At 48.2% G+C, this 69,185-nt stretch overlaps 3 protein-coding genes across 6 annotated transcripts; 2 read left to right on the top strand and 1 right to left on the bottom strand.

Annotated features, from left to right (window-relative positions):
• Positions 1–11,220: 11,220 nt before the first annotated feature.
• Positions 11,221–24,045, top strand: LOC144952094 (uncharacterized). Of its 4 annotated transcripts, none has more exons than XM_078882501.1 (5): positions 11,221–11,299; positions 12,181–12,357; positions 14,937–15,020; positions 15,726–15,860; positions 18,254–24,045. In XM_078882501.1, the coding sequence occupies exons 2-5, from the start codon at positions 12,252–12,254 to the stop codon at positions 19,105–19,107; spliced, it is 1,179 nt and encodes a 392-aa protein (XP_078738627.1). In that variant the 5' UTR covers positions 11,221–11,299; positions 12,181–12,251; the 3' UTR covers positions 19,108–24,045. The 4 variants fall into 4 exon arrangements, with proteins under 4 accessions (XP_078738627.1, XP_078738625.1, XP_078738628.1 ...); XM_078882499.1 differs by having other exon boundaries at positions 11,234–11,611; XM_078882502.1 differs by having other exon boundaries at positions 11,234–11,611; positions 15,750–15,860.
• Positions 24,046–30,365: 6,320 nt separating this feature from the next.
• On the bottom strand, positions 30,366–40,438 carry LOC144952092 (uncharacterized). The gene is made up of 4 exons (XM_078882496.1): positions 40,184–40,438; positions 38,560–38,659; positions 32,728–32,877; positions 30,366–31,963 (listed from the first exon to the last, which is right to left on the bottom strand). The coding sequence occupies exons 2-4, from the start codon at positions 38,657–38,659 to the stop codon at positions 30,825–30,827; spliced, it is 1,389 nt and encodes a 462-aa protein (XP_078738622.1). The 5' UTR covers positions 40,184–40,438; the 3' UTR covers positions 30,366–30,824.
• Positions 40,439–42,415: 1,977 nt separating this feature from the next.
• LOC144952091 (uncharacterized) lies at positions 42,416–60,517 on the top strand. Its single transcript, XM_078882495.1, has 5 exons — positions 42,416–42,595; positions 47,983–48,082; positions 50,340–50,519; positions 52,684–52,818; positions 57,698–60,517. Exons 2-5 carry the CDS (start codon positions 47,983–47,985, stop codon positions 58,858–58,860), a joined length of 1,578 nt encoding a protein of 525 aa, XP_078738621.1. The 5' UTR covers positions 42,416–42,595; the 3' UTR covers positions 58,861–60,517.
• The last annotated feature ends 8,668 nt before the right edge of the window (positions 60,518–69,185 follow it).

Genomic DNA, 69,185 nt, shown 5'->3' on the forward strand with positions numbered 1-69,185 from the left:
CGCTGGGGGCCAGAGGAGGAGGCCGCGTTCTGCTCCCTTCGGGACGCCTTGGTGGGTGCCCCGCCCTTATGTTACCCTGATTTTACGAGACCCTTCTTGCTGGATACTGATGCTAGTAACACGGGCATTGGGGGGGTGCTCTCACAGGTCGTTGGGGGAGTCGAACGGGTGGTCGCCTATGGTAGCAGGGTTTTATCGCCAGCAGAACAGCGCTACTGTGTAACCCGTCGCGAGTTGCTGGCTATTGTTTTTTTTGTGCAGCAATTTAGACCTTATCTCTATGGCCGTCATTTTACGGTCCGTACGGACCACGCGGCACTTCAGTATGCATTGAGGGTCGCCCAACCCTCGGGCCAATTATCACGGTGGTTGGAGGTCCTCCAGGACTATCAATTTACGACCACTTACCGTAAGGGGTTCCGCCACACCAACGCGGATGCCCTGTCGCGGTTGTCGCCTCGTCCCGAATGTGCGTGCTTGATGGGGTCGGCGCGCTGTAAACCGCATGTTGCTGTACCCGGAGGTGAGTTGGTCGCGGCCGCGAATGCACCGTTGGTTGACGTTCCCGCTACTCCTGCGGGCGGGGACTCGCTACTCTCACTGTCTCTCGTTGAGTGGGGCCGACTCCAGATGGCTGACAGCTCCCTGCTTGCGTTGCGTCGCAGGGCGGGGGGTCCCAAGGAAGGTCAGAAGCGAGCCGGCTCCTGGCTGCTTAAGCAGGGCCTGCTAATGAGATGGGACAATATGTCCCGGCGGCACGCACTCGTTGTGCCTTCCGCTATGCGGGGCAAAGTTGTACTGGCCGCACACGAACACCTCTTGCATCTGGGAGTAAACAAAACGCTCGCTCTGCTCCAGCGTGACTATTATTGGCCGGGGATGGGGAGTGATGTGGTCAATATACTGAAGGGGTGTGTGGATTGCGCGAAACGGAAACCACCGCCCGTTGCGCCAAATCCACCGCTGCAGTCCATTCAGGTCTCGCGTACTAACGAGCTCGTTGCGCTGGATATCTTGGGGCCTTTTCCTGTCACGCCTAGGGGTAACAAGTACCTGCTGGTTGGTGTGGAATACTTTACTCGATGGCCTATGGCGTGGCCACTCGCCAACCAGTCGGCGGCAGCCGTGGCGGACGCCTTTGTCCAGGGCTAGGTCTTGGACAAAGGGGCTACCGAACGCTTGCTGACCGACCAGGGGAAGAATTTTTCGAGCAAATTGCTGCATGAGGTGTGCGACCTTTTGGGTACAAAAAAGGTGCGTACCTCCCCGTACCACCCACAGACTGACGGGATGGTGGAGCGACTCCACAGAACTTTAACTTCCATGTTGTGCCAGCAGGTGTGCGAGGCACAGGTTGACTGGGACTTGCAGGTCCTGAGGGTCCTCGCCGCGTACAGGATGGCCCCCCATGCAGCTACGGGGTTTTCCCCATTTTATCTGATGTACGGTCGGGAGGCCGATCCGCCCATGGAGACTCAGCTGGGGCTTTCCGTGCCACGGCCTAATTCCAAGTTGGCCGACCATATTAAATTTAACATTGCAAAACTGGCCGAGGCACGGGAGGCCGCGCGGCTAAATTCAAGGTCTCGCCAAATCGCCAACGAGCGCTTGCGTGCACGGAAGGTGTCCGTGCAAGATTGGAAACCGGGCGATAGGGCCTGGCTGCACTGCCCTCATGCACCATTGGCTACGTCGCCTAAATTATTAAGGCCATGGCGGGAACCCGTGGAGGTCGTGCGGGTTGCACGACCCCAGGGTGTTCAGATAAAATGGGGAAAGCGCCGTTGGTACGTTCACCCCTCCTGGCTGAAACCATTCTCGCCACCATATGGCCTTCCTTTATGTCATGAGGACCGAGCATGTGATGTGACCGGCGACCCGGGGAGGGGAATGTCTCCGCCTGATTCTCACATGTTTTCGCCTGATCCGCTCCCAGGTGTCTCGGAACTGACGGCTGCCGACCACCGGCGACCGGATCCCCGCGGCATGGGCGGTTCTTCCAGGCCCGCTTCGTGCCTTCCTGGGCTGCTGGAGCCACCGGACGGTCGACAGCGTCCCGTCCCATACGACGAACCGGCCAGGCGGACTCGCGCTAGATCGCGCCACTTTTCCTGACCCAATAAATGAGGTGGAGGTGCGGGACGAGTCGGCCGGATCGTCTCGTCACGGCGTTCCCCGTCCGTCCGACCGCTCTATCGTTCCGTTCAAGGGGCGAGCGGGAGAGGGATCGGGAGTCGTGGAGACACTGGACACGTCGGTCTTTTCAAAATAACTTTTATTGTGTTACTCGTCGGTTTGTACATAGTTCGTTGTTGTTACTGGTTAACGTTCGGTGTTGTGTTGTTGTGTTGTGTTGTTGTGTTGCATTGTGGTTAATGTTACGGGGCACACTTGGGGAGTGGGGTTTTTTTTTGGCAGCCGGGCCGGCTGCGAGCTATGTGGGAGGGGGTGATGTAGTGGTGATACGCGCTGGCAGTAGGGATTGTGTGGCAGCGCGGGGTGATTGGCTATGTATCGGTGATACGCGCTGGCAGTAAGGGATCGTGTGGCAGGGCGTGGTGATTGGCTCTGTAGTGGTGACACGCGCTGGCAAAAGGGATCGTGTGGCAGCGCGTGGTGATTGGTCAACTAGAGTGGGTGCTCACATCGCGGTTTGCATAGGCTCCGCCCCCTCGGGAGCGGAGGACTATGAAAGGCGATGCGCGCGGGCGCTCGGGGAGTTGGTAACCAGTGAAGACGGAAGACGGAGGAGGAAGAGATAGGGCCCTGAGACCCCTAGCCCCGCTGTCCTTGTAAGGGCCGGGACCCTGTGTGGCTCAGAGGTGGGACCTTGGGACCCACGGCCGGACGTCCTTGTGAGGGCCGGGCTGCGGGACCCAGTGGTCGTGATCCATACCCCAGCTGGGGTGGGTCTGTGAGTTCCCCTGGAAGCTACGGGGCTGGAGAGCCCGTGTGTGTGTAGCCGGGTGGAACGTGTAGCGTGAGCTGTAGTTGACCACACGTGTTATTGTGGCTAAGGAAAGTGTTAATAAAGTGTGCTACCCGTCAAGTGGTCTCCCGCCGTAATTTACAATATTACAGATACGTTCCTGGAAAAGCGCACGTATTTCAAAATTGCGAATGTCAAAAGCAATTTTTCCATAAGAAATCATAGTGAAGGAGGAGTTTAGAGGATTTCACACACACTCGCAGACATAATCGCCGATATTATCCGAGCCTATATCCATACAATACATGTACACACAATATAAAAGTTAAAATTCCAAAGAAAATAATGTAACCTCTGATATACCTCCTATAAAATAAAAATTCAGAAACACAGTATTACTTACATGTAACTACGCCAGAGTTGCGTTGTGGAGAGGATGGATGGAGATGAGGAAGAGAGAGACGGACTTGGAGTTGGTGGAATTGAGGAGCCCCATGTGCATGGAGAATGAGTGGTGGAGTTGCTGGAGGGAAGACGGGAGAAAGAAAGACAGAGCAAGAGAGAGAGAGCAAGAGAGAGAGAGAGCGGAGGAGTCATTGTGCAGAAGAGTCATCTGTGTTAGATGACAATAGTGTTGGAGATGGTGTAGCGATTACCCCAACACCACTAGAGGTTGAAGGCTGCGGAGAATCTTCCCTCGGCTTTTCCTCCTTCGCTTTGAAAAGTCTTGAGAGCGTCAATAGTTTAGCCGTCATTGTTTTCTCCCTGTAGATCTCCATGTAGCACTTAATTTGTTCACGGACAAGTCTGACCACCTTAGAGCTGCGTTCCGTATTTGGATCATCCTCATCGAAGAGAGCGAGACCCTCTTCAATGTGCCGGAATGCTTCTGTCAACCTCTTGTTGATTAGAGCGCGGAGGAGCTCAACTTCTGGTTCTGCTTCCTCACCTTCCTCCTGCCTCTGCTGCTCCAATGCAAAAATATATTTATTGGTTAGCTCCTCCTTGTGAGAATCCAGCAACTCATCCACACTATCCTCTTCCACGTCCTCAAAGCTGACTCGCTTTGCTAGCTGCATGATGTGCTTACGTCTCTTTGACACACCTTTCCCCACGTCGAAGCCGCAGAAATCGTGCACGAACTGAGGGCAAAGTCTACGCCACACTCCATTCATGCAGACACTCGTGACCTCCGTCCATGACTCAGCAATAAACATGATGGCATCTCTGATGGTGAACGACTTCCAAAATTCCCTGACGTTCATCTGGTCATTGCCCGTCGCCTGCACGAGCTTATTGAATGTCTTGCATAGATAATAGGCTTTGAAGGTGGTGATGACACCCTGGTCCATGGGCTGGATTAGAGATGTGGTGTTGGGGGGAAGAAACACAACTTTAATATTTTCAGTTAGATCCTGTATGAATGGTGGATGACTAGGGGCATTGTCGAGGAGTAGGAGAATCTTACAGCTAAGATTATCCTTCTCACAATAGGCCTTCAGCTCTGCCTGAAGGTGGATGGTGAAGTAGTGGCAGAAGATGCCGCCTGTTATCCAACTCCTCGCGATGGCGTAGTAGTACACAGGCAGCAACTCCTTGACGTACCCCTTCAGTGCTCGAGGATTCTGGGAATGGTACACGATTAACGGCTTCAGCTTGCAATCACCTTCAGCGTTGCCCCCTAAAAGCATGGTCACACGGTCCTTTGAAATGTAGGTACGAGACGGCATCCCCTTCCAAAACAGGCCAGTCTCGTCGATATTAAAGACCTGCTTGGGGGAATAACCTCCTTGCTCGAAGATCTCCTTCAGGAATTCCGGGAAACTTTCGGCTGCAGTGACATCAGAAGAGGCAGCCTCTCCGGTCATCCTGATGTTGTGGTATCCGTACCGCTTTCTAAAGTTACAAAACCATCCGGTACTGGCAGCAAATTCCTTAACACCTTCTCCCTTTAACTCGCCGTAAAGGCTTCGCACCTTTACTTGTATCGAAAGCATGCTGACTGGGGTGCTCTGCTGGTTATGATGCTCAATCCACGTGCTGAACATCCCTTCCATCCTCTCCATTACTGAATTCCTGGCGAATGAGAGCTTGCTTGGAATGCATGTGTAGTGACATAAGAAGGGAGGGGCTGCTGGGGGCTCTGGGACCCTGGGCGGGCCAGGCGCTTGGGCCCCTTGGCGCCAGGCGTGGCTTCCCAGGCGGGTCAGACGCTTAAGCCTCTTGGCGCCAGGCGTTGGGTTCCCAGGCGCTTAAGCCCCTTGGCGCCGCCAAAGGGGGGGGCTGTGTGTGCTCTGTGGGATATCTGGGGGTGCACACGGCCCCACCCCTCGTTGGGGGCTAGGCATAAAAGGGGAACTCCCTGGACGATCAGGGCCAGTCGTAGCTCAAGACCCAAGACCCCAGACCAGCCATCTGAGGACCCTGGGACGCTGCGAGAGCCAGTGGTGGGACTCTGGAACTCCCGACTCTACGACCTTGTGAGGGCGAGGTCCAGAGCGTAGCCGGAGTAGTTTATCTAGGCTGTGTACCTAGGCTGTGTACCTAGGCTGTGTACCTAGGCTGTAACAGAGTAGTTGGACTGTTGGACTGTTGGATTGTAATAAAGAAGTTACCTCTACAAGTGTCTCCGGAACCCGTTACACATGCCCTACTGGGTGTTGCACCCTTTGCACTTTCCTTTATCTTCTCGGCGGAATCACGAATGGTGCGTACGTCGATTCCATCAGGCCCAAGGCACGCTTGATGGAGGCAGTTTTTTCGCCTTGCTCATATCTCTTGATAACGTCAAGTTTCACTTCAAGAGTAATGGCCTTCCGTGGCTTCTTGTGACCAGAGCTTCCCAATGAAGTAGAAGGACGCTTTCCTGACATGGTGCAATGGTGAAACAAAAGCGGTGAACACAGCACAAGTAAACTTGACAGTGTACGATCACAATGAGAGATGCGAGACAAAGAGAAGAGCGCCGCTGGTGTACACGTGGTGAGATGCTGCACAGTATAGCACACTAGTTTTTGTACCGTACTAGCTGCTGGCAATGCCATTGCGTCGTGGTGCCAGGCTAGGGTGGGGCATATGGCGCGTTGCGGATGACGTCATTCCGGAAATTTTATCGCGTATGTCAGGCATGTCCAAAGTCCGGCCCGTGGGCCAATCACGGCCTGCGGTCAGATTTCATACGGCCCGCAGCTTCGGTCTTATAATGTGTTATTTATGGCTCGCTAGCTCTGTCAGAATAAATAAATCGTAAAACTTTAAAGATGTAATTCCTCCTTCCGCCACATGGTGGCAGCACCATTCTAATGCTCTCTGGCTCTGCATCCGTGCCGCGAACCCTTCTCGAATTATTTCTGCCATGGCGACTGCAAAAAAAAAGAGAAAAGTTGACAGTGAGGGCCGCCGCTTTCAAGAGCAGTGGGAATTACAATACTTCTTCACTGGAAATCGAGGAAATTGTGTTTGTCTAATTTGTAAAGAGATGGTTGCCTTGTTTAAGAATTTCAACGTAAAGAGGCACTACGAGACTAAACATGCTACAACATACGACAAGCTAACAGGGAGTGACCGCGCTGAAAAAGTAAAGCAACTTCAAGCTGCTCTGGCATCGCAACAGCGATTCTTCACGCCGGCCTGTGAGTCAAAGGAAAACATCACCAAAGCCAGCTACGAAGTGGCCATGTTAATAGCTAAACATGGCAAACCTTTTACTGAAGGTGCGTTTATCAAAGACTGTGTCATGAAAATGGTGGAGAACATTTGCCCCGAGAAGAAGCAAGAATTTATGAATGTTTGCCTGGCACGCAACACTGTGGCACGGAGAGTTGAGGACATATCGTCAGATATTCAGACAACTGGGGGACAGGGGAGTGGCTTTTGATTATTTCTCATTAGCCTGCGATGAAAGCAGCAATGCATCTGACACTACACAACTACTTATTTTCATTAAGAGGAGTTGATGACAACATGAACGTGACAAAGGAGCTGCTTGACCTCAAAAGCCTTAAAGGGCAAACCAGAGGAACAGATGTATTCGTTTCTGTTTGTGAAGCTGTTGATGAAATGAAACTACCATGGAGTAAGTTTATGGGATCATTACCGATGGTGCGCCTGCCATGGCTGGTGAGCGAAGTGGATTGTTCACACTGATCTGCAATAAAGTCAGCGAAGAAGCAGGCAACGCTATTAAACTTCACTGTATCATTCACCAGCAGGCTCTCTGCGCCAAACATCTCAAATTTGACGATGTTATGAAACCAGTGACAAAGGCAATCAATTCTATTCGCTCTAAAGCTCTATACCACTGACAGTTTCAGCAGTTCTTGCGTGACATCCAGGCTGAATACGGTGACGTAATATATCACAACGATGTGAGGTCGCTAAGTCGGGAGTCCGCACGGCAGCGATTTTTCTCTCTCAAAGAGGAAATTGGACATTTTTTGGGTGAAAAGGGACAACCAATGGAAGAACTGTTCGATCCTGTATGGCTGGCAAATCTGGCTTTTTGGTTGACATAACGAAGCATCTGAATGCGCTGAATGTTAATCTTCAAGGGAAAGATGCAGTGGTGAGCCAGCTATATGCTTACATCAAGGCCTTTGAAAGCAAACTGCAACTTTTCCAAAAACACTTGTCCCAAACAGAGCCCTGCACCGCGCACTTCCCAGCTTTGAAAGAGGTCATTGACAGTTTCCCACAGGACAACATCGGTGCCAAATGAAGAGTTATGCAACAGCTATCGCATCACTTTCTGTGGAATTTAACAAATGCTTTCGGTACTTTGCAGTTATTGAAAATTACATTTTGCTTTTCTCTTCCCCCTTCTCCGTGGACCCTGATGATGCTCCTCCACAGCTGCAGCTGGAGCTCATTGAGCTGCAGTTTGACGATGAGTGCCGCGGGAAACACCAGCAGTGTTCTCTTGTTAACTTTTACCGGCAGCTGGACAAAAGCAGGTTTCCAGAAATGCGGTCATTCGCTAAGAAAATGTTGAGCTTATTCGGCTCCACATATTTGTGTGAGCAAACATTCTCAGTCATGAACTTAAACAAGAACCGATTGAGGTCAAGGATGAGTGACTCCCACTTGCGTGGCATTTAACGCATCTCAACCCCTGCCCTCAAGCCAGACCTGGTCTCTTTACTGAAATCTAGATCTCAGTATCACCCTTCTCATTAGTGTCAGCAAGTTATCTGTTCCTTGATCAATCTGAAATTGAGTGTTTTGAACGGTAACATCTGTCACTATTAACAGTAAAAAGCCTAAAGCACACTAATGCACTTGGACTTATGGCACTTGTTTTATTAAACTCTTGAATAAGATTTGGTTATAACTGTTGATGGTATGTACCTGTAGATGTGACACAAACTCTTGCTTTCTGAAAGATCTTGTAAAAGACAAGGGCAAAATTCACTTGTTTTAAAGTTTAATGATAACAGACCACTTTGAATTACTTATAACTCCTGTTTAAAATGTTCATGAGGCAAATATATTTAACTCATGGAAATTTAAGGTATTCTATACAGTTTGTTCAATCTTATCTGACTGAATGAAAGGCAGAATTGTGTTTTTAGAGTTGTTCACGTCTGCCTGAGTGGCTTATATTTGGTTACATTGTCATTTGAAAAATAAAGGTAATTGTGACAATGATAATTGTTTTATAACAGTGTGTGTTTTCGTAACTTTTGTGGTAAAAATGTCGGAAGGAACTATTGGCCCCCGGGCATCTTCACTTTATCAAATTTGGCCCTCTTTGCAAAAAGTTTGGACACCCCTGGCGTATGTCAAGAAAAGGTCTAAATACAAAGCAGGAGTTATTCCAAAATTGCGTACCACAAAATCATGTAAACTGAGGATTGCCTGTAGTTGCAATATCTTTACAGCAGCGGGAAAAGTTTGATTGATGTGAATTGGCATGGCTCTGCTATCATCCACTTAGTGGGCTGAGTCTTTTGCGCGGGAGTAGGAAAGTGTTACTATCACTGAGCACGTGCATCGATCGGTCGATCGTTAGTATTCGTTCTAAATCGAAAGAGTAACAAATCGAAATCGTCAGTTGTGCTACATTTGAGTGATTTATCCAATCATTTATTTTGTGAGTTTTAATTTACGAAACTGTACAATGAGCAACAACAAAATCGTCAGTTGTGCTTCTCAATGTTCTTAACTTAAACATAATTTATACCTATACTAGTTCATAAAGCCTGTCTTCACCAGGCAAAACCTTTCAATCAATATAATAATTAACCTGATATGATTTTTTTACTATTTATTTTTATCTATGATCAGACACTAACTACTACTCCCAAAAATTTTATTTTTCTGCAAAAAGAAAAAAAAATTGACGACGTGATTCAACTTCTTATATTTAAAGATGTACCCATTGGAAACCGCTCAATTTAAAGATTACATAAATTTGTATGAGAAAGAACAAACATGAATTAACTTCATACTCTATGAGGGGAAGCTCCTATCTTTTACAGTTTTCGAATTATTCAGTTTTGAACATTGTAAAATGCATAGCTTTTCATTCAAACCCAATTGAATCCGAAATATCTAAAAAACAGTCAAAGAAAGAACAATGGTTCTTGTACTTTTTGGTTCTTTCGGTAAAGTCACGTAGATAGAAAGTTAATAAATCACGACGTTTCGATCGCAACACAAGCAACCATCATCAGGTGAAACAAACACAGCAGGAGAACTGCTGACGTAGTAGAAAGAGCTGCTGCAACAAGAGTTTATATCAGCTTTTGGTAGGTCCAGTTTATATGGTGGCTCCATGTTGCTTATATAAACCTATCTACGTGACTTTACCGAAAGACCCAAAGAATATATAAGTCGTTACTCTGCATCTAATACATCAGCCGCCATACGACAAGAAGAAGACGCTATATATTACATGGCATGAATACATTCAATAAAATGATCATTTGCACGATAATTGCACGATAAAATCGGCCTGCTGTCATCCCATGGCGGGACAAATAACTGAAATGAGGTTTCGCCGCTTTGTACTGAATCATCCCACGTTATAACCAGCCGGTTCCACATTATGAGTACGATCCGCGTTATAGCGGGCGCGTTCCTGAATAAAAGAACTGTGTTATAGCGAAAACGTGCTGTGTGAACACCGCGCGTTAACCGAGTACTTTCCATATCTATTTTGCCATTTTAACCTTTAATTTGACCAGGTAAGGCCCACTAAGCTATGTAGCTATTTTTTTTCATAAGCAACCTGGATATCAGAAATGATAGCAGTTCAACGAATGTGGCTTATCATCATCACGTAGAAATTGACGCCAGCACTTGGCCGCGTGCAAGGCAAGTATTCAAACAGGGAATCCAGCCAGGAAAAGTGATGTTCTTACACAGTGCAGTTTAATGCGAGAGGCAACGTTTCAATAGCCCTTAATCATAGGCTTCGATTGAACAGGGCGCGTCATGGCCAGAATATTGGTAGCATTCGACAAATATTTACAAACTAGCGGGAGTGAGTTAAACGCAGAGATACTTTGTAAACCCTTAACTCCGTCTCACTTCACGCTTCTACACTATGCAGAAGAGCCATTGCACGAAACGTCGCCCATTATATACAGTGTGAAAACTAAATAAGAATTTTTACCCTTTATTTTGGCAATAAAACAGGTGGTCAGTTTAACACGTAAACTTTCGCGACCAATATTATTCATAACAAAGGTGTTTGGGTTAGATCGCATTAGATCACTCTAACAAAAAAAAAGCCGTATGAAAAACAGGTTGTGTTAAGATGTTCAAACACCAAATAGACATGCAAACAAACATGCTCTGATTATAATCTATTGGCTTTGAAACTAATTGGCCTACACCAGAGATAACCTTCTTTAGGGCCCAGTCTCAACAGTATCAGACCTGAGAACGCCTGGTCTGACACACTTTGATACTGGCAAAAAAGGTCCCATTTCATACACCGTATGCTTGTTTTTAACTTTTAATGCCGAATGTGTTTAGATTTGTTGTTCACATCTCACGCACAGTAACTAAATGAGTTTTACTCTCCAACACACAATCGGTGTGTGCTGAACTAGTAACGAATTTGGCATGTTTTGTTTACGTGACAAACCCCTTACTAATTGGCTGTGGCGGGTTTAACGACGCATTTATATGTACTCGTTATAACCCAAAACACACCCACACAAAACCCCCTCTTATTATGGATATTGGTCGAGAAAGCCGATGACCGCGTGGCTTAACCCCATCTTGTGCCGCATCTTGTAGCAGAACGCTTCTTGTCTTGTGTCGCATCTTGTCGCTTGAAAGGCAAACAACGTGTGTGGGGTGGGGCAAGAGACATGTGGAGACAACACGGATAGACAACACAGACAGACAGCTGACGGGGTGAGAGAGACAACGGAGACACTGAGAGACACTGACAGTGAGAGACACGCAGTCACTGAGAGACACTGACAGAGAGACACGGAGATACGCACAGAGACATAGCCAGAGAGATTCGCTCACCGGCTGGTCAGTCGCCTCCTCATCACCCTTCTATCGCTGCTACCGTGGGCTTGGCTTCGACCCCCGTGAGCTCTGCTCACCGATTGAGGTCGTGTCGTCCCCACACTCCGTCGTCCGACCACCCGACTTCTTGCCCGTCCGTCCCCCGGCACTTCCGATTCACACGGTTGGCTATGTGCGGTGCAAAAGAAGGTCAACATACATACACTACACGATACGCTACTATACACAACATTATACACTATATCATACACTACACTATACACTACTAAACACTACACTATACACTACTCTAGCCACTACTATACACTACGCACGGACGTACTGCAGATCACAGCGACTTCCATTGACTCGCCGCACCGCCGGTCACAACAGCACACGCAACACACTCACCCACTCACTGTGGCACACGAGGGGGTGGGTGGCCAGCGCCACGCCCGGCCGCCTTTGTCTCCCCGGTGGCGATGTTTACACACCGAACCAGGTACTCATTTGAGGCTGAGTTGACCTAGGGGAGGCCTAAGACCGGTTCAGATAATCGTCACTGGTGTTGTGCCGTGAGCGGGAATCGAACTCATGTGACCAGCTTCGTAGGGAGTAGCGCGCTAACGACTGCACCACCGCTTCCCACAAACATTCACTCACCCACACACAACACTGCAGGTCAAAACACTCATCGTTTAAAAAAAAAATCCAAAGCACTTGCTGCACTTTGTAATTACCTCCCATCGTTTTTTTTCTCCTCCTTCCCCTCCCCAAAGCTCTTAACAGCAACAACAATAATAACCTCGCTTAATTCAAGGAGCCGTGTTACAACTCCGTGATAGTTCAGATGGCTTCGTGTGTGAAATCGCCATCGATGAAACCCGTGAATGAAGAGAACGCAAGCATCGAGATGTTTCCCGACTTGACGGTTAAACACGAAGATGCCGATGCCGGTGAGATGCGTTCGCAAGTATTTTCCTGTAATCTTATCATAGCTTTATATAGCGCCTTAACTAAGGCGCTGCACAGTGAACTAACCGTGGTACAAGGTGGTTGGCGAGATGAGTGAATGGGATATATGTAAAATTAACCCCTTATATGTCAACCCCTTACCTGTCAACCCCATACTTGTCAACCCCTTACCTGTCAACCCCTTACCTGTCAACCCCTTGCCTGTCAACCCATTACCTGTCAACCCCTTACTTGTCATCCCATTGTCAGCGCCTACCTTATTACAGATCAATTCAGACCTTATTGGTCACCCCGTGCCCTTATAAATGTCAACGTTCATCCTACAAATTCCCACCACAAGGGAGAAACACAAACAGACAAAACTAAGTTTTGCCCGTGTTGAAACGGCTGTACACCGCTTTGGACCTGAAAACTCCATTTCCCTCTTCATGAATACGGGGTAAACCCTATGGGTTGACACGGTATGCGTTAGTGCAAGTGGGGAGGACAACAAGGGCAGAATTAAGGGTGGGGAAAGAGAGAACGAGTGGGGTTTAAGAGAGGAGCCGAAGGTAAGCGAGAGAGAGTGATGATTGGTGTGCAGGGGCAGCTGATGCCAGGGAAGAGGGGACTAGGAGAGGGAACAAGCGAAGAGGACTGTGCAGCATTGATGAGGTGGAGGAAGAGCAACAGAAAGAGACGGCGGAGATTTAGAACGCCAGAGGAGCGGGGCAGGAACATAAAGTGAGATGCGAGAAGAGAGGTAAGTCAGAGGAGCCCCGGCCGTGGAGAGATGTATAAACTAAGGCAAGGAATTTAAAAAGGCAACGATAATAAGGGGGGAGGACAGTGGAGCTGAACGAGGAGGGGCGATCTGTGGGAATGGAAGGGAAGATTAAAGATCATACGGGCAGCGACGTTTTGAATTTGTTGGGAGTGGTTTGAAGGCATAGGATGGTAGACCGATCGTGAAATAATTTCAATAGTCGAGTCGAATGAAGGTGAGGCAGTCAATAAGGAGTTTGGTGGCAGTGATTGTGATCATCAAACCTCAGTTATTGCAGCACCGATTAAACACGGCGAACCACAAAGCACGGAGTGTCATTTGGTGTTGAGTTATGAGAGGTCTGGCGAAGCGGAGGCTCCTCTTGAAATCGTTCTGTGGAGTCATCTTCCGTGGCCATTCCTTCAGGTGATGACGCGAGGCTCTGCTGACTTTTAGGAGCTCCAGAAAGGGCGTCGCGGTGGTTAGGTGATGTTAACTACCTCGCCTTGTATGCAGGAGGTCGTGGGTTCGATCCCGACCCTGACGCCTGCTGTATATTTGGAGTTAGCGTGTCTTTCTCCCCGTGGTTGCGTGGATTTTTCTGTCCGTGTCCTCCGGTTTTTTCCCCTCCACATTTAGAATCAACATCACACGTTTTGAGTGATTTGCCAGCTGTGATAAATTTCCACGTGATGACAATAAGCCCCCTTGGTTGAGCTATCATTTTTGATGACCACGTGGCTTCTGAAAAAGAGCTATACGGCTCAGTGGGGCCTTACCCTGGTTTTAAAGACGAGAGAGGGGGGACGTTAATTCACCTCGTAATGAACAAGACTTCGCTCGCGTCGCTTTTTTCCCCTAATTGTCCAGCTGTGTTCTCGGTGTGTAACGCCACAAAGGTGTGGCCATTTGCATCACTTGCCTGAGCCAAGCGTGCCCACAACGTAGCACAGAGAACTGTAGTGTTGTTCTCCAAAAAGAGGTTTCATTGCATATAAATACAACCAAACTTTTTACCAATGGTTTACACTAAATAAAATCTAAATTCAAATGTTATACAATGATTTACGCGTGTTCATTGGTGGCTGGGCTGAGACCATCAACCTGCTGCTTTTGACAACTGAGTTTTTTCATCGTAGGCTGCTGAAACACAGATGAGACATCCAGGAATGTAGGGGTGTGAGTTCATGTGCACCTGAATCGCGCCCTTTCAGATGCGCTTTTGCGACCATCTGGAGCGCTCTTTCGATATTAGAAAGCCTCTGGAGCTATGCACTTTTAAATCATTACATTTAAAACGCATTTCTTTAGGACTGCTTTTTGTGTTTAGTTTGCTGCCCTTCTCCCACACCTCCGATTAGCACAGTTGGCTTCATACTGTGCGGAAGAAGTTCAACAAACTTATAGTCTGTTCTATAATACAATAGTTGCTTTCCTGAAGAACACTGCATTATGAAAAAATTGCGTTATAATATAGGAGCAAAGCAAAGTCCGCGATAAGACGTGAGATGCGTAACGCAGGTTGAACAAAGACAGAGGCGCGTGGGTAGCATCTAGAAGCATCCAGCAGCATCCCGCCTTGTGTGATGCTATGCCGAGGCACCCATACAACTGCTTATTCCTACTCGGGTGACGTAGTTCTGTTCACTCAATCGTCTTGTTTCCAATTCACATCCGCGTTATAAAAAATGTGTTCCCGATAATACATACATTGTGTTATATCCAATCTTGCATTATACATACATCCAGACACCTCTGTCTGCCAGAATCAGAAACTATTGTCAGTAACAGTTGTTTGTGAACGTACGTGTGCAGGGACAGTTGTGAAGCAAGAAGATGAAGAGAGTCTGGGCACTGAGATACTGAGGATTATCGTGAAAACGGAAGTCGAGGAAGATGGTAAGAGCCCTGTCGTATAGGAAGGTGGGGCGATAAACAAGAATCAAAGAACCGAAATAAGGCGGGATATAAAAAAATTATAAGTATAAGGAGGAAACGGCTTTATATCATCAGAATCAGAACATTTATATTGGAGAAATCCGATGAGCTATGAAGCCCTTTTTCACAGATGTCCAGTATCCTATGCATTTTATTGAATTATTTATAATAATTGATTGCATTTTAACACCCAGGCCTCACACAGCTCAACTCGGGCAATATTGATATGCATTAGTGGTCAGATAATGAGCTGACCTTTTGTAACCACCTTGTTTTATATATGTGTATCAGACTTCCCTGTGTAGGTAATACAATAAGTGGATTTTATTTGTAATATATAATTGTGCAGTTCCTAATCCAAAATACGTTTCAAGTTGAAAAAGCCAGTGAAAGATCAGAGGAGATGAGGTATTCTTCTTACATTTGGCTATCAAAATAGCACCTGTGGTGGTGTAAGTTTACTTTGCTGGAAATGTATTACTTCCGATTCAGTGACTTTCAACACTTAAGACTCAAAGGGCATAACCAAACGCAACGTTCTATCATTCTCACGGTGCTCGGGGTAATGGGCTGACCTTTTTAACTGCCTTTTTTGAAAGTACGAGACCGTCCACATATGAAAGACAATGCTGTAAAAACAATGTTTTTTTTTTTTATAAATTGCAGTTACGGATCCAAATTCCTTTCAAGTTGAAGATGCCAGTGAGAGACCGGAGGAAACGGGGGATTCCCATGGGCATGCCGACAATCCAGATCAAAACTTCATCGAGGTGGAGTTATCGGACGGGGACGTATGTGATGGTGAGTTTGCTTTGGATCGCATCGCAGAGAAAAAGGCAAAACTTGCCTTGCTTCATCACAGATTATATTCCAGTTGTGCTAATAATGGGGGTTATACAGTAGGCTCTCGATTATCCACACTAATGACGGGGAGGACCGCCACGGATCATTCAGAATAGTGGATAATTTAAAAATATAACAATTTACCACGGATCTCTATGCCAAAAACCATGAATATAGATACAAATTATATATTTATCCTGTTTTATTACAAAAGTCCATGTAAAAACACTCACTTAGCAACCGATCGATGCGCTTGCTTAGTGATAACACTTTCCTGCTCCTGCGCAGAAAGAGTCGGCGCACTAAGTGGATGATAGTAGAGCCACACCAATCAACATCAATCAAACTCCGCCCACTATTTTAAAGATATTGCAGCTACTGTACTGTAGGGGTGATCACGTGGATTCGGATTAACCTTAGCAACATAATTGTTTGGTTTAAGCACCGCATGACTTATAATAAACATTTCCAAGAATAACAAGGTATAACTGTTTTTACACGCTTTTTATTAACTGTTGTTGTATCCTCAAATCTTGTAACTCAATTTTTACCCACTTCCCAATGTGGTATCGACTGGAAACTTGATATACTTATGTCATACTGATGACAATACTATATTCTATCATTAAAAATAAAAATAAAAATATTTTTAAACATTCTTTTTTATATGTTATGTTTCGGCTTGGGTCTAATTGTCCACGCTCAACTGACGTTGGCTGTAAATCACCACGGTCCCTTATGTTATGGCAAGCTTCGGGGCCACTTTCTGGAGTCGTGGAATTCTTCCATTTCTAGTACGGTACATTTAATTAAAGCATGTTTAAAAACATTTTTTATATTACTTATTAGATTATTAATTTGGGCTCAAGAAAAAATCGGTGAGTTATTAATTTAAGTCATTATCTCAGGTGTGCGGTTAATCTGCAAATCGGATAAACCGCACGTGGATAATCGACGGTCTATTGTATCGTGGATGGAGGCAATGTGCTTATGAAACTCTCCCAGCAATTATTTCATATCATGTCCAGAACTCGGCTACCAGAATCTTATCAAGAATCTCCGACATGTGAAGAAATCCGTCCGGTGTTGGCCTCTCTTCACTTGCTTCCTATGAAGTTCAGAGTTGAATTTAAGATTTCCCCTTGTAATGTGAACGGTTCTCTCACAAAAGTGGACAACCCCGGCATTCTCGCGGCTATGTGTTCCTCGAACACAGCTCCTCCTCCCCATTGGGTGACCGTACCCTCTGTTGTTGCTGCTCCTTGTCCATCGAGCGTTTTTCCCAGCGTCGTCACAATTCCGGAGATAACAGCGATGTGGTTTTATACTACACATACAGTCTGTTCTACCTATAACGCGGTAGTTGCGTTCCTGAAGAACACCACGTTATGAAAAATCGCGTTATAATAAATAATATAGAATATAGGGGGTAAAGCACAGTCCGCGTTAACGCGCGAGATGCGTAACGCAGGCTGAACAAAGACTAAGGTGCCGTGGTTAGAATCTGGAAGCATCCAGCAGGATCCTGCCTTGTGCGATGCTACACCGAGGCAGCCGTGCGACCGCTTATTCCTACTCGCGCGACGTAGTTCCGTTCACTCTATCGCGTTATATCCATTTCACTTCTGCCTTATAGAAATGTGTTCCTTAATACATTCATCATGTTATATCCAATTCGCGTATTGAAAACACGCGTTATAGGAGAACAGACTGTACTATGCTATTTTTTTTACTAGGTAAGGCCCACAACAAAGTGGCTTATCGAAATTTATAGCAGCCAAATATTCTAAATGCATATTGATTTTAAATGTTGATGGAAAAACCGGGGGAACCCGGAAAAAAAAACATGCGACCACAGGGAGAGAGATATGCAAACTCCAAATATACAGCAGCAGGCGTCAAGGTCGGGATCAAACCCACGACCTCCTGAATACCAGACGAGGGAGATAACATCTTGCTACCTCCTCAAAGTGCATTTATTGCCTCTTGCTTTCAGCTCTCTCAGTTGTCTCCAATACTTCTTCGTTTTTCCTTCCCTTGAGCACTCGTTGATTTATTGTGGTGTATAGTGCCTTGAGTACTTTGCAGAAAGCGCTTTTATAATTGACATTTATTTTTATCATTAATCACATTTAGAAAATGGTCGAGGATGATGCCACGGAACTACTTCTGAGGCCAGTGTACAAGAATGTATTGTCACATCGTAGCACTGTTTGTCCATTTATTTTTAGACGTTTTCTCATAACCGAGTCGATACGTGTTACGACATCCGGCGTCAACAAAGTTTTTTCAGCGGTTAATCGAATCTCGCATTTGCATTTTATATATATATTTTTATAAATGCGTGGCAGATGAATCAGAAAGAAGGGGGCTTCTGTGCAAGACGTGCGGGAAGGGCGGTTCCTCCGGAGCGAAAACGGACAAAGCGAGATGCAGCGGACCGAGCTCACGAACCTGCAGGCGATGCGGGAAGTCACTTGAAGGCGGCGCGCCGCGTGTGGCGACCGTCGCCGCCGGCGGGAGGAGGCACACGTGCAAAGAGTGTGGCAAGGCGTTCTCAACGCGTTCTAATTTAAACACGCATTCCAGAACGCACAGCGGAGGGCGACCACACGTGTGCACGGAGTGTGGGAAGGGATTCTCAACGCACGCCAGTCTGGAGACGCACTTGAGACTGCACAGGGGTGAGAAGCCGCACGTGTGCAAAGAATGCGGGAAGGGCTTTGCGCACCGTTCCAATCTGGGGAAACACGCAAAAACGCACGCTGGTGAGTTGCCGTACGTGTGCAAAGATTGCGGGAAGGGGTTCACGTGGCGCGAGTGTTTGAGGGTGCATTCTGTCATGCACACGGGTCAGTGGCCGCACCTGTGCAAGGCGTGCGGGAAGGGCTTCGCGCAGCGGTCCGACCTAGAGAGGCACGCGAGGACGCACACGGGAGAGAAGCCGCATGTGTGCAAGGAGTGCGGGAAGGGCTTCGCACAGCGCTCCGACCTGGAAAGGCATGCAAGGACGCACACGGGCGAGTGGCCGCACGTGTGCAAGGAGTGTGAGAAGGGCTTCGCAAAGCGTTCCGACTTGGAGAGGCACACGAGAGCGCACACCGGCGAGAAGCTGCACGTTTGCAAGGAGTGCGGGAAGGGCTTTACGCGGATCTACACTTTAAAGAGTCACGCAATAACGCATACTCCGGGGTGCAAACCTTGAGTCCGAGTTCTGTCTCCATTGATGTATGTATTTACGTATGTGGAACTTCTTTTGCACCGTGTGTAGCCAACCGTGCTAATCGTTGTCCAACTGTGTCCTGTTAACTATACGTAATTAGAATGGAATGATTGATTCCCTTGAGAGGCATGTGCAGAGCCGTACCTAGGATGAATGGCGAATCGGGGCAACTGCCCCAGGCCCTGCGCTTTGGGGGCCCCCCACCCCCATGGATGGCCCTATGCGCTGGTAACTCTCAATTATCAAAGGGTGCATTATCCGAGTCGCGCATTTACACATTATAAGTGCGTTGGTTTTACGAGCCACTCCGCAACTCGTCGCGGGCCTATTATTCACTGCCCACGTGACCGCACAATATTTATGCAGATAAACTGATTAAGAAACAATACAAATGTTAATGCCAAATATTACTACTTCATTAACATTTTGTGTGATTTCGCAATTACGATTTGCATATCATAATTTACATTCGTTTTTTCCGGATTGTCCTCTGACCGCCGTTAACCCCAGACAATCAAGAGTTGACCTGTTACGAATTGGGAAACACGTCTTAAGTCGATAGTGGTCAGGCTATATAGATAACATGGTGGTACGGAGAAAAACATCTTTAAAGCATGTAACATTGAAAATTATTCTGTCGCGAATTATTTGATGCGTACATCAAGTGTCTCCATATCAGAAGTATTTAGGACCAAATGATTGATCCTTAAAAGAAGAACGTGGTTCATTGTCAATCTACTGCTGGAATAAGGCCTTCCCCAGGCCGTGTGTTATGCTTGGGAGTTTAACCATACTTCACCACGCTAGTTGTGAGGAGGGTAATTAACTGTATATTTTTTTTGTATGGTCAAACATTGTAATGTTTTTTTTTACCATGAACGAGTATATTGCATTCACGTGCAGTGTTCATCGAGCAAAAAGCTTCAATGAATCTAAAAAGCCAGCCGTCAAGATGGCTGCCAAGTGGCCGAACCCATGTGTTGCTCTGCTCATCTAACTAAAGTTATAATTGCATATACCCTGTCCTAACCAATCTAATTAAATGCTATTTAAACACAAATTATATTATGATAGAATCTTTTTAATATCAATTTAATAAGTCCGTTTTAATGTTAAGACTATTATATCCTACTACCTCGGGTTAGCAACACCTGTACCCTCCACTCCTCATGTACAGGGCTACTCTATTACAAACTTTTTAATTTTACCAGATAAGGCCCACTGAGCTATGGCACTCTTTTTCAGAAGCCAGCTGGCCACAGATAATAGCTCAGCGAACTGGCTCATCACGTGGAAATGTATAACAGCCAAATATTCTAAACACAAGTGATTTTAAATGTGGAGAGATGCACACAACTCCTAATATACAGCAACATACCAGGCGAGGTAGTTCACATCTCGCTTACTGTGGCGCCCCAAAGTGGTTCAGCCAGCTCGTAACCCCAGGAAACAACAGACCAGTCATTGCAGCCATCCCGATGCCAGCTTAACACGTTTTTGCGACCAATATTATCCATAATAAAGGTTGTTTTGGTTAGATCGTATGCCAGGCACCCAGAAAAACAAGAGCAGGGTTCCTGAGAGGGCAGCCACACTGCCCAGCCACTGGATTTAAAACTGCCCGCAACCAAATCAACCCACTCTGTAATTCTGCTTTCAACTTCTGAAAGCGGAACGTCATTGACTTGACCTCGAATAGATATTTGGATGGCAGGGTGGCGGTGGTAACACTTGGCAACAAGGTCCTAGTTTGATTCCCGACCTAGCTAGCATCTTTCTCCGTAGAGTTTGTGTTTCTCCCCTTGTTCTGTATGGGTTTCCTCCGGATTTCTCTGGTTTCCTGTCATAGCAGAAGCAACATCACTCCCAACTGCTTACACTTTGGCTGGACTCTACTGTCAAAGAGTCTTGAGACTCTAAGGCTTTCCTATGTAAACAAGCATAATAATAATGAAAACTAAATAGTCTAGATATTGCTAGGTCACGGATTGGAAACTTGAGGCTCTGGAGCCGCATGTGGTGGCTCTTTGGCTGCCCCCCTTCCGGCTCTTTGGCTGCCCCCCTTGCGGCTCTTTGACTGCCCCCTTGCAGCTCTTTGGCTGCCCCCTTGCAGTTCTTTGACTGCCCCCTTGTGGCTCTTTGACTGCCCCCTTGTGGCTCTTTGGCTGCTCCCTTGTGGCTCTTTGACTGCCCCCTTGTGGATCTTTGACTGCCCCCTTGTGGCTCTTTGGCTGCCCCCCTTGCGGCTCTTTGACTGCCCCCTTGTGGCTCTTTGACTGCCCCCTTGTGGCTCTTTGGCTGCCCCCCTTGCGGCTCTTTGACTGCCCCCTTGTGGCTCTTTGACTGCCCCCTTGCAGTTCTTTGACTGCCCCCTTGTGGCTCTTTGACTGCCCCCTTGTGGCTCTTTAGCTGCCCCCCTTGTGGCTCTTTGACTGCCCCCTTGTGGCTCTTTGACTGCCCCCTTGTGGCTCATTGGCTGCCCCCCTTGCGGCTCTTTGACTGCCCCCTTGTGGCTCTTTGACTGCCCCCTTGCAGTTCTTTGACTGCCCCCTTGTGGCTCTTTGCCCCCCTTGTGGCTCTTTGGCTGCTCCCCTTGTGGCTCTTTGACTTCCCCCTTGGGGCTCTTTGGCTGCTCCCTTGTGACTCTTTGACTGCCCCCTTGTGGCTCTTTGGCTTCCCCCCTTGTGGCTCTTTGACTGCCTCCCTTGTGGCTCTTTGATTTCCCCCTTGTGGCTCTTTGGCTGCCCCCTTGCAGCTTTTTGACTGCCCCCTTGGGGCTCTTTGGCTGCCCCCTTGCAGCTTTTTGACTGCCCCCCTTGTGGCTCTTTGGCTGCCCCTTTGCGGCTCTTTGACTTCCCCCTTGGGGCTCTTTGGCTGCTACCTTGTGACTCTTTGACTTCCCCCTTGTGGCTCTTTGGCTGCCCCCTTGGGGATCTTTGGCTGCCCCCTTGCAGCTCTTTGACTGCCCCCGTTGTGGCTCTTTGGCTGCCCCCTTCCAGCTCTTTGACTGCCCCCTTTGCGGGCAGCCTATTTTTTTTCTTTAAATCTTAAGCATAGTTTAACATTAATATAATGTATTAAATATGGCAGGGAATGGGGTCACTATGGGATGTCTTGGAGACGACAAAATGTACAAGAGTCACAAACTGTTATTGTTGAAGAATAACGCATCACCTATTTTGTTTGAGTCAGAATGTGTTGGTGTTGGTGTCGCCTGCTGTATACCAGCGGCTGTGTTTGTGTACACGCAGCAGCTGTGCGTGTGATGCAGCTCAACTATTTTGATCAAAGACCAAAACTAAATAAACTGTTCTCCTTCTTTGAAAGGGTTGCCGATCCCAGCGCTGGATAGACATAGAGTCAAAAAATAAAACAAGAGTAACGTGGAGATACCGCGTTGGCAGTGGGGGCACAACACATCATCTTGGACCGCCTATTCAAGGTGATAAAACGAGCCACACCTATGGCATCCATACCGTTTTCGAATTATTCAGGTTTGAATATCATACAATGCATATTTTTTTTTTCGAAACCGTTTGAATCAGAAACATCTCAAACACAATAAAAGAAAGAACAATGGTCCTCATTTGTTGACGATTCAACTTCTTATATTTAAAGACGTACCCATCGGAAACCGCTGGATAGTTTAATTTCCAACACACCGGTGGGCTAAAGTAGTAACTAGTGGGCACGTTTTGTTTACATGACAAACCTTACTAATTGACTGTGTCGGGTGGTGGCGGGTTAACGACACATATTTACACGATCTAACCCAAAAAAAAGCCCCTTGATTATGAAAAATATTGGTCGCGAAAGCAATACTGCGTGTTAAACTGGTTCTCAGTTATGTTCTGGTGTTGGCCAGGTAAGTTGTGTTTGAGATGAGCTCCCGATGCAGGTATCATATTGAGTCTATACGAATGCTGTCGTGTATTAATTTGAAGATTTTACTCACGAATACGCTTATAATATAATTCAACTGATATATTTTGTACACATGTAGTGTGGTGGAATATGTGGTGCACACTGTTGGCCGAGGGCAACCGAGGAAAAACACGTGCGCATGTGCAACATAGCGTTGCACGGGCAAACCGCCACCTAATTTGGGAGAGAAGCAGGTGCAGACCGGGTCGGCCCGGGGTTGCACGCTGACACCGGAGGTGTTGCCAGGGAGACGTGAGTTCAGGGGTGATTGATGGCCTGACAGGCGCCAGCTTGTCTGGCCCTAAAGAAACACAAGGGAGGAGCTGGACAATTGGGAGGGGGATATAAGGACGTGTTTGAGAGTGGAGCGAGAGTTCGTGTTGCGGGGTGAAAGAGAGAGATGTCTCGCCGCTGCCGAGAACGGACCTCAACCCTCACGAGTCGCGGGGTGGGTGATGGTTGATCCCCCCGCCTGGGTCGGACGAGTGAGTGGGTCTGAGGGAACGTAGGCTGCGGGAGCGCTGCTGTGTGCAAGCCTTTGTATGAGCGCTGCTGGGTGCAAGCCTCTGTGTGAGTGTTGCTGTGTGAAAGCCTCTGTGTGAGCGCTGCTGTGTGCAAGCCTCTGTGTGAGCGCTGCTGTGTGCAAGCCTCTGTGTGAGGACTGCCGTGTGCAAGCCTCTGTGTGAGCGCTGCTGTTTGCGGAGCCTTGAGTGCAGAGCTGCTGAGCGAGAGCTGCTGTGTGCAGGTTAGCGAGGTGTAGCGTAGATAAGGGTGGGAATTGGTTAACAGAAGTGACCATAGCGACAGTGATAGAAGTGCCTACAACTGGTGCAAGAATATGCTAATAAAGTGTAAGCAGGTGACCTGTTACAACGTGTCAGTCTGAGTCATTTTACAAGACTACACACACATTAAAGAGTTTCGCTCATCTGAGCCTTACCCAAAGAACCTGTGTTCGAGTCGTCGTTATAGCACACATTATAGAGCAGTGGTTCTCAACTGTGGGTAAGCAAATCCCTGGGGGTATGTGAGGTGATTTATAAATGTCGTGAAATTATATCCTATGCAAGAGTCATTGGTGAATGATCATGTTGTATGAATCTGCCAATATAACCACGATAACATTTTAATCCATATGGTATAACATAGTATGATATAAAAACCTTTCTAAACGCATTGATCGTAAACAATGTTGGTTTACAAGAGTAACGGGCGCGAACACATGACCTCATGCAAGCGGGGCATACGTAGAAATGTTTTTGTATTCGCTTGCAGTTACTTGCCGGTTAGGATATACCTCACAAAATGGACAATTGGTTAAAAATATATATTGATGTTCTTTATTCGTTACATGTGTAGTGTAATAGCGCCGGCTGCTGGACAGCAGCGGCAACTGTGTGGACAGATAGTACACACGCCAGTGAGCTTGTGCTGAGGTGTGTTGGCAAGGCGGAGGCACTGGGGCAAGGGTCATGGAGGACCCCATCTAGAAGCCCCTGGGACCTGCTAGTGGGTTCGAGAAGGGAGGCGTGGCCAGGGCGGAGTTAGGCCATGCTGGGAGGATAAAAGGAGCCGAGAGCGGGAGCTCGAGGCGGCCGGTTCTGGGATTGGATTCGTCTCATCGGCGCTGTCGTCCCGTCACCGTCGTCGCTGCCGTCTTCGCTCGATATTGTGCTGTGAAAAAGTAGTTGGCTGTCTCAGTCAGCGCCGTCAGTGTCAGACAGCTAGTGTTGTGTACAGGCTAGGCTGAGCGACCGTAGAGAGTGTGGATGAGACCGTGAGGTTCTAAATAAAAATAATCACTGACACTACACATTTATTCCTCAGAACCGTGTAGGGCCAGGCATGGCGGTGGGGGCGGTACACTGGGTTAAAACTAAATTCAACACGGGGGGTAGAATACAGTAATCCCTCGCCACTTCGCGGTTCAAGTTTCGCGGCCTCAGTGCATTGCGGATTTTTCGAACTGATTTAAAGGCCTCATTATACCTGTGCAGTAACACCATCATCATCAGCATCATTCATCATCACATCCATCGAACTGCACAGGTCTGTCATCGTCGTCGTCGTCATTACTGGAGTCAAGTCTCAAGATACTACTGTCATTGGTGAGTGTAGAATACCATAATACGTATCGTATGAGAGAGAGAGAGTGAATGTATAATATTAAGGTTTTATAATTAAATAGATTTAAGTAAAATATATATAAAGTATAAATATACATATTTTAAACATTCTGGTACCCACACACACATATACGGAAATTCCTAGGGGGCCAATCCTACTTCGCGGATTTTCACCTATCACGAGGGGTTCCGGTCCCCATTAACCGCGATAAACGAGGGATCACTGTAGTCGCCAAACAAGGTTGATGAGAGCCACTGCGTGTCTAACACGTCCCCCTCAGTGAGGACACGCCCCCTCAGTGAGGCCATGCCCCCCTCAGTGTGTGAATGTGGCTCTGACACGAGCCAGTGCCTCGCCAGCCATTGACCTCACCGCACGTCACTGCTGTGATGCAGACAATTGCGATGATATCATATCGGGCAGTCTGCACACAGACGCCACCCTCCCTGAACAATTCGCTTTTCCTGGTCTCAGACTCTGTATCGCTCCTCGTACTTCCTCAACAGATTGGCACATCAGATAGCCACATACAGTCAACACGAGGGCTGAGGGTGAGATGGTCACACTCAACAACATACAGACGTACAAAAAAGACAAAAGATCCCCTGTATAACCTGTAACGGAACTGTTGGGGCAAGTGCTGTTAACGAGCATCTATGAAGACCGGCACGGCACACGAGGGGGTGGGTGGCCAGCACCACGCCCGGCCGCCTTTGTCTCCCCCAGTGGCGATGTTTACACACCGCACCAGGTTCTCATTTGAGGCTGAGTCGACCTAGAAAAAGCCCAGGACCGGTTCAGATAATCGTCACTGTTGTTGGCCGTGTGTGGGAATCGAACTCGGGTCGCTGGGTTCGTAGCGCAGAGCGCTAACATCTACACTACCGCTACCCATGCACACACATACAAGTCACATACATACACACGCATACACAGAGAAAGATGTAGGGCTAAAGATGGGCACGTTTACAATCTTTAACAGTACATTTTAATGTTCAGGGGGTTAACTGTAGCATTGATTACAGGATACAACACAACCATAAAAAAGTCCTTAAAGTATGTAATCCAGTGTATATGTGTAATAAAAGACTCGGACGCTTCTCTCTGTCCTGTGTCCTTTATTTGGGTTCGATCTCTTTTCCCTCACGGTACTCCCCTATATACTCTCCACTCTGCAGCCCCAGGCTGCTGTCGCTCACGTAGCCCAAACTCCCTCCTAGCAGCCCCGCCGCTGTCACGTCGTGCAGACCCCTGCTGCCGACTCCTCCCTTGCAGACCCGCTGCTCTCTGCAGCCTCCTCGCTGCTCCTCCTGCCCCGGGGTCGGTCACCGTTGGCCGACGGTGCCGATCCTCGTGGCTCGGGTGTGTGGCGACCTCGCCACTCTCTCTCACCCTTCGCCCTGCGTGGCCTCTCACTTTTCCCAGTCCCCGATCACTCCCGACTGCTTCCGGTTACCCCCCTTATAGACCCTTACCCTCTCCCCCACGTGACGTAACTCCTCCCCCCATGACGTCACTTCCGGGAGGTCGTTTACGCCCGCATTACATATGTATAATCCAAGCTGCCCCTCACCAGTCTAACCGAGGAATTCAAGTGTGCAAAAACCAGGCTCCAGATGACACTGAATGAATCTCGAGACCCAGTGGTGAGCAACAACGCGCCGACCTTGGCAACTGGGCGCAAATGGAGGCCAGGAAAAGCAGTCCAGGAGGCAACAGCAGCCCTCAGACATGCTGACATTGTGGGTCATGTTCAGCAAGGGAGAGGAGGCCTTGGGCTAACTAGCCGTGCTGCTTGGAGTAAGGCCACTGCACCAGAGCAGCGGAAGATGGTAGTGCAGGAAGTACGCCATCAGGAGGAGGCTGCAAGGTGGGCCAAGGCAGTCTCTCTTGCCAAACAGGGACAGTGGACTCGATGGGACAGTGTGGAGAAGAGGAAGATCAGCTGGAAGGATCTGTGGGCCATGGAAGCGAGGCGGTTGAGCTTTTCCATCAGAGCAACATATGACGTCCTTCCAACACCAGTTAATCTTCACCAATGGTATGGTGAAGATCCGGACTGTGCCCTCTGTTCCATGCCAGCCAACCTCAGGCACATTCTCACAGGGTGTAAAACAAGCCTCACCCAAGGACGCTACACTTGGCGTCACAACCAAGTCCTTAAAAACCTTGCGTCCGCCCTGGAGGACAAGCGAGCTGCCACCAACTCCCTACCACCCCCAGCAGCATCACACCCCTTATGGACGACCTTTGTCCGCGAAGGGGCTAAACCACCGAAGAGCGGCTCTACACCAATAGAGCGAGACCAGCTGCGCTTGGCCCGCGACTGGAAAATGCTAGCTGACATTGGCCGGCAACTTGTGTTTCCTTCGGAGATCGCAACCACCACCCTAAGACCTGACATGGTGCTCTGGTCCCGTTCGCTCAAGAAGGTCTTCATCATTGAGCTCACAGTACCCTGGGAGGACTCAGTAGATGAGGCTTATGAGCAAAAACATCTGCGCTATGCCGATCTAGCTGCCGAAGCACGGCATCATGGCTGGAACACAGAAGTCCGACCAGTGGAGGTGGGCTGCAGAGGTTTTGTGGCAACATCTACAACCAGACTGCTTCGAGACCTGGGAATTAAGGGCCAGAGCCAGCGTTCGGCAATCAGAGCTGTATCGGAGGCGGCAGAAGGCAGCAGTCAGTGGCTCTGGATGAAGAGGAAAGACCCCAGCTGGGCCCCAAAGTGAGAGGGCCAGGAGGTATGCAGTCAACAATGCTTGACTCAGGGAGGAGGACGCCCCTGCCATGCATAGTCCCATGGGATGTTGGCTATCAACAACAAGGCAACTCCTATGACTAATTGAGAATGGGACGCAAGCGTAGGATTGATCACCCTGTCGCTGGCCGCCTTTGGGGAGGGTGTATAGTATGAAAGGCCGAAACACCCTAGGATCCAAAGGTTCACTACTGACGATGCGCTCCCCAAATTTCACCAGGCTCACTGTTCATGAACTCTTGGAAGTGCTTGCACAAAGGATAGTAACATCTCATCCTGTGTTCTTTGGAATCTGCAATGTAAGCTACATGGCAGGTCTTTATTTTTATAATTTTGAGAAAATATGCAAATTAGAACCGGTTCAAACCGTTTTCCGCAACGGTTGTCCACATCCGAACCTTTAAAACTAATTTCGAGTCGTTTAAACCGGTGAATGGTTAAAAATTTTATTTCGGTGCACCCGAACCGCAGCCAAAAACCCATTGGATCAACGCGCCGGTTATCAAAAAATACCTCCAAATACTGCCGCTGCCTGGAACTCCTTCCCGTTAGTTCGTCGACGGAAAACGTCGGCGTGGCGATGAGGTTTTAAAAACCCTATATTAATTTGAATTCGCAAATTTTGCCACGGGGCGTTCGCCCTCTTGTTCCGACGGTGAGCGACTCAAAGAGGCGCGGAGAGGAACCGTGGACGAGCAGGGAGGGAGAGGCCACGCGGTGAGCCGGTGCCAAGAAATTGCCCAAGCCGTGTGGTCCTCTACATGTTAAGGTGTTCATCGGCCAATTAACCCTTTCATTGTTCCGATACGTCTGCAAGTTGCAGGGTTTGTTGGGGGGGGGCCGTCCCCGTTTGCCCCCGAGTCTCGGAACGCGCGAGAAGCTCAGCGTTTAGAGAGGCGTAGAAGTGAAGCGCAATTGTTTTTAAAAAGCATCAACTAAATGCTAAACAATTTTTTATTTCATACCAGGTAAGGTTCACCAAGCAATATAGCTCTATTTTCAGACGTGACGTGGCCACAAATGAGAGTTCAATAAAGTGGCCTATCATGTGGAAATTTACAGCAGCTAAATACTCTAAACGCATGTTGATTCTAAATGTGGAGGGAAAAACAGGAAGACCCGGGAAAAAATCCACGCGACCTCGGGGAGAACATGCAAACTCCAAATATCACAGCAGGCGGCAGGGTCGGGATTGAACCCACGATTTCCTGTATACCAGGCGAGGTGGTTAACATCTCACCACCGTGGAATCCAATCTACTCACCGCAGAGAACCGTAGTGACATGACCACCGCACTACAATAGTTGGCACCAAACCGGTGCCACACGCCCTCCCGCAGGACCTTGTGGGAGTCTCGGTACCGATAAGTTATTTTAGTTTTCTTCTGTTTTAGTTTTGACGACATACACGTACGTCATCAGAACAGGAAGGGGTTTACGAGTTCTTGGGTGTGGAAGGAGATCGGAGAACTCGGAGAACACTCACGCGTGCGAAGGGGAAACATCTCTATTCCTCATACAGACGTAAGAGGCAGGGTCCACACACGTTACGTTGTACCACCTTCTCGCGAGCCAGGGTCCTCTGGTTTTTCCCTCCATATTTAGAAACATGCCTTGAGATGATTTAGATTATTTTGATGCTATAAATGTCCAAATGCATGGCCACTTTGTTGAGCTATAATTTGTGGCCAGGTCGCTTATGAAAAATAAGTTAATACCTCAGTGGTAGGTTGGGGATGGTTAAGTTTTATTACACGCTTTTTTTAACTCACTGTCTGTTATTGTCGTATCCTCAAATCTTGTAACTCAATTTTAACCCACTTCCCAATGTGGCATCGACTGCAAACTTGGTATACTTATGTCATACTGATGACAATACTATATTATATCATTAAAAATAAAAAAAAGCATTTTTAAACATTTTTTTTTTATGTTTCGGCTTGGGTCTAATTGTCTACGGTCAACTCAAGTTGCCTGTAAATCACCACGGCCCCTTACGTTATGGCAAGCCTCGGGGCCACTTCCAGGAGTCGTGGAGTTCTGCCATTACGTACGGTACATTTAATTAAAGCGTGTTTAAAAAAAGTACTTTTAAATATTACTTATTTGTATGTGTTTGGGTGATTTGTTTATCTGTCTTCTACTCCTATCATGTTTTTGTACTGTTTGTTGTTCTAACGTTCTTACTCCGTGCCCCTACTGGGCATCTGTGAACAAGAGCTTTATAGCTCATCGGATTCCTCCAGAATAATTATACTGATTCTGTATGGATCCTACTCAATGTGCACAGGGGGGAGTTTCACAGCATTTGGGAGATTCACCAACCCTCGCCTCCAGTGCTGAATTACAAGCGTACATGCAACCACTTTGATGTTTATCACGCAGTAGTAGTAGGAGGCTTTCCCGACCAATATTATTCATAATAAAGGTTGTTTTTGTTTGGATTAGACTACGTAATTCTATTCTGGCAAATCGCCTGACGAGGCTAGTTGTTGTAATCGCCGGTGAAACCTCACGATACTCGAATTGTAAATGTTGTGGGTTTACTCTCCAACACACAACCGATTAGTGCTGAAGCAGTAACGAACTGGCAAGTTTTGTTTACGCGACAAACCTCACCGATTGGCTGTGGTCGGGTGGTGGCGGGTTTAACAACATTTCTATTTACGCGATACTTTCGTGAACTTTATTCAACCACAATCAACGTCAACTTGTTCGATTAAAAAAAATGTTGAAATTCCAAGATGAACAAACAAAGGAAAGGGGGGGGGGTACAAAAAACTGCCCACAATTAAACTGATTTGAAAATCGATGATAAAAAAAACTTTCACCGCTGCGTTACACCCAAAAAAAAAGGCAAACTACGTGGACGTCGAGGGCTTTCCTCACTCGCCGATGTGCATGCTAAAGAAATGCTTCTTCAGAGCATCGATCTGCAAAAACCCCTTGCCGCAATCCTGGCACATGTACTGCTCCTCGCCGGCGTGCACCTTCGAGTGCTTCTTCAAGTGGGAGGGGATTGCAAAGGCCCTCCCGCAATCTTTGCACACATGTGGCTTCTCGCCGGTGTGCGTGAGCACGTGCTTCTTCAAGTTGCATGGGAGTGAGAATCCCCGCCCGCACTCGTGGCACACGTGCGGCTTCTCGCCCGTGTGCGTTATCGAGTGCTTCTTGAGATCGGAGCGCTGCGAAAAGCCGCTGCCGCACTCCTTGCACACGTGCGGCTTCTCGCCCGTGTGCGTCAGCGAGTGCATCTTCAGGTGCGAGCTCTGCGAGAAGCCCTTGCCACAATCCCGGCACGCGTACGGCCTCTCGCCGGTGTGCGTCCGCGAGTGCGTCTCCAGGTGGAAGCGGTGCGAGAAGCGCTTGCCGCACTGACGGCACTCGTGCGGCCTCTCGCCGGTGTGCGTCCGCGAGTGCGTCTCCAGGTGGAAGCGGTGCGAGAAGCGCTTGCCGCACTGCGGGCACTCGTGCGGCCTCTCGCCAGTGTGCGTCCGCGAGTGCGCCTCCAGATTGGAACGCCGCGAGAAGCCCTTGCCGCACTCCCGGCACACGTGCGGCGCCTTGCCCGTGTGCATTATCGAGTGCTTCTTCAGGTCGGAGGGCTCCGCGAACCCCTTCCCGCACTCGGCGCAGGTGTGCGGCTTCTCGCCGGTGTGCGTCCTGAGGTGCCGGTTTAACCCGTACTGATGCGAGAAGCCCTTGCCGCACTCCAGACACGCGTGCTTTCTCTCGTCGTTGGCGCCCGTCGCGTCACGACCTCCCGACAACTTGTCGTCCGGGTTGGGCGCCTTCCTGGGGGGCGTCGTTTGCAGGCATCTCTCCTCTCCGGCGCTTGTCGCCATCCTGCTCCTCCTCCTACGCCGAATATTGACGCACCACGTGGCGCTGTCGAGCATCTTGCCGCACTTGGCGCAGGCTCGCTGGGTCCGGCAGGAGGCGCGATCCTCCTCGCCCACGCTCGTCTGTAGGCACGCGCCAAAGTCCTTCTCGCACTCCTCGCACAGGAGTTCCACTTCCTCGTCTGCGGGAAACGTTTTCGAAAGAAGAAAAACAAACGAACGCGGACGCATTGGTTGGGAGGAATAAAATGTAAATAAAACAGCGAGGGCCTCAGCGGCACGACTCCCCACACGTTTCGAAACGCCCCTGCCGTGATGCCACTGGCGGAGTGCAATTGCAGTGCTTATGAAGATTACTTACAAGTGTTTTATGTCATTAATAAATGCTGGCTAAACTAAAAAATTCAACTAAATCAAATGTTTTCCCCAGGTAAGGCCCCACTGAGCCACGTAGCTCTTTTTCAGAAGCAACCTGGCTATCACATTATGAAAGCCCACCGAAGTCGCTTATTCCGTGGAAATGTATAGCAGCCAAATGCTCTGAATGCGGGATGTTGATTCTAAATGAGGAGGAAAAAACTAGAGGACCCGGAGAAAAATCCACACGACCACAGGGAGAACATGCAATTTTAATATATATAGCAGGCATCAGGGTCGGGATTGAACCCCAAAACCTCCTGTATACCAGGCGAGGGAGTTAACATCTCGCCACTGGTAGTCAGGTAAACAGCCTAGCTCCATGTCTAGAATACATTAGCTATTTTGTTTGGTTATACTTAGATGGGAGAGAAGCATTACTACCTCAAAGTGTTTTAATCTAATCGCCCCTCCACGGCTCAACACAACCTCCTGGACTCTTTCGCTTTAGCATGACTGGGATATGACTCGTGGTAGAACAAACAAGAAATTATTTTATCGTCTCTGGAATGCTCTCAGAGGTACTCACCTTGACCATTGTCCTCCTCGAGCAACTCCACCTCGATGAACTGTTTCACATCTTCTGCCCACATCTCCACCTTGATCAGCTTTTGCTCCGGAGTGGATACACATCCACGGGAATCCCCCAGCCCCTGCGGGCTCTCGCTGGCTTCTTCAGCTTTAACAACATTGAAAAAAAAAATCACCTCCCATTAGCGCGGTTGGCTACGTACAGTGCGAAAAAAGTTAAACATACAAACATATACAGACTCACACAGAGACCCATAGACTCACACAGAGACCCATAGACTCACACAGAGCCCTATAGACTCACACAGAGACCCGTACACTCACACAGACTCATAGACTCACACAGAGACCCATTGTTTGTTGTCCTTCCCCCGCAACTCCAATTAGCATGGTTAACTACGTATGGCGCGTAAGAAGTTCAACATACCTTCAGTCTGTTCTCCTATAATGTGGTACAGTAGTCCCTCGGTTAACGTTTTTAATCCGTTACACGAAAACTATTGTTAACTGAAATAACTGTTTATCGAATTCACTTATTAGTTGAAAAATAAGTAAAAAGGCTGCAAGAGAGCTGTTTACACTGCCAAAACAAAAAATACAAACAAAGCCAGTCGAGGTCTAAATGCTCATAAACGGGCATCGCTGATTGGCCGAGGGCGTGGCTCAGCCCCACTTAACGAGTGCTCGGATTGGCCGAAATTGGTGCCCACGTGGATATAACCTATCTACGTGACTTTACCAAAAGATCCAAGAATATAAACACGGTACCGTTAGTCAACATTTTAACGTTAGTCAAAACCAGGGGGCCTTTGGGAGGCGAAACGTTAACCGAAAAACCGTAAACCGATTACGTCACTGTTAACCGAGGGACTACTGTAGTTACGTTCCTGAAGAACACCGCGTTATGGAAAAATGCCATTCTAATAATTATTATAGGGGGTAAAGCAGAAGTCCGCGATAACACATGAGATGCATAACGCAGGCTGAACAAAGACTGAGGCGCCATGGGTAGCGTCTAGAAGCATCCAGCAGCATCCCAGTGCCTTATGTGACAATGATGCTACGCCGAGGCAGCTGTTCAACCTCTTATTCCTACTCGCACGAGGTAGTTCCGTTCACTCAATCGCGTTGTATATCTAATTCGCATCGGCGTTATAAAAAAATGTGTTCCCGAATACATTAATCGCATAATAATGGGGTTTTTCCCCTTTTTTCTGGCAACAAAACTGAAACCTTTTTACAAGGATAATATATGCATTGTCCTTGAAACTGATTGGTCCACACCAGAGACGGCTTTCTTTTGAGCCTCGTCTCAATTGGTGCTAGACCAGAGGACGCCAAAAGGCGTACAGCTGAAAGACAATGCACTATCAAAGTAATGAGGGCTCGGGGTAAGCATCTACATCATTATATTATCAGTGTGATTTTTGTTCGCATTTTGACCACAAGTATTGTGGTAAATGCACACATGATTCCTTATGAAGAGGTTTAAGTTTTGTTGCCAGAAAAAAGGAGAAAACCCCTATTATTATATTTTTGTACTGGCAAAGGTCTAATGATACATTAATCGCGTTATACCTAATTCGCGTTGTCAAAACAACGCGCGGCGTTACAGGAGAACGGAATGTACATGCACAATTTATAAAACGCACCTTGGTCTTTGATAGATGAGAGATCTATCGCATTACACAACAAGGCAATCGCACATGTCAGACAAGCACGTTTTGCCCACAAATATTAGAATTCTCATTGTTGCCAAAGTTGGAATGCTCATTCTTGTGCTTTAAAATCCAACCGAAGCAGCGGCAGATATACATTTGAAACAGTGGGTGTGAAAGGCACTCGATAAAGATGAATATTATTGTATAATCTCATGTGCTGGCTTGGATAGATCTTGTTTTGTTACCACAGTAGACTCTCGATTATCCGCGCTAATGATGGGGAGGATGGCCGCGGACAATAAAAAAATCGCAGATAATCCAAAAATATACATTTTCCGCGGATCTCTATGCAAAAAAACACTAATATTGGAATAAATTATGTTTAAGCTAAGCAAATTGAGTTCGTCATTGCATATTTTAGTTAATTAAAACTCACAAAATATATGATCGGATAAATCACTCAAAATGAAGCACAACTGAAGATTTCGATTTGTTACTCTTTTGATTTAGAACGAACGCTCACGATCAACCGAACGATGATGCATGTGCTCAGCGATAGTAACACTTTCCTGGTCCTGCCCAGTAGAAGATTCCGGCCCACTAAGTCGATAGCAGAGCCACGCCAATCAAAATAAAACTCGGCCCACTGTTGTAAAGATATGGTAAATCCTGCACTGTAGGGGAGATGACGTGTATTTGGGATTCACCGGAGAACATATTTGTTTGGTTTAAGCATGTAACTTATAATAAACATTTCCAAGAAGAACATGTATAGCCGTTTTAATAGATTGCAGATGTAATGAGAGAGCGCCATCTAGTGGGCGACAAGGGGTAACTGCACGGCCACTATCGGGTAACCGGCATCCAATCCTAAGCGGGGATATATCTGGGCCAAAGGTAACGGGCGGAGTCAGTGAGAACGTTCGGGAACCATCGGGAAGGTTCCACGAGGGGGCGTGGCTAAAGGCGGAGCTTAGCTCCGCCGATAGGAATATAAGCGGAGGCAGGGGAGGACTCGTGGTCGGTGAGGAAGCCTCGGTCCAGACTGCGTCGCTGCTCAACCGCTCCTCGCAGTTAGAAAAAGGGGAAATACTCGGAGAGAGAAGGAGCGGAGTTGTGCAGAAATTCTGTTAATAAAAAGACACCAGTCAAGAGTCGTCGTGGAAGTTGTTTATTACACAGGGACTCCTTATACCTACGTGACTTTACTGAAATAACCAAAGAGCATGGATTCCTGCAGTCACGAAAACTTAAAATCAAGACAGTACGTAAAATTCGTGATCCAATACCATCTATGATGGATGTGATCCCTGACATGCCAAACCCCTGCGTTTACAAACTAAGCTGTGTCTGCGGCAGTAGTTACATTGGGGAAACTAAGTGACATTTCTCGGACCATGTTCGTGAACATAAGGCAGATCTGAAACACTGTAGGACCAATACCTCGGCCGTGGTTGATCATTGTGTTAATGCGGTGGGCTCACACGAAATTGATTTCTCTAAGACGAAGGTACTTTGCAAACCCACTGGCTATCAACAAAGATTTGTTCATGAAGCCATCCATATATACAGACACAGACACAATTTCAACTAAAAAGATAGGTACAAACTTAGCAATCATTGGAAGGACGTTATCAACCAGTTTAAGTCATAAGTGGCTGTGATGTTCCCTTCCTGCCACCTTCCGATACAAATTTTATTTATTTATTTTCCCCATGGCTTCGGCTCTCCGATTTCACATTAACAGATTTAATTTCCTGCGCCAACGTGGCCACCTACGGACGCCGACATTTACGTCGCGGTGGCTCTGCGATCTTACCTTAACATACTAATCTCTCACATTAACATAGCCACTCGCGCACTCGTCGCAGATGCCGCTCTCCGATCTTACATTAACATGCTAATTTCTCACATTAACATCACTAGCCCCGCTCACTTCATTTATGACCCTAGGACTACACCCTATTAAACAGTCTGCATTCAATCTTAATTTCAGCAGCTTTCCTCCTGATGACGATCGCTTGTGTTGTGATCGAAACGCCATAGTTTTTATTTATTTTATTCAACCATCTACGTGACTTTACCAAAAAGACCCAAAGATTATCCATGAGTGGTTTATCCGATTTGCGGATTAACCGAGCACCTGAGATTTTGATGTAAATTAATAGCTCGTGGTTTTTCCCTTCAGCCCAAATTTATACACAGACATTCGACTTACGAACTTTCAGAGTTGCCTGTTCGGACCGAGAGTCGTAAGTTCAACCGCCACGAAATAGATGGCGGTGGTGGCATCTACGTCTGCCCAACATCAAGAACCAGTGGCATCTTCATCTACAGGAGATTATACAACTTTTTAAGCCATTCCTCGTATTTAGTGTACACGCAGTAAAACGTGTTTGGAATCAACAGGAGTAAAGTTGGACTTACGAACAAATCGGCTTCTGAACAGACCTCTAGAGGATGGTGGTGGGAATCAGGCTTTAGATAGGAATCCGTGTGGGTGGCTTTCCTGTAGACAGAATGTCCCACGAGCCATCAGGTCTCTTCTCGATCAAAACATCCAGGAATGGTAGCTTGCCATCATTTTCTACTTCTATGGTGAATTTTATGGATGGGTGTATGGAATTGATGTGGTTGAAAAATTGGTCCAGTGCTGTATGGCCATGTGACCAGATGATGAACGTGTCTTCTACGTATATTTTACACAAGGAAGGACGTAGGGTGGATGTCTGGATGGCATCTGTTTCAAATTTCTCCATAAAAACATTCGCTACCACTGGCGACAAGGGAGAACCCATAGTGGTACCTTCATTATGTTTGTAGAATGTACCATTCCAGGTGAAGTAAGTATTGGAAAGGCGGTGCCTTACCAAACTTGGTAAATCCGGATTCAGTCCCTGTTGGACCAAGTCTTCAATGATTGCAATGGTGTCAGGCACAGGTACCTTGGTGAACAGAGACTACATCGACGACGGGGCTCATTTTCCATTATACTCGTTTACATTGACATGCCAATCTCTCACTTTAACGCAGCTGCTGTGCTTGCTTGCGTGTGGCGATGGGACTCCTTTCCATCCCTGACCCCTCCTACTTACCCTTGGGTGACACCCACCTCAAACCTATATATAATTTCTTGTTGCAGCAGCCCTTTCTTGTTCAACAGTTCTTCTGCTGTATATTTCCACCTGATGACGATTGCTTGTGTTGCGATCGAAGCGTCGTGATTTACTATTGATGTACTGTGTTAAATCGAACCTGGATCTTGTTTGTTCATGATTTAGGAAATATTTTTGGTGACCCCTGCTATGTATGGCAAGGTGATGGTTTTGATTGGGTGCTCAGATGGTTCTTTCCCAACAGTTGGGGTGATAGCTTTACGGATTGTGTAGTCTGAATATCCATTCATCTTGAGAGCTTGGTGTACGTGTTCCAATTCACTGGCTAGGTGGTGATGGTCGTAGATGCGTCGAGTTCTATGGTGTAGTTTTGATGAGGGAATTCTTCTAGGATGGTGTTGGGAATCAAGTTTTAGGTAGGCATCTGTATGGGTGGCTTTCCTGTAGAAAGAGTGTCCCAATGAGCCATCTGGTCTCTTTTCGATTAAAACATCCAAGAATGGTAGCTTGCCATCCTTTTCAACTTCCATGGTGAATTTGATGGCTGGATGTATGGAATTGATGCAGTTGAGAAATTGCTTCAGAGCTGGTCGGCCATGTTGCGTATATAATCGGTTCGTTCTACCGTAGTTTATTTGTTTGTTTGGCCTTCGTCTTACGTTGAACTATATATATTTTTTCAAAGCTGCTGTAGAAATGCGTTGATGATGTGTAACATAGTATAGGTGTGGGGATGGGAAAAAAAGCTGAAAGTGATTTGATTAGATGTTCTGGGAGGCCCAACCGAAAGTTATTCGCAATTAGCACAAAGAGTGGGGCAGCCCGTCCTATCAACAGGGGCTTAACGTGACAATCACATGACACTCACCTAACCGTCCAGAGTCATTCACCACTCACCTGACACTCATCAGTCCAACTCACCCAATACCTCACCACTCATCAGATTATACAATACAGTGCGAAGCCTGTTTTGTGATTCATTTTGATGTCAATTTGTCCTGCAATGACGATTCAAATGCGAATATAATCGGTCCGTTCTATAAGTACTCTCACCGGCATCGGCACATATCGCCGTGAAGTCGCGACACGGCGCAGGTTTTGGATGTTCTTCATATTCTTGCTTGACGAGCGGTAATTCAAGGTGTGAAGCCATCTGAGGAACACAAAGGGACATTTAACCGTCTTAACAGACTGCTGTGCACTTTTAAATCGTCTAGATCGAAAACTCATTTATTTAAAACTACTTCATGTTGTGCATTTAGTTTGTTGTCCTTCCTACTCCCCCCGCGCACCTCGGATTGGCGCGGGTTGGCTACTAACGGTGCGAAAGAAGTTCAACCACACACAGAGAGACAAGGTGGCCTGTCGCTTAAAAAAGCTCACAACGGCTGAGCTGTAAACTGCCGAGATTGGCGCAGGTTGGCTACGTACGGTGCGAAAGAAGTTTGACGTACACGTACGTAAGCAAGCCAACAATTGGACACGAGCACACACAAACATTATCATGGCCGGCATCACGAAATCTCTACGAGGCACAACACAGCACACCTGCCAACCCCTTATCAGTGCCCTACCTTATTACAGAACAATTCAGACCTTAGTGGTCACCCCGTGCCCTTATAAATCTCAACGTTCATCCTACAAAGTCCCACCACAAGGGAGAAACAGAAATAGCCAAAACAAATGTTTTGCTCGTATTGAAATGGCTGTACGCCGCATAGACCTGAAAACTCAAATTTCCCTGTACAAGAATACGGGGCGAACCGTGTGGGTTGACACGGTGTGATACAGGCAAGCTCTGTGCACAAGGTGCCAGTGAACATTATTAGCGAATAGACACACGCGCATCACAAGAGGCAGCGATCATCACAACATTTTGACATTAAAAACGGGCAAAAAGCAGTTCTGAAGATGATTTATCAATCGATTGATTATTCCGACTTAACGGCGTCTCCGCCGTAATAAACAGCCGAGTGTGATGATGATGTAGGCTGATTAGCATATTTAGAACTGTGTTATATGTTTGCTTGTGTTGATAATTATTGTGCGACGGAGTATGCTGATTTCGGAAGTTGGGGTGAGTCAATGGATAGCGCAACTCTCTACAAATCCTCGTTCCGTCTCATTCCGTGTCGTCTCTCTGCGTCTCTCTGTGTCCCATTGTCTATCTGTCTACATGTGCATGCATCATCCCTGTGTTTCTGCCGCTATCTATCTTCGTCTCGGTGGCTCCGTGTATCTCTCCAAATCCCCGTTCTGTCTCACTCCGTGTCTCTCTGTGTCTCACTCCGTGTCTCTCTGCATACAGTGGTGTCTCTATGTTTGTGTCGCTGTTTGTGTCCCTGTGTTTGTGTCGCTGTGTATATTTGTCTCGGTGGCTCCGTGTCTCTGCGTATCCGTGTCTAAGTCGGTGTGTCTCTCTGCATGTGTCGCCACGTCGTGTCTCTCTGCCTCTCTGCGTGTGCCCGTGTCTGTTTCTCTGTCTGTGTCTCTCCGTCTGTCTGTCTCTCTCTGTGTACGTGGATGTCTATACGTGTCTCTGTGCGTATTTGTCTGTGTGTACGTGTCTCTGTCTGTGTGTACGTGTCTCTGTATTTGTCTGTGTACGTGTCTCTGTGTGTACGTGTCTGTGTGTGTACGTGTCTCTGTGTGTGTCTTATTTATCCGTCTCTCTTACCGTGTCCCCCTGATTTCTTGTTTTATTCTTTCTCACGGACCCGTCTGGGATATGAAGGAAGGGCCAGGGAGGCCCCAAATTCGACGCCCAAATTAATCGGCGTGTCTCTCTCCCCGTGTGTCCCTCTGCCCGTGTCTCTCTGTCTCTCTCCCCGTGTCTCTCTCTCTCTCGTGTGTCTCTCTCCCCGTGTCTCTTTGTCCCTCTCCCCGTGTCCCTCTCCCCGTGTCTCTCGCCTGCAGTGACCTCTCCTCCTGGCGCCCGGCAAGCGACAAGATGCAGCGACGGCGGCGAGCGACAAGATGCAGCGACAAGACGCGGCTGGGTCGGCGACTAGCGGCTGAAGGTCGACACGAGAGAGGGGCGCTGGGCCGTGGACGCGTCCACGGCCGAACGCGCCTCGTTGAGGCCTTTTGCGAAACAAATCCGATCGTTCACGACAATTGTGAAGAGGAGTAGGAGGTGGAAGGGGGGTGGTGCGTCGCTAAACCTGGTTTATCCGGGATGTTTCTGTTGCGCGTCGTCGCTTTAAGATGTTCTCTGTTCATATTTTTCGATTTGAAGCTTTCGTGGCTGCACGAAAGCATCCAAGAACATTTGCTGTGGTTTTCAAGAAAATTTGCTGTGGTTTTCACACCTGATGATGATTGCTTGTGTTGCAATCGAAACGTCGTGGGAATTGTATTGTTTTATTTGTATTATTTTATTATTTCCCTTTTACGTGACTTTACCGAAAGAACCAAGAATATGTTCATATTTTGTTTGTTGCGGTTGTACCTGAGTCAAGATCCGCATGGCTCACAGGGCTCTACCTAATACGTGAAACTTGAAACAGCCGACACGGTCGATTTCGGAACGGTGGCCTACATGGGACCCTGTTGTTTTTTTGGGGGGGGGGGTGGGTGTCAGTATCAAAGCATGACAAAAAAAACAAAGAGGATGCTTTACGTGTTAAATTTGAGGTGGTGTTAAGATGTTAAAACACCAAATAGCCACACCCGGCACTTGTGGTGAACATGCAACCAGAGACAGCTTTCTTTATGGCCTAGTCCCACCACCGGTGTTAGATCGGAGAACGCCAAAAGACGAACAGTGCAAGGACAATGCACTGTCAGGGAATCTGTAGCTCGCGTGAGCGGCTACAACATGGGATACCTTCTTGGCAGTATCAAAGCAGAGAAAAACATCAGAATCTGCTTTACCCTCTCTGGCAATGAAACAGGAGGTGTTAAGACGTTCACACACCAAATAGAAACCTTTTGCAAGGAGTCAAGGTACTGCATTGACCACACACAGTACTTATAGTGAACATGCAAACAAACGTGCTCTGGTAATATATGGGCATTGCCTTTGAAACTGATTGGTCTACACCAGAGACAGCTTTCTTTATGACCAAGTCTCACCACGAGTGTTAGACCGGAGAATCCTAAAAGGCGAACAGCACGTGGACATACTCTTTGGTTCCTTCGGTAAAGTCACGTAGGTATAGAATAAAATAAATCACGACGTTTCGGGCGCAACACAAGCGTTTTTTTATTGTCATCCGACACTGAGTTGGACGCAGTCGCCCTCCAGCAACGGAGGGCAGAGGTTCGCGACGCTCACAACAACGAGCGGAGCGCCGTGCGGATAAAACGCAGCGGGTTGATTGGCACAGGTGGCGCATCGGACAGAAGCAGTGCCGGATTGTGCGGGGTCTGTAGCAAATGTTATAAGGGGACCCTAAATACATAAATATTAAAACTTTTTTTTACTTGCACACTAAAGTAATTGCATTTTTTCATTTTCTATACAACCAGATGATACGACAAATCGCTAACCTTAAACACCCAGTCGTTTGTAAAAGTTAAAGGCGGTATAGTACTATAGTAACAGAGCAAGTGCAGAATCACTGACCCGGAATTGATAGCTTGAAAGTATTTAGTGCGGGGGGCCTTGAAAGTATGGGGCCCGTAGCTGCTACATATGTAGCTACTACTACACGTGTAGCTACTACATATGTAGCTACTACTACACGTGTAGCTACTACTACATGTGTAGCGACTTTTGGTCCTGGGATAATCGGGCACTGGACAGAATTCATCCCAATCGGTCAACCCGTGGCACCTGCCAGGGTCTGCGTCGACGGCGATCGCCCGGCTTTCCCGGCATCTTGTCGCTAAAAAAATGATTCCTTTCGTCGCTGCATCTTGTCGCTTGCTGGGCAGTGAATGGGGTGGGGGGAGGTCACTTGCAGACAGAGACACAGCAGCCTCGGCTGTTGCAGACACGGGGAAGGACACGGAGACACGGACAACGCAGAGACAGAGACACGGATAGCGGGGACAGGGACACGGACAGCGGGGACAGAGACACGGCCGAGCGTAGCGTCAGTCGCGTGTTGTCTGTCTCCGCACCCGGCAGGGCGCGTCCACGGTGAGCCGAGTGGGGCACGCGGACACGGCGCCGACTCGAGGCCGACTCGCAGTCTCCGTGGAGACGTCGTCATAGGGAGAGAGACACACACAGAGACACACACAGACACACACAGACACAGTGACACACACAGTGACACACACAGACACAGTGACAGACACAGAGACACACACAGACACAGAGACACACAGTGACACACCCAGTGACAGACACAGTGACACAGACACAGAGACACACAGTGACACACAGACACAGGGACACACACAGACACGGTGACACACAGAAACAGGGACTGACACAGTGACACACACAGTGACACACACAGACACACACAGTGACACACAGAGACAGTGACACACACAGACACAGTGACACACACAGACACAGAGACACACAGTGACACACACAGTGACACACACAGACACAGTGACAGACACAGACACACAGTGACACACACAGTGACACACAGACACAGGGACACACACAGTGACACAGTGACACACACAGTGACACACACAGACAGTGACACACACAGACACAGAGACACACAGTGACACACACAGTGACACACAGACACAGGGACACACACAGACACGGTGACACACACAGACACAGGGACACACACAGTGACACAGTGACACACACAGTGACACACACAGACACACAGTGACACACAGACACGTACAGGGACACACAGTGACACAGACACGTACAGGGACACACACAGTGACACACAGACACAGTGACACACACAGACACAGTGACACACACAGTGACACACAGTGACACACACAGTGACACAGACACAGTGACACACACAGTGACACACAGTGACACACACAGTGACACACAGTGACACACACAGTGACACACACAGACACGTACAGAGACACAGTAACACACAGACACGTACAGAGACACATACAAACACAGTACACACACAAGACACGTACAGAGACACATAGAGAGACAGACACACAAAGCAATACACACCGAGTAGCAGAGGTGTGGACTCGAGTCATGTGACTTGGACTCGAGTCAGACTCGAGTCATGAATTTGATGACTTGCGACTCGACTTGGACTTGCATAACAATGACTTTGTCCCACCTCTGCCGAGTAGTACACAGACACAGATGTAACACACATACATGAGACAGACACAAACACAGAGCAATACACACAGATGTAACAGTATTACACACAGACACGTACAGAGACACACGAAGAGACAAACACAGTAACACAGACATGTACAGAGACACACAGAGACACAAACAGCAATACACACAAATGTAACACAGAGTGATACAAACAGAATATTACACACAGACACGTACAGAGACATCAACACACTAATGCTGATGTAACACAGACACGTACAGAGACACAGAGAGAGACAACACAGTAATACACACAGACACGTACAGCGTTATAGACACAGTAATACACACAGACACGTATAGAGACACGTAGAGATACAAACACAGTAAATACACAGATGTAGCACATATACACGTATAGAGACGCAGATATATAGACACGGATGTAATACACAGGCGCGTTACAGAGGCACACAGACAGAGAGACAAACAGATGTAATACACGTAGAGAGAGACACACAGAGACACGTAACGCACAGACATACAGATAGACACGTATACATTCTTACAGAGGGACAGAGTCGGAGCGAGACGCAGAGAGTTGGATTTGGAGGGAGGTAAGAGAAAGAAAGACACAGACAGAAACCGACTTAGATACAGAGATTGTAGATAGACGGAGCAATCGGGACAAAGATACACACAGAGAGAGACACAACACGGACAGACAGCACAGAGAGAGACACGGAGCTGCGCGTGGATTGACTCTGGAGGTGTCGTTCTTGGCCACAGCGAACGCAGCTGATGCAGCAGGAGCGCTGCTAGAGAGACATACATAGACACAGACACAAAGACAAGAGATACATAGACAGACACAAAGGCAAGATACATATATACACAAAGACAAGATATATTTAGACACAGACACATACATAGACACATAGATAGAGACAGACAGATAGGCAGACATATAGACAGATATAAAGACACAGATATACAGAAACACATACATAGAGAGCTATATGGGATTATAGACACAGAGACACATAGATCTGTATGGGAATATCGACACAGACATCGACACAGAGACGCAGATGCCGTTCTAGATATGGAGACAAGAGGCGGGCACACATAGCAATAGATACAGGTACAGAGAGACACAGACACAGAGAGACATAGACACAGAGAGAGACAGACACAGAGAGACATAGACACAGAGAGACACAGACACAGAGAGACACAGACAGAGAGACACAGAGAGATATAGACACAGAGAGACATAGACACAGAGAGACATAGACACAGAGAGACAGACACACACATGCAGAGACACATAGACATTCATTCTCCAATGGCACCGCCTAATCGGCATACTCGATCGCATAATTAACATACTCCATCGCATAATTAACATACTCCAACGCGTAATTAGCATCGGCTGTTTGTCTATTTGTTTGTGTTTCTCCCTTGTGATGGGACTTTGTAGGACGAACGCTGAGATTTATAACGACGCGGGGTGACCAATAAGGTCTGAATTGGTCTGTAATAAGTTTGCACTGATAAGGGGTTGACAGGTTTGCTTTGGTGCAGTGATAACTGTTTAATTTAAACTTATATTCAGGCCTTCAGGGTACCATATCAAGGTTTTAGTCGATCTTTTGGTATATACCACCTGGTTGAAAAACTCCAATGCATTTAAATGAAAAGTTGGTCATACGTAGTGCGGTAAACTTTTAACATTCAGCTGCTATCGGTGAGTCAACAAAATATTTTTAAAAAATTGTATTGTTAAGTCTTGTGCAACATTAAATATAGCACAACGGTCATAATTATTAAAAGGATTGATTCATCAAGAAAGTGCAATTAAAAAGTCAAGTTCTTGAAGGAGTTGAATGGTGACTCGTACTGCATAATTTAAACTATCAAACTATATCATGGGACCTCCTTTGGTGTGGACCAATCAGTTTCAAGGACAATGCATATATTATACTGGTAGGAACCTCCTGGTTACACCAGCCCACAGGAGATTATTGTGTCCGTCCGTCGTGCATCCAAAAATGGGAGAGGTGTGGCTGGGTGGAGAGGGGAGAGTGGGGAGGGGCTGGGTGGGGAGGGAGGGGCTGGGTGGGGAGGGTGGGGAGGGGCTGGGTGGGGAGGGGTGGGGCTGGGTGGGGAGGGACTGGTCACCCTGTGGTGCCCTTATAAAACTCAACGTTTAACCTACTCACGCCGGCTTGTGCCCGCCTTCACAGTCGGGCATATTTACGGAGTACACTACGCCGCCGTTGACCCTGGCCATTGACCGAGCAACCCAACGTTCCGACCAGCTCCCTCCGCAGGAATGTGTTCTGAGTATGTTTTTTGTTTGCATTCTCACCACAAGCGTTGTGGTTAATGCAGACATGATTCCTTGTAAAAGGTTTCAGTTTGGTGTTTTAACATCTTAACACCTATATATTCTTTGTTCTGTCGGTAAAGTCACGTAGAAGGGAAATAATAAAATAAAAATAAAACAATAATCATCAGGTGTGAAAACCACAGCAAATTGTATTGCTGTGGTTTTCACACATGATGATTGCTTGTGTTGCAATCGAAACGTCGTGATAATTTTATTGTTTTACTTTGATTATTTTATTATTTCACTTCTACGTGACTTTACCGAAAGAACCAAGAAGATGAATCCCTGCAGTCACGAAAGCTTTAAATCGAAATCTTAACACCTGTTTTGTTGCCAGACAAAAAGGGGAAAAGCCTATATCAAACTATAATTATATCAAACTATAATTTTTACTTTACCAGGTAAGGCCCCCACACTGAGCTGCGTAGCTCTTTTTCAGAAGCGACCTGGCCATTACAAGTGAAAGCTCAATGAAGTGGCTTATCATCATCGTGTGGAAATGTATCGCAGCCAAATACTCTAAACGCGTGACGTTGATTCTAAATGTGAAGGGGAAAACCGGAAGGACCCGGAGTAAGATCCATGCGTCCACGGAGAGAGAGGGAAACCGCAAACTCTAAAGGGGCCGTCCATAAATGACGTCACGCGATTTTGGAAGTTTTTTTACCCCCCCCATCCCCATCGTCACACGGCGTCACAAAAAGTCAGACCCCCCCTCAAATATGACGTCACAAAAAAAACATGCTTCAATTCGCTTTAAACTATTGTCATTGTAGTGCGTATTTAATGTGGCGCTGCACTCTGATGTTGTAGGAGAAAACATTTATTAAAAAGTCTATTTAATTAAGTAGAACGTGTTGTCTATATTTATTTAAAGTTGCGCATTTTGATGTGACGTCACATTTCTCCACCCCCCCCCCTCGTCACACATCGTCACAAATGTCTGACCCCCCCCCCCTAGGTGCGTGACGTCATTTATGGACGGCCCCAAATATCACAGCAGGCGTCAGGGTCGAGATCGAACCCACGCATGTTGCGTTAACTGTTGTGATCGCTGGCGCGCGTGTTTGTGTTCATTCTGCGTGGCGCTTGCTAATAATGTTCACGCATGTGCTGCTTGTATTGCGTATCGTGTTTTTTTTCTAAATGCTTATTAGGGATTTCATGATGTTATGCTTACTAATGTTTGTGTACGAATACTCTATTGTTGTCCTAGTGGGGAGCGGTGGTGTAGCGGTTGGTGCGCTACGAACCCAGCAGTCCGAGTTCGATTCCCACTCAAGGCCAACACCAGTGACGATTATCTGAACCGGTCCTGGGCCTCCCTTAGGTCGACTCAGCCTCAAATGAGTACCTGGTGCGATGTGTAAATATCGCCATTAGGAAGACAAAGGCGGCCGGGTGTGGTGCTAGCCACCCACCCCCTCGTGTGCCATGCTGGCCTTCATAGGTGCTTGCCAGCAGCACTTGCCCCAACAGTCTGTTAAGGCTACACAGGGAATCCTTGTCCTTGTTATATATATGATATATATTATATGTATGTGTATCTGTGTTTTTGACATACAATATGCAGTCCCAGCTACGGCAAAAATCTTTGACGAGTGGTATCTGAACCGGTCTCGGACCTCCTTTAGGTTTGCTCTGCTTTAAATGAGCCCCTGGTTGTGGTATGTAAACAGCAGCACCAGAGAGGCAAAGGTGGTCCTGGCCACGCCGCCCTCTCGTGTGCCGTGCCGGCCTTCACAAGTTAAATATACATACAGGGGATCCTCACTAACAGCACCTGCGTTTGCCCCAACAGTCTGTCTTTGTGTATGTACAAAAGTGCACATGCGTATGTGTGTCTGCACATGTCTAATTGGATGTAAACAAAACTTACTTTCGTCCTCAGATGTCTTCGTACGTGGGATTTCCGATCATCAAACAAGAGGATGAAGAAAGTGCAAACTGTGGAGCGTGTCCTGACTTCACGATGAAATGCGAAGATGTCGGTGAGTTCCGTTTGAACCACGACGATTGACAATCAAACATGGATCGTCGTCGCCGGCAGCAGCAAGTTGACACGGAGACATTTGACTATCGTTGTTGCGATTATTTTATTTACCGTGCGCATCGAGCTTAGCCTGACATGACATGAGCCACACAGCCCCATTTCAAAATAATAATAATTTACAATAGACTCCTGATTATCCCAGGTGCGCGGTTAATCCGCAAATCGGATTAACCGCGCACCTGAGATTTTGACATAAATTAATAACTCATGGGTTTTTCCATTAGCCCAAATGAATAATCTAATCGCAGTGAAACATTGTTCTTCTTGGAAATGTTTATTACAAGTCACACGGTGCTTAAACCATGCAATCATGCGCTTTGGTTAATCCCCTAATCAATTTAATTTACTTAAACATATTTGATACCTATATTAGTGGTTTTCGGCATAGATATCTATGCAAAATGTATATTTTTGGATTATCAGCGATTTTTAATAATAATCCACAGCCGTCCTCCCCGTCATTAGCAAGTATGATCGAGAATCTACCGTATAAGGCGCAAATTTCATCCAGGGATCTCAGAGCACCGTGCACGAAGTTAGGAAATAATAATACTGCATAGTCTAGAGTCCACTGGTCATACATGGGGAAGTGAAGACCTGCAAGCGAAACAGGTGCGAGTTTTTAGAGAATAGCTAAGCAGGGTGAGTGAGCTCGCCCATCGAAGCACGCGACGGATAGGCATGCGTCTGGTCAGAGGATCCATTGAAACTATAAAAAAACAATTCTAGATTTGAAGTTTTCGTGACTGCAGGGATCCATACTCATTGGTTCTTTCGGTAAAGTCACGTAGGTATGAAAAAAATTAAATCACGACGTTTCGATTGCAACACAAGCAATCATCATCAAATGGGAAAACCACAGCAAGAATTTTTTTTGCTCTCTCCCACTTCAGCAAAACATTTTGTTGCTGTGGTTTTCCCACCTGATGATGATTGCTTGTGTTGCAATCGAAACGTCGCAATTTAATTTACCAAAAGAACCAAAGAGTATAAAAAACTAGTTTTTATTTGACCAGGTAAAAAGACCCCACTGAGCTGCTGGCTATCACAAATGATAGCCCAATGATTGTGGCTTGTCACATCATGTGGACATTTATAGCAGCCAAATACTCTTAAACGCAACGTTGATTCTAAATGTGTGGAGGGAAAATCCACATGACCATGGAGAGAAAACGCAAACTCCAAATATACAGAAGGCTTCAGGGTCGGGATCAAATCCACGACCTCTTGTATACCAGGTGAGGCAATTAACATCTTGTCATTGTGGTGCCTCAACAGGCTTCCTGATGTACTGTAGAATATTTCGTAAATGCTGAGGATGAGGTGAGTGGTGAATGTCAAGAAAAATATCACGACGTTTCGATCGCAACACAAGCAATCGTCTCTCACCTGAAGACGATTGCTTGCGTTGCGATCGAAACGTCGTGATATTTTTATTATTTTTCTAGCTACGTGGCTTTACCAAAAGACCCATAGAATAGGTGTTAAGATGTTAAAACACCAAACTGAAACCTTTTACAAGGAATCATGTCTGCATTAACCACAATACTTGTGATCAGAATGCAAACAAAAAACGTACTCTGATAATATATGCATTGTCTTTGAAACTGATTGGTCCACACCAGAGACAGCTTTCTTTTGAGCCTAGTTTCAAAGCGGTGTTAGACCAGAGGATGCCAAAAGGCGTACAGCACAAAGACAAGCATAATCAGAATAATGAGGGCTCGGGGTGAGCATCAGTTTTAAAGACAATGCATATATTATCAGAGTCCGTTTTTTGTTTGCATTCTGACCACAAATATTGTGGTTAATGCAGACATGATTCCTTGCAAAAGGTTTCAGTTTGGTGTTTTAACATCTTATCACCTGTTTTGTTGCCAGACAAAAGGGGAAAACCTATTCTCATATTTTGGTACTGGCAAAGGAGGTCCCATGATGTAGATGCTCACCCCGAGCCCTCAATAACCTTACTAATTGGCTCTGTGGGGGTGGTGGCGGGTTTAACGACACATTTATATTTCCACGATCTAACCCAAAAAAAAACTCTTATGGACAAGCCTCTGAGAGTCCCAACTATGGCAACGCAATGAGAATTGTAATATTGGTGGGAGAAACATCCCTCTCCGGCCTGTGTTGCGTAATGTAATAAATCTGCCATCCGTCAAACTTACCGCGGTGCATTTTCTGAATTGCAGCTCTAGATGTCAATTCTGTTAAGGCTGAAGAAGCCACCGAGAATCCAGAGGGGATGGCGCATTGCCACGACAGACGTCTGGCCAATCCAAAACAGAACTTGACCACCAAGGTGGAGGTGTGGGCGGACGACATAAAAAAGTTCATCCAGGTGGAGTTGTTGGAGGAGGACACTGGTCAAGGTGAGTCTCCGTTTCGAGCGCATCGCAGACAAACGTGCGACGTCGTCTTGTGTTACCGTCGATGGTCGCACTCGTTACACGAAAAGTGCTCGCCACAAATGAACCACACCACCTTGCTGATCTCGTCAAGGAGCATGAGCCATCACGCGAACTCCGGTCATCCTCACAGCAGCGGCTTTTGGCTGGCCATCGAACAGAGGTGGTCGCTGCATCGCGCGCTTTCAGATGTGCTTCTGCGGCCGTCTGGAATGCTCTTCCGATATTAGGAAGCCGGTGGCGCTATGCACTTTTAAATAATCATCTAGATATTAAAACTCATTTCTTTAGAGCTGCTTTTTGTGTTTAGTTTGTTGTCCTTCCCCCCGCACCTCCGATTAGCACGGTTGGCTACGTACGGTGCGAAAGAAGTTCAATATGCATACAGACACCTGGCTTCTGTTTAATACACCAGTAGAGCCAACCGATCTTCGAGAGGAAAAAAAAATCACAGTTCATTTGTGGTCATATCAGGCTGCATACAAGAGGTAAACTAATAGATACTCGTGAATAAAGAATGAGTTTCCCACAGGCAGTCATCCAAACGTTTATAATATTTATAGCTGGGATACGATAGATTGCAACGATATGAGAAACATTGTAGTTAAAGCCAAACATAGCGCGTGTGTCGGGGGACATGGATTGTGAGGAGCGGTGACACAGCGGTTAGCGTGCTGTACTATTAACCCGGCGACCCGGGTTCAACGCCCGCCAACGGCCTCCAATACCGATGACAATTGTCTTTACTCGTTCCTGGGCGTCCCACTCGGTCGAACCAACCTCAAACGAGTGCCCGGTGGGGTGTCTAGTAAACATTGCCACTGGGGGAGATAAAGGCGTCCGGGCGTGGTGCTGGCCACCCCACGCCGCTCGTGTGCCGAGGCGGCCTTCATAGGTGGCGCTGCTACTCGCTAACGCAGCACTTGGGACATGGATAACACTGCCGGTATTACAAGCGACCCGCGTTAGAGTTGGAAAGCACACTCGGGGGAATTAGCTGAACTGCACAAATACCGACTCCTCTCTCCCCAAGCAATATGAAGTTAACGTTAGATTTTTTTGGGGTGGGGGGTGGCATAACTTTACCCCGCAGTATGTACAGTACAGACTGTTCTCCTATAACGCCGCGTGTTTTCATAACAAGTTGTTGCGACACGGATGCGAATTGGATATGACGCGATCGCGTGAACAGAACTACTTCGTGCAAGTAAGAATAAGCGATTGTAATACGACTGAATTGGCGTAGCATCGCAGAAGGTGAGATGCTGCTGGATGCTTCGAGATGCTACCCACATACCTCAGTCTTTGTTCGGCCTGCGTACGCATCTCACACCTTATCACGGACTATGCTTTAACCCCTATATTATTTATTATAATGCAATTTTTCCATAGCGCGGTGTTCTTCAGGAACGCAACTCTAGCTGAGTCTGCGGGGTAATGAGCCGTGTTTTATATCAGGGCTTTTTAATTGTAGTAATTTTTTTGAAGTCATCCGTGATCTGGTTTGAAATGACGAGTGATCAGGCTCAGTAAATATGGCACTATATGTTGATTTGAAGCTTTCGTGACTGCAGGTATCCATACTCTTTGGTTCTTTCGGTAAAGTCACGTAGTTAGAAATAAAATTTCTAATAAAACATATTTTATTTGTAACTACGTGATTTTACCCAAAGAACCAAAGAGTATGGCACTATATGGTTTACTAATGTTCCTCGTAAAATATGTGCACATACATCGGCATTTGGGGTGCCTGTAACAAAAGAGTGAGAATTAAACTGGCGGTGAAAGGAACACACAATGTATCTGGGGCTCTTTTTGCTATGTTTTCATCATCTTGATACTAGATGAAAAAAAAGAATACAGGTGTTAAGATGTTACAACATTTATTTGTGCTATTCAGGTTCGCTATCTGAACAGCATCTGTGGTGGTTTAAATCTACTTGCTGTAAGTAAATAACTCGTGATTAATTAACTGTTAAACACCCAAGCCTCAAAGAACTCAACTAATTCAACGTTGATCATTCTTAGCGGTGGTAAGGGCTGATATATGTAACTGGCCATGTTTATTTATGTTTTATAACTCCCATGATTGAAAGACCGTAATACATTTTTTATTATAAATGTGCAGTTCTGGATCCAAATACTCGTCAAGTTGGAGAAGCCAGTGAGAGACCAGAGGGCACGGACGATTCCCATGGATACGCTGACAATTTACACCGAAACTTCATCAAGGTGGAGTCATCAGAGGAGGACGCTGGTGAAGGTGAGAAGATCCCCTTTGGATCACCTCGCAATCCTTCCGCATCGCCCCTGCCCGCTTTCAGTCGTCTGTTTTTGCCCTTGCTAATTGTGTCTGTAACCCTCATCGTTCTTCTTGTGATGTGATTCCGCCTCTTCTTCATGAGGTTCTCTCTCTTCCTTCGCTCCTTTACATACTTGTGTGGAGCAGTGCAGCTCTGGAGGCAGAACTGCACTGCTACCCAGCGCGTCCGCAGGTGGCGGACAGTGGAAAGACCTTCTGTGAAGGTTGTGTGCGAAATAAGCAGGGGGAAACCCTCACGAATAAGTCGTGGACCAAACAGCTCGAGCACCACCAGGGTGTGGTCAGGAGTGCAGATGGCAATGCTTTTCCTCTTCAAAAGCCACATATACCCTTTGACGATGCTGTGACATGGCGATTATAGGTCGCCATTATAAACACATTCCTGTGGAGGGAGCTGGTAGGAACGTTGGGTTGCTCGGTCAATGGCCAGGGTCAACGCAAATATGCCCGACTGTGAGGGCGGGCACAAGCCGGCGTGAGTAGGTTAAACGTTGAGTTTTATAAGGGCACCACGGGGTGACCAGCCCCTCCCCACCCAGTCCCGCCCTCCCCTCCCCACCCAGCCCCTCCCTGCACGACGGGCGGACGGACAGAATAATCCCCTGTTGGCTGGTGTAACCAGGAGGTTCCTACCAGTATAATCCTACCTGCCTCCAGCCATGGGGTTAATACGTCCTCAACGGCAGAGTAGGCAGAAGATGTTGAGATCTCTTAACGGCTGTGAAGGCAGATGAAGGCTGCAGCAGAACCACATCTGCGATTGTCTTGGTCTCCTTGCCATTGGATTTATCGTCGCGTTCAGAAGCTGCTGTGTGGAAGCTGCTGTGCAACAGCTTCACAATAAAATAAATCACGCACTGGCGTCTTTCATGGAAGGAATAGCAGCTTCCAGCACATTCAATACAAGTCCTTTGGCGACCAGCTAGTGATGACGGGAGCAGGATTGTGAAGTCTGGAAGCTTCTAGTCGCAAGCTGGCATGAAGGATGTCTTACACTTGGAGGATACAGAAGTGTGTTTTGGCAGCTGTAACTGTGACTGAGCAGTCCACTTTAGGATCCACTCTGCTCACCTCACATGGGGAAGGGGCTAGAAAATGTGCCCTAAACATAGTCTGTCTCACCCCTTCCCGACTGGATAACCACCTCCAGAGGGATCACCATTGCTGCAGTGAAAACAAAAATTTAAAGCCAAAACATTTAATTTGGGACCTAGAATGTCAGGATCCTTATGGACAAGCCTAAAAACGAACGCCCAGAACGCCGCACCACAATCGTGGCCCGGGAAGTCAGATGGCACAACATTGATGTGGCTGCCCTCAGTGACACTCAGTGAACAAGGGAGGGGCAGCTCAAGGAACACGGAGGTGACTAAACACTCTTCTGGAAAAGGCAGACAGGAAGAACAACGGCGGCTGCACGGAGTTGGTTTCGCCATCAAGAAAGAACCATCGGAATCAGCGAGCGCCTCATGACTCTTCATCTCAAACTGGTGGGGTGGCGATATTCCACTGTCATCAGCGCATATGTCCCACGCTTGATTCTGATGATGACACCAATGAAAAATTATACGCTAACCTTGACAAGGTCGTTTATACCATTTCTGTAGGAGACAAACTTATTCGTCTCGGTGATTTTAATTCCAGAGTAGAAAGAGTTCTTAAGGCTCTGGAATGGAACCATCGGCAAGGAAGGAGTGGGAAAGGTCAATTCCAACGGCATCCTCGTCTTGACTAAATGCATGGAACATGACCTCATCGTCACCGACACCCTGTTCTGCCAGAAAACAAATACAAAACATCATGGCAACATCCACGATCTAAGCATTGGCACTTGATCGATTACATAATTATTCATGCCCAGGATCGTAAACATCTCTGCATCACCGAGGCTTTGCTAGAAGCTGATGATTGCTGAACTGATCACCGACTCATCTGCTCAATCACGTCCATTAAAACTGGCTCCCAAGCGATGGCTGCAGTGGAATAAATGCCGACGGAAGATCAACGAGAAGGTCTCAAGAACTCTATTAATACCTGTAAAGAGACACTTGGAGTCTCTACTAAGAAACATCAAGACTGGTTTGATAAGAATGATCAGGAGATCCAACAGTTGATCGATCGCAAACACAAGGTTTTTTGTGCTCGGGAAAATTACACCAATTTCAAGCAAAATAGGTTGAATCACCTACAAGTGAAGGCAGCGGTCCAGAGGAGGACCCGCGATATGAAAAACAGATGGCGGGAAGACAAGGTGAAAGAGATCCAACATCTTTCCAACATCCATAATATGCGCGGCTTTTTCAGTGCCACCAGAACCGCCTATGGTCCGAGCACTCAGGGACCAACCCACATGAGGCCTAAGAATGGAGGAGATCTGATCAATGAGAGGGAAGCTGTCAACACTTGCTGGAAGGAGCATTTTGAAAGTCTCTCAACCGAGACTCGTCCGTCGATGAGTGTTTTCTGCTCCATCCCACAACACCCAATCAGAAATGAGCTTGGAATCTCCCCAACCCTTGATGAAGTGAGAAAAGCTATCAAGCAGATGAAGAACAATAAGGCATCTGGAGCTGATGGAATACCTGCAGAAATGTTCAAACAAGGGGGAGAGGAGCTCATGTCATTGCTTCCAAGCGCTCATCTTGAAGATTTGGAAATACGAGGAAATCCCAAACGACCTCGGATGCCATTATTGTGACAATCTTTAAGAAAGGAGATAAATCCAATTGTGGAAATTACAGGGGGATCGCCTTGCTGTCCACTGCAGGAAAGATCATTGCAAGAACTCTCCTGAACCATCTTCTGCCACTTGCTAATTAACTCCTCCCAGAATCCCAATGTGGGTTCAGGCCATCGAGAGGCAAAACTGACATGGTCTTCACTGCCCGTCAGATGCAATAAAAATGTCAGCAACAACACAAACCTCTTTACATGGCCTTCTTTGACCTCACAAAAGCCCTTGATTCTGTCAACCGAGAAGCACTCTGGAGGATCCTTCAAAAGTATGGATGCCTATTGAAATGTGTCACCATTATTTGGCTGCTGCATGATGGTATGTGAGAAGTGATTCTTAGAAATGGCTCCACCTCAAACCACTCTGAAGTTAACATTGGAGTCAAACAAGGCTGTATCATCGTTACAACACTCTTCTCAATATTCATTGCCGCGATGCTACAGCTAACTACTGGCAAGCTTCGAGCATGAGTGGAGCTAAACTACAGAATGTTGTTCAACATCAACCGACTTAGAACTAAAACTAAGACCATCCGGGCAGTAGTTGTTGAGCTCCAGTATGCTGACAATGCTTTTGTGTGTGCCCAATCAGAAGCAGATCTTCAGGCAATCGTCAAAACTTTTACTGAAGCGTATGAGAAAATAGGACTGACGCTGAATATTTTAAAGAATAAAGTCATCCATCAAACAGTTCTCAATGAGCAGTCCCCAGCTCTGGAAAACGTTGAGCATTTCCAATACCTCGGAAGCAGCTTATGGTCAGTTGAGGAAAATGGTGTTTGAGGAACGTGACATCAGGTCCAAAACCAAGATCATGGTTTATCAAGCAGTCGTAATCTCTACCTAACTGTACGGAGCTGAGACGTGGATAATATACAGGAGACATCTCATCAAAGCCGTAGAGAAGTGCCATAAACGCTGCCTGCCGAAGATCCTTCAAATCAGGTGGGAAGACAGATGCACTAACATCAGCAAACAAACACCATGAGCATTAAGGCCATGATCATTCGACATCAGCTTCGCTGGGCCGGCCACGTCATCCGTATGCCCAACTCCAGACTCCCGAAGCAAAGAGTCTTCTACACCCAGCTTAGTCGCGGTGTGCGTTCAAGAGGAGGGCAGAGAAAGCACTTCAAGGATGTCCTCAATGCCAACATGAAGAAGTCGATGGTGCACACCAACTCATGTGAGATTCTTGCCCAGGATCAACTCAGCTGGAGACACACACAGAGAGTCTATTTCAAGGATCCGAACATTTTGAAACTCAACGGCATAAACAGGAAGTGTGGAAGCGGGAACGGCGGAAATGGCATGCTGCAGCCTGACTTACTAATCCAGTCCCATCCACCACTCTTTCTGGACACGTGTGGCCGAGCTGCAGCAGAATCTGTCAATCTCAGATCGGTCTCTTCAGCCATCTTTGGACCCACAGATAATCCAACTCTTCTATGGAAGACAGTCATCCTTGATTGCGAGGGATAGCCTATGATGATGACATACTTGTAGATTGTACCACGGTGGTGAGAGGGGTGCCACAGTGGCGAGATGTTAATTACCTCGCCTGGTATACAGGAAGTTGTGGGTTTGATACCGACCCTGACGCCGGTATTTTTGGAGTTGCATGTTTCCCTCTCTCCCCGTGGTCGCGTGGATTTTTCTCTGTGTCCTCCAGTTTTTCCCTCCACATTTAGAAATATGCTTTTATCGTATTTGGCTGCTGATATACGTTTCCACGTGATAGGCCACTTCATTGAGCTATTATTGGTGGCCAGGTCGCTTCTGAAAAAGAGCCATTTAGCTCAGTGGGCCTTATCTGGTCAAATAGTTAAAGTATTTGAAGTAAGATCATGTCCATTAACTTTTTATTTAACCAAACAGGCAGATTGTGCATACTATGTTTCAGATACTAATATGATTTCCAAGTATTTGTGATGCTCGCATGCATTTTCTTATCTTGTTGATCATAAAAGACACCATTTAACCGAGATGTGCATGTTAAATTGATTGAGGAAGCTATGTTTGTTAAAAATGTATTTTCCTCTAACCGGTAGTATTTGTGTTTTCTTTTTATTTAATAACCCCGCAGCTGTTGAAGGAAAAGGAAGGAGGCTTCTGTGCGAGGAATGCAGGAGGGGCGGTTGCTTCGAAACGACGACGGACGAAGTGGGGCGCATCTGCCAGACCCCGCGAGCCGGATGCATGCGGTGCGGCAAGATGCTCCACAGTGTCGCCTTGTCATCCATCGGCAGCCGGCAGAGGCTACGCGCCGACGGAAAGGCGACCGTTCCGCAGGTCGTCGATCGCGAAGCGACGAGCGCCGCTGACGGCAGGAAGCACGTGTGCGCGTATTGTGGAAAGGGATTTTCGCGTAACTACGAGTTGCAGAAGCACGTCAGGACGCACACGGGGGAAAAACCTTACGTGTGCAAAGAGTGCGGGAGGGGGTTCGCGCGGAGTTTCGACTTAAAGACTCACTTTATAGTGCATACCGGCGAGAAGCCGCACGCGTGCAAGGAGTGCGGGGAGCGCTTTGCGCAGCGCTCTCACTTGGAGGCGCACTCCGTGTCGCACACGGGCGAGTGGCCACACGCGTGCACGGAATGCGGGAAGGGCTTCATGCGGTCGTACGATTTAAAGATCCACTTCAGGATCCACACCGGCGAGAGGTCGCACGTGTGCAAGGAGTGCGGCAAGGGCTTCACGAGGCGTTCAAAATTGGAGGCACATTCCGCGTCGCACACGGGCGAGTGGCCGCACGCGTGCGGCGAGTGCGGGAAGGGCTTTGCGCAGCGCTCCGATCTGGAGAAGCACAAGAGGAAGCACACCGGTGAGAAGCCCCACATCTGCAAGGAGTGCGGGAAGGGCTTCGCGCAGCGCTCCTGCCTAGACAAGCACACCATCACGCACACCGGCGAGAAGCCGCACGTGTGCGGCGATTGCGGGAAGGGGTTCAAGTGGCGCGAGCAATTGGCGGCGCACTCCATCACGCACACGGGCGAGTGGCCGCACGTGTGCAAGGTGTGTGGGAAGGGCTTCGCGCAGCGCTCCAAGTTGGAGGGGCATTCCGTGTCGCACACGGGCGAGTGGAGACACGTGTGCGGCGAGTGCGGGAAGGGCTTCGCGCAGCGCTCCGATCTGGAGAAGCACACGAGGACGCACACGGGCGAGAAGCCGTTCGTGTGCGGCGAGTGCGGGAAGGACTTTGCGCACCGCTATCATCTGGAGAAGCACAAGAACACGCACCGGTGAGAGGCCCGTGGGTGTGCGAGGAGTGTGGGAAGAAGGACTTTCCCAGAGTGCGTACGTATGTACGTGTTGTTGAACTTTCACAACGTACGTAGCCAACCGTGCTAATCAGAGGTACGGGAAGCGATGATTTTAAAGAGGCGTTCCTAGAACTACCCGGTAGAAATCTTGAATCCTGAGGTTTTTCCCATTTGACATTGAAAGCAATGGTTGAATGGGTTTTGTTTTCTCCGGAATACATTTACCGATTTGTGTATTGTGCTCGTGAACGATGTGTATTAATTAGTAGGGATGTATTTAAGACCGCAACAGGAGGGTGATGCTGGTTGTAATTATCGGCGAAACCTCACGGTACTCGAATTGTAAATGTCGTGGGTATACTCTCCAACACACAACCGGTGAGTGCTGAACTAAGTAAATTGGCTGTGTCCGGGTAGTGGTGGTGGTTGTGCTGCTCCCCAATGCATCCTCGTTGGGATTTCATTTGATTTGTACGCATGATGAACTTCGCACTTGATGATTGGCTCACTAGTGACGACATCATATTTATCTCTATAAGACCAAAACAGGAGGAAGATTTCTCCACAACTCTCTGGCTGCCGCCTGATGAGGCTGGTTGTGATTACCGGCGAAACATCACGGTACTTGAATTGTAAATATTGTGGGTTTACCCTCCAACATACAACAATCGGTTCATGCTGAACTCGTAAACGAATTGGACACGTTTAGTTTACGTGACAAACCCTTTACAGATTGGCTGTGTGTAGGGTGGTGGCAAGTTTAACAACACAATTATATTTACGTGATCTAACCCAACACAAAACTATTATTATGGGTAATATTGTTTCAACGTCGATGATTTCAAAATAGACCTTCGTCAGACCCCAACGCCCCTTTGGCGGGTGGTGAACCTTTTTTGGCAGTATCCAAGATGATGAAAAAAATAAGAATAGGTTTTACTCCGTTCTTGCAATAAAACAGGTGGTGTTAAGATGTTCAAACAGTCTGCATTAATCACACGTACTTGTGGTGGCAAAACTTGCAAACAAACATGCTCCGATACCATGCATTGTCTGTTCGCCTTTTAGTATTCGCTGGTCTAACACTGGTGAGACAAGGCCGTACAATCGGTTTCAAAGACAATGCGTACATTATTATGATGTTTATTTACATGTTTTGACAGAAGTATGTGTGGTTAATGCAGACTTGATGCCTTGCAAAAAGGTATCTGGTGTTTGATCATCTTAACACCTGATTTATTGCAAGAAGCAGTAAAACTTATTCTTATTTTTTCGTCATCCTACATTGTTCATTGCCCGAGATCCTTCACAACCAACCTGCACATCTCTTCAACACTCCCACATGTTAGACTCCCCCCCCCTCCTCCACCCCACCCCTCCCGTGTTCATTAAAATGAAAGAAACGGCCAACCGCTGCGATAGTCCAGCTTTTTAAGCCCTGTAATTGAGGACGCGTATGAATGACCCTGTAAAACATGAGGCGGTTAACTGTGTGTTTATCTCTAGATTTGAAGCTTTCGTGACTGCAATGATTCATATTCTTAGGTTTTTTCCGTTAAAGTCACGTAGGTAAAACATTAAAATTAATGAAAGTAAAATAAAACAAAATAAAAATCACGACGATGTGTTGCCTCCGAAACGTCGTGATTTTTATTTTTATTTTGTTTTATTTTACTTTCATTAATTTTAATGTTTTACCTACGTGACTTTACCGAAAAAACCTAAGAATATGTGTGTTTATCGTTGGAAGTGTATTGTGCATTGCGCATCGTGAATAGGAAAATATTTTTACTTGATGTGGTGATAAACTGGTGATATCAGAATCATTTCGGTATGAATAGATGTGACATCGGGTGTGTGTTTGTGTGCGCCCCTGAAGTGGAGTGGCGGCGCAGTGATTAGCGCGCTGCACTACGAACCCGGCGACCCGAGTTCGATTCCCGCTCACGGCCAACACCAGTGATAGCCATTATTTGAACCAGTACTGGGTCTCCCCGAGGTCGACTCAGCCTCAAATGAATACCTGGTGCGGTGTGTAAAAACATCGCCACTAGGGAGACAAAGGCGGTCGGGCATGGTGCTGGCCACCCACCCCCTCGTGTGCCGTCCCGACCTTAATAGGTGCTGCTCGCTAACAGCACATGCCCCAACAGTCTATTCAGGCTGTAACGGGGATCTGCGTCTTTATCTTTTTGCCCATGGAGTGATGCACAGGCCATTTCTCAAGTAGGCTAATATTGGACAGTTTAGAATTCTGTGTATTACTTCCATTGAGATGTTAAATATACGACATGAGCGTCCATTGTCGTGGAAAGTGCACAAGATGCCAACTAAACAAAAAGTTGCAATTCATACCAAACATAGGTCAACATAGTCAATGTCCAGTAGCCAGTTGACGGCATTCATGACATTGTCCGGCCAGAGGAATCCAATGAGCTATGAGGCTATTTTTCCCCCACAAATATTCAGTAGTAGGGGGCGGGTCAGTGAGCTATAACATTGCTCACATAATCGGTCCGCCCTGTTCCCTCTCCTCCCATCATGCATCCTTTCAAGGAGTCTGGGGTCGGCTAAATAGACAACAATAAAAAAGAATACAGTTCTGAGACGATGAGTATTGACTCTATGTTGTGTTCTGTCATCCGGAGAAGTGGACGACTCGACAATGGCTGAACACCAGGGGGGTTTGTGAAACACCAAAACTTTACAGACAGTCCCTGGGTTGCGGAAGACCCGAATTACGGAAATCCGACCTTACGGAAATAAATCATGTTACAAAAAATTAAATACGCGGAAATGTTTGTGTTATGTAAGCACAAGTAGTGCAGTGCGGTGAGGTTTGGCTTCAGTAGGATTAAGCTAACTGGAATTTGTTTATTTTGGGTGGAAAATTGTTCAGTTTCCGACATACGGAAAATTCAGGATACAAATCATTCTTCGGAACCTATGCCTTCCGTAACCTGGGGACTGTCTATACTGTATTTCAAAAGTCCTCTTGGGAAGGGCAATTGTGTACCTGCAATAGCGATCAGAGATTCCCTCCACGTCACAACCTTGCAGCTGAATTCCTCAGTCAAATTGTGATAACAGCCGCTTATCATATTTGTAGTGACTGGGAATGTCACTGTGTGGTGCCGGGCCTGCGAGCCCACGGCGGGATGTATACTGTTGTGTATACACCCCGGACACGGGGTGTAGTACCAGCCCTAGTGGGGGCTTGGGTGAGCGCTGGTTAAGCGCGGTGGCACCACGCACAGCGTGCGGTGCGGGCTCCCGTTGAGAAAGCGAGGGAGTGTCATCCAGCTAGGGTTACGTTGGGGGCATGATACTCTGGCTGACCTGGGGACATGTGACCGGATGATACTGGAGGGGAGCCACCGGTGAAGGGGGCCAATGGGTAGTCACATGGTCCGGGAAGAACTCTCGAGAGCCTTTGGGCAAGGGCGAGAGAGATCGAGAAGGTGGGCGGGGCAAGAAGCAGAGCCAGCCCGGCCCGATATCAGGGGGCCCTGTGAGGGGCTCGGGGTTCTTGCTGTTGGAGAGGCAGGAGATCCACGTCAAGCTTGAAGAAGCCTCCAGCCATGCGGTCTAGAACCCAGCTTGTGGTCTGGACCGGGATCGCGGAACCGTGTCTAGTTCCGCCGTAGAGTGCTTAGTTGGGTGGTCACCACCCGAGAGTATGTTGTGTTAATCGCCTGGAGTATGTTGTGCTAATAGTTTAATAAAACGTGTTGCTCCCTAAGACAATGTCTGCGACTCAGTTAGACTCACTACATATTTAACAATATTTACCATATTATTTAACAAAAAATGTACATGATACATTTTAATATCTAACATGAAACATCAGCCCAAAACATCTGTCGTGCCTCCTACAGCCCTTGATAATACTACGTGAACAAGACAATACGTACTTATACAATTGTAGTGACATCGCGGATGTCACTGTGTGGTGCCGGCCCTAGAGAGGCACGGCGTGCGATGTACATACATCGCGGACATCACGTATGTAGCGACATCGTGTATGTCACTGGGTGATGCCGGCTCGAGCGAGGCACGGCGTGTGATGTATTTACATCGCGGACACCCCATACATGTGGGTGTAGTACCAGCCCTAGAGGGGCTCGGTGAGCGCTGATAGAGAGCGCTGAGTGGCACCACGCTCGGCGCACAGTGCTGTCCCCAATAGGAGGGGGTGTGAGAGTGCCGGCCATGAATGGGGTTAATGTAGGCCATGGCACTCTGGTTGACCCTAGAAGGCACGTGATGGGTGAAGTCTACACAGGGGCCCGAAGTGGGGGCTAGGGGTGGTCACGTGTCGGGGCGAGATCCTGCTAGAGGATTCAAGAAGGTGGTCGTGACCAAGGGCGGGGCCAGCCACGACCAGTGAGGATATAAACCGGGTCCCCAGAGGGACCGGGGTGCATCATTACTGTTGTTATCCTGAAGATCGGCGTTCTACGTTCTACATCCGAGAAGAGTCACCAACACGTGGACCTGGACCCAAGCCGGGGTCCAGTCTATTGTAGCTACTCCCAATGTAATAAGTGTAGTTAGCCTGGTGGTCCACCACGATAGGTTGTGATCTGGTAAAGGGGCAGTTACCCCTTTGTGTTGGTATCAATAAATGTGTTGCCTCCAAAGAGTACGTCTGCGACTCAGTTGAATACACTACACAATGGATAATAAATATGTAATGACCGAGGCAACAGACCACTTACCTGACATCGTACATGCGAATGGACAGTCAGGAAGTCAATCAAGGCCTCCGATTGGTACAGGGAGGCCTCAAAGACGATTGGTTAGGATAAGAGATTCAAAGGGATCGGAAGAGGGATTCAAAAGTAAAAGGCGGGAAGGGAGGGTTGACTGTAAGGGCGACGGTTGACAATCGTTGGGCTACCCATAGGTATGCAAAATGTTTTTTTAGGTTCTGATATGCTACACAGGTGAGGTCACACCGGCTCCACTCGTTTCAAGAGAAAGCAACTGAACAGGAGCAACTCACATGAAGGAAGGTTTCCATCACGTCGTCATTGCGACGACTTCGGTCACCAGAGCCGGACCATCGGTCACGTAACCCCAACACTGCCCATGTGGCACGTGGGCAATATCACAGACGTCCACCAAGCCTCTGCACAGGCTATTGCATGGCTTAATAACCTCTATATGCAGTAAACACATACAATGATGTCAATAATTTACAAGACAAATTTCATCCAAAGATCCCAATGTTGCAAATTTCACCTTGCCATACAAAAGAATGACGGATTAAAATTGAACCAGGAACATCGCCCCGAATGATACGATACAGATTGGAAGTTCCTAGCAAGGGAGCTGGCATGGAGGTGTAATGACTTCGGAGACAAGGACTGTAGAGGGTTTATTTATAATATGATCTCTTCACAGCGTCCACTCGATAACACAGATGACTTGACATAATGACGATTTGACTATATAGCGATGACTGACGATGACAACAATGACAGCGTCGAGCCCGATCCCCACGGTAGCCTAGAACCCCTCTTCTCACCCCCTTTATCCGGCAGCGTGGCCTATGCCTCCGCCCCTGGCCACACCCTCTTTTCGAACTCTCTCGCAGGTTCCTGAAGCTCCCAGATCGTTCCCCTCTTTGTTCCCTGGGCTGGTTATTCCCCCTTGTGGCTGCTAGTCGTATGTACTGTCTCTGTTGTTACCACTCGTCTCCTATACTGTCTTTACACCAGTAGTTACCACTCGTGGCCGCTAGTCTACGCACTGTCTCTACAGAGGTATAGGGGGAATGGGAGGTGGGCGATTCAAGCAACTAACCCGATGTGGCAAGATAAACTGTGATAAGCAGGGAACAATGTGGGATGATGAAAAATAGAATACGTGTTACCGTTTCTGGCAATAAATCAGGTGTTAAGATGTTCAAACACCAAATAAAAACCTTTTTGCAAGGGATCAAGTCTGCATTAACCACACATACTTGTGGTAAAACATGCAAACAAACATCCTCTGATAATGCTTGCATTGTGTTTGAAACTGATTGGCCTACACCGGAGACAGCCTTTTCTATGGCCTTGTCTCACCAGTGTCAGACCAGAGAATGCCATTAGGCGAATAGACAATGCTTATATTATCAGAGTATGTTTGTTTGCAAGTTTTCCCGCAAAAGTATGTGTGGTTAAGGGCTAATGTTCGAATAACCTTGCTTCATTCTCAATTGTCAAATCAGTCCAACTCAAAACTGGACCAGTGGCAGTCCTACGGGTGGTAGCTCAGTCTTACATTCCCTTACCACTTCACAATTAGTTTGTCCTTCCCCCCACCACCTTTGATTAGCACGGGTTGGCTATGAGTGGTGTGAAAAAAGTTGAACATACATGATGTCATTTCTTACTTTGGCACTAAGTGGGGGGAAGTTGCCAACAGTTTGAATTATGGCTTATGTGAGGGTCGCTGGCCCCCGAGATCCCTCCCTCGGTACCCCTAACGGCCGGGTTAACCTCATTACTCGCCCCCTCGCTGCTAGGCGAACCGCTGCTGGGTTCTTCACCCATGGGGTGAGAGCCGTCGCTCGAGGGTTCCCCTCCCCCGCGGGTCCGCGTAGTAGGCATGGTTAATTACGTACGCGTACACCCACACACAGCTCTGCGCGGCACTCACTCAACCCTGACCACTCACGTTAGGATCGCGCACCTGTATTATACACGTCGTGAACGTGCGCGCACACACACATACAGCTCCACACGCGATACCCACTCTTGCGCCGCTCTGCGCCGCGCTCGCCGCCCGCTGGCCGCTCACGTTATGATCGCGCACCTGGGGTACGTCGATTACGCACGCCGCGAGCTTACGCATACACAGTACCACACGCGTTCACACTTATAACACGAGATCACACGAGGCCACGATCAGCTATTAATGATTTATTGTCTGCTACCTGGGACTGGTGTTAAATCAGTGAGTCGACGAGGCTGGCCTACGCTGATACCTCTATACCTATTCCCGATTTATCTGCTATGATTCTAATTCACCTTCTTACTCACTGTTAAGTGTCCACGGCGGTCCGTTGATCCTTGTGCTAACAGCGTACCTCGGTGCGTCGCACGGACGTCCGGGTCGCTGGCTGGAGCTGCGTCTGGTCGCCTGGCGCTGGAGTAAGAGCCCGATTTCCCCTTTGCGCTCCCCATTTATCCTGATTCCCGGACTCAGGCCCCTACCCCCTTCCCACGCACCGTGCGCCTTCGCTATGCTAATTAATCCTCTGTCCGCGCGGCGTAAACTCCAAACAATGGCACGCGCCCCCCTCGCCCGGGCCAGGCGGCTCCACGGTGCCTTTGTTCCGCTAATCAATGAGCGACCTGCACGGCGCAAATTCCAATCAATCCCTTTCTCACGCACCGTGCGCCTTCGCTATTATTGCAGTTCAGATGCGCTGCGTGTTTTCTAATGATGCTCCTCCATCACAATGCTTATTCCCTCTGCCTGCCCCGTCGATACTTGCGTGTGTGGGGGGAAATGCGCCTCAACCGCGGTGGCCGAATGCCCCACGCCGCGACCACACCATATTAAGGCCGGTCGCAGCGCCGCGGTGCCACGTAGCACGGGGGAGGTCATCCAATTCCCTGATCGCCGGAAACCGTGAGAGTTAATCCCGGTAAGGGCTTCTCGGATAAAAACCGGTCGATCAGGTGACCTTCCCTTCCAGCTCTATGGGGGGGGGGAAATGCATGCGGGTGTGTTCATGTGAGGTGAGGTGAGGGGGACGCGGGGTCGGCTCCGTCGCTTGGTGGTGGCGAGGTCGTAGGTGGGGCGCCTGCTGAACGGCTTCGTGGCGGCGCCATGACATAGCCCCCCGAGGTGCCAGTCCCCGTCCCGGGTTGACTGGAGCACCTCGCCTGGGTTGCCCCCACGAGGTATCGCCGCGGGGTCCGCGGGATTCGCCCGGCCCTTGTGGCTGGCCTCGGGGGTGGCGGCTCCGTCTCCTGGGGCTCCGGCGGTGGTCTCCTCCTCCATTCCAACGGCTCCCCTCGGCCTCTGGCACCTGCGGGCTGGGGAACAAACTCAGAGGCGGTGGGGTTTAAGGGTCGCCGTCCTCGTCGCCCCCGGCCCCGCCCGGGGCCCCTCGGAGCCCGGGGCTCCGTGGGGCCCATATACTGCGCGAGGCCCCCGGGCACGGGGGGTGGGGGGACCCCGGGGTTTCGGGGTACTTGGACGGTGGGGCTCCCCCCCTCGGGGGCTGCTCGCCACGACTTCAGTCGGCGGATGTTGACCACCATCTCCCGGCCTCTCTCTCCTCCCTGAATCAGCACCGTCCATGGTGAGATCTGCCGTCTCACAATCCAGGGTCCTCGCCAGTAGGTGGTCAGCTTCCCCACCTGTCTGGCACCGACGCGGAGAGTGTACAGCCACACCTCGGAGCCCGCAGTGTAGAAGGGGGGCTCCATACGGGGTCGGGCGCCCTGCTCTTGCCGCTGGTGTGCGGCCTCTCCGTGCGGGTAGGCTCGGCCCCTGGCCCCTCGCAGGGTCTCCAGTAAGTGCTCCACGGGGTGGCTCCCTTCCTCCCGTTGCGGCGGAGGGACACCGAACAGCAGATCTGCGGGCAGGCGAGACTCGCGACCAAACATCATTAGGAACGGGGTCTGTCCTGTAGATGTGTGAACGGTGGTGGTGTAGGCGAACAGGGCATAGGGGAGGTGTTCGTCCCAGTCCTGTTGATTCGCGGCCGCCATGCGTTTAAGCTTCCCGGCCAGAGTCTGGTTCATCCTCTCTACCATCCCGTTCGCCTGGGGGTGATACGCCGTGGTTCGGTCCTTCTGGATCCCGAACTCTCGGCACAGCGCCTGGAATAGTTCGGCCTCGAATTCACTACCCTGGTCGGTAATGACTCGTTCGGAGATCCCGCACTTAAGTACGTAGTTTTCCACGAAGGCCCGGGCCACTACGAGGGCTGTTTTATCCGGGATAGCCACCGCCACGGGGTAGCGGGTGAAATACTCCACCGCTACGAGAATATATCGGTTGCCCCGGTGGGATCGCGGAAAGGGCCCCTGCAGGTCGATTCCGACCAACTGATTCGTCCGACTGACTCGGAACGGCCTCAGGGGTACCTGGTACCTCGCCGGCTTATGCCCACACTGCTGACAGGCCCGGCAGCCCTGCACCCAGGCGGCCACATCTTGCGCCAATTTAGGCCAGAGATACTGGCGACGCAGAGTCTCCCGGGTGCGCCGTTCCCCATCATGGCCCCCGAGCGGGTGGTCGTGTACCAGTCGTAGTAGTTGGGGTCGCACATGGGCGGGAACGCAGATGCACCCCGGCTGCCCAGCGTCGGCCAGTTCCCTCACCACCCCGTTTTCCACACAAAACCGGGCATACAAACCGCTCCAGGGCCCTGATAGTGCATCCTTCTTCTCTCGCAGTGCCGCCTCCACCGCCGCCAGATCCGGATCCCGCTGCTGGGTTCGTCGCAGCTGCTCGTCGTCCAAGCCCGGGAAGGCGCAGCCGACATCCTCTTGGATTCGTCTGTCCCCGGGCTCCTTCTGCAGGGGTTCCTGCGGCGCACACCGCACTCTCTCTCGGGGGGGGAAGTTTAGTTTCCGCGCGCTCCTTGGGTTCTGCTGCCTGTCGGCAGCGTCCCCCCGTGAAGCACGGGCAGGCGTCTCCCTCCCTCGTCTCAGCGCGCACCGCGGGCCGTCTTGACAAGGCGTCCGCGTTCGCGTGTGTCCGCCCCGCTCGGTACTCGATCTGCAGGTTGTACTCCTGCAGCTGCGCCAGCCATCGAGCCATCTGCCCCCGCGGTTCCTTGAATGTAAGGAGGAACTGCAATGCATAATGATCGGTGCGCACACGACATCTCCTGCCGTACAAGTACGGTCGGAACTGTTTACACGCGAAAATCACGGCATACAGTTCCTGACGGGTTACGCAATAGTTCAGCTCGGCCCCGCTCAGGGTCCGACTGGCGTACGCGATGACCCGCTCCGTCCCACCCTGCACTTGCGACAGCACCGCGCCCAGCCCACTGCTGCAGGCGTCAGTGTCCAAAATAAAATCGGTGGTGAAATCTGGGAAAGCCAAGGTGGGGGTGTGGGTGAGGTGGTCTTTGAGTGTGGTGAAAGCCGTCTGGCAGGCCTCCGACCACTGATAGGGGTTCTTAGGGGAGGTGAGTTGGGTGAGGGGGCGTGCAATCTCACTGAATCCCTTTACAAATCGACGGTAATAAGTGGCGAGTCCCAAGAATGACCTGATCTCCGTCAGGTTCCTCGGCCGCGGCCAATCCACTACGGCACGCACCTTCTCGGGATCGGTGCTCACCCC

The sequence above is a fragment of the Lampetra fluviatilis genome, chromosome 65 (genome assembly GCF_964198595.1).
Source record: "Lampetra fluviatilis chromosome 65, kcLamFluv1.1, whole genome shotgun sequence".
Taxonomy (NCBI): Eukaryota; Metazoa; Chordata; class Hyperoartia; order Petromyzontiformes; family Petromyzontidae; genus Lampetra; species Lampetra fluviatilis.

What these genes read in the sequence shown, in the direction of transcription:
- LOC144952092 (XM_078882496.1), bottom strand. Translation starts at nt 38,659, where the DNA reads ATGGCTTCACACCTTGAATTACCGCTCGTCAAGCAAGAATATGAAGAA. An exon ending in GGCGATATGTGCCGATGCCG is followed by an intron (nt 32,878 to 38,559) that starts GTGAGAGTACTT and finishes ATGTTGTTAAAG; the next exon opens with CTGAAGAAGCCAGCGAGAGC. An exon ending in CGAGGAGGACAATGGTCAAG is followed by an intron (nt 31,964 to 32,727) that starts GTGAGTACCTCT and finishes CGTTTCCCGCAG; the next exon opens with ACGAGGAAGTGGAACTCCTG.
- LOC144952091 (XM_078882495.1), top strand. Translation starts at nt 47,983, where the DNA reads ATGTCTTCGTACGTGGGATTTCCGATCATCAAACAAGAGGATGAAGAA. An exon ending in GGAGGAGGACACTGGTCAAG is followed by an intron (nt 50,520 to 52,683) that starts GTGAGTCTCCGT and finishes ATAAATGTGCAG; the next exon opens with TTCTGGATCCAAATACTCGT. An exon ending in AGAGGAGGACGCTGGTGAAG is followed by an intron (nt 52,819 to 57,697) that starts GTGAGAAGATCC and finishes ATAACCCCGCAG; the next exon opens with CTGTTGAAGGAAAAGGAAGG.
- LOC144952094 (XM_078882501.1), top strand. Translation starts at nt 12,252, where the DNA reads ATGGCTTCGTGTGTGAAATCGCCATCGATGAAACCCGTGAATGAAGAG. An exon ending in AACGGAAGTCGAGGAAGATG is followed by an intron (nt 15,021 to 15,725) that starts GTAAGAGCCCTG and finishes TATAAATTGCAG; the next exon opens with TTACGGATCCAAATTCCTTT. An exon ending in GGACGGGGACGTATGTGATG is followed by an intron (nt 15,861 to 18,253) that starts GTGAGTTTGCTT and finishes AATGCGTGGCAG; the next exon opens with ATGAATCAGAAAGAAGGGGG.